The sequence below is a fragment of the Chanodichthys erythropterus genome, chromosome 14 (genome assembly GCF_024489055.1).
Source record: "Chanodichthys erythropterus isolate Z2021 chromosome 14, ASM2448905v1, whole genome shotgun sequence".
Taxonomy (NCBI): domain Eukaryota; kingdom Metazoa; phylum Chordata; class Actinopteri; order Cypriniformes; family Xenocyprididae; genus Chanodichthys; species Chanodichthys erythropterus.
Genome location: NC_090234.1, coordinates 6,036,876 through 6,108,284, shown reverse-complemented (window position 1 = coordinate 6,108,284; position 71,409 = coordinate 6,036,876). Strand labels below are relative to the sequence as shown.

Here is a 71,409-nt window from a genome sequence, read left to right as displayed (position 1 = left end):
TATCGCATGCAGATGTGAGAAGTATCGGGGCGGTTGCATATAGGCTGCTGTTTGCGTACAGCCCAACCGCTCGGACCGCAGATCAAACGTTAGAATATAAGATCCACACCCTTCTTTAACAAGGATTTAGCCGAGCATGACTTAAGATTTCCGTATAATTCTTCGTAAAACAAAGGGAAACTCGCCCAACTCCGCTCTTCAGCGCGCCACCATCGCCATTGCAGCAGAGCAGCTGGGAAGAGCGCGAGAGCAGCTCCAGTCAATCCTGTCTCACCTACACACACACACACACACACACACACACACACACACACACCGGTGACATGCACTGCACTTACTAAACTAACAATAGATGGCACATTCCACGATAGTATAATTATAGAGTGAATTTGACGCATTTTATCTGACAAATAATATCTTAATATCATGTCAAATGTTGAACGTGACACTTGAAGTAAATGAAAACTTTTAGTAGGCTATATATTGAGATAAAGACCTCGCTATGGCCTCTTAAAACGAACTGGGTGAGCGGTTTTAGTTCATTTAGCTTTATTCTTAAGGTCATGCGGATGATTCTACAAATATCCACTTTTCAATAATCAGCTGCTGACTGTACAAAATCATGGTAACAGGGTTGAGTATTAAAGATCACCCCCTACTGACACAGTTAAAATAGTTTACATCTTTACCATGCCATTGACAGAGGTTATGATGGTAATAGGGTTGAATATTAAAGATCATCGCCTACTGATGCATTTAAAATATAAGAGAAGAGTTTATATCTTTACCATGTTATTATGACAGAGGTTATGATGGTAACAGGGTTGAATATTAAAGCTCATCTCCTACTGACACATTTAAAATATGAGAAGTTTATATCTTGACCATGTTATTATGACAGAGGTCATGATGGTAACTGGATTGAATATTAAAGATCATCCCTACTGACCCATTTAATATATAATAGAGGAGTTTATATCTTGACCATGTTATAATGACAGAGGTTATGGTGGTAACAGGGTTGAATATTAAAGCTCATCTCCTACTGACACATTTAAAATATGAGAAGTTTATATCTTGACCATGTTATTATGACAGAGGTCATGATGGTAACTGGATTGAATATTAAAGATCATCCCTACTGACCCATTTAATATATAAGACAGGAGTTTATATCTTGACCATGTTATTATGACAGAGGTTATGGTGGTAACAGGGTTGAATATTAAAGCTCATCTCCTACTGACACATTTAAAATATGAGAAGTTTATATCTTGACCATGTTATTATGACAGAGGTTATGATGGTAACTGGATTGAATATTAAAGATCACCCCCTACTGACACATTTAATATATAAGACAGGAGTTTATATCTTGACCATGTTATTATGACAGAGGTTATGATGGTAACAGGGTTGAATATTAAAGATCACCCCCTACTGACACATTTAATATATAATAGAGGAGTTTATATCTTGACCATGTTATTATGACAGAGGTCATGATGGTAACTGGATTGAATATTAAAGATCATCCCTACTGACCCATTTAATATATAAGACAGGAGTTTATATCTTGACCATGTTATTATGACAGAGGTTATGGTGGTAACAGGGTTGAATATTAAAGCTCATCTCCTACTGACACATTTAAAATATGAGAAGTTTATATCTTGACCATGTTATTATGACAGAGGTTATGATGGTAACTGGATTGAATATTAAAGATCACCCCCTACTGACACATTTAATATATAAGACAGGAGTTTATATCTTGACCATGTTATTATGACAGAGGTTATGATGGTAACTGGATTGAATATTAAAGATCACCCCCTACTGACCCATTTAATATATAAGACAGGAGTTTATATCTTGACCATGTTATTATGACAGAGGTTATGATGGTAACAGGGTTGAATATTAAAGATCACCCCCTACTGACACATTTAATATATAATAGAGGAGTTTATATCTTGACCATGTTATTATGACAGAGGTCATGATGGTAACTGGATTGAATATTAAAGATCATCCCTACTGACCCATTTAATATATAAGACAGGAGTTTATATCTTGACCATGTTATTATGACAGAGGTTATGGTGGTAACAGGGTTGAATATTAAAGCTCATCTCCTACTGACACATTTAAAATATGAGAAGTTTATTTCTTGACCATGTTATTATGACAGAGGTCATGATGGTAACTGGATTGAATATTAAAGATCATCCCTACTGACCCATTTAATATATAAGACAGGAGTTTATATCTTGACCATGTTATTATGACAGAGGTTATGGTGGTAACAGGGTTGAATATTAAAGCTCATCTCCTACTGACACATTTAAAATATGAGAAGTTTATATCTTGACCATGTTATTATGACAGAGGTTATGATGGTAACTGGATTGAATATTAAAGATCACCCCCTACTGACACATTTAATATATAAGACAGGAGTTTATATCTTGACCATGTTATTATGACAGAGGTTATGATGGTAACTGGATTGAATATTAAAGATCACCCCCTACTGACCCATTTAATATATAAGACAGGAGTTTATATCTTGACCATGTTATTATGACAGAGGTTATGATGGTAACAGGGTTGAATATTAAAGATCACCCCCTACTGACACATTTAATATATAATAGAGGAGTTTATATCTTGACCATGTTATTATGACAGAGGTTATGATGGTAACAGGGTTGAATATTAAAGATCACCCCCTACTGACACATTTAATATATAATAGAGGAGTTTATATCTTGACCATGTTATTATGACAGAGGTTATGATGGTAACAGGGTTGAATATTAAAGATCACCCCCTATTGACACGTTTATATATATATGAGTTTATGTCTTGACCATGTTATTATGACAGAGGTCATGATGGTAACAGGGTTGAATATTAAAGATCACCCCCTACTGACACATTTAATATATAATAGAGGAGTTTATATCTTGACCATGTTATTATGACAGAGGTTATGATGGTAACAGGGTTGAATATTAAAGATGACCCCCTACTGACACATTTAATATATATGAGGAGTTTATATCTAGACCATGTTATTATGACAAAGGTAATGATGGTAACAGCGTTGGATATTAAAGATAATACCTTACATCTTGGCCACGCTATTATGACGAGGTTATGATGGTAACAGGGTTGACTCATGAGATGTAGACATGACTTCAAGTCTTATTGTTTCAGTTAAAATTTGCATATTTTCTAATTCTACGAGGAGTTGGAGAAACATTAACAGGCCCAAATGCATCCTAATGAAGAAAACATAACTATTTAAAAAGTAAACTAAACATACTATATTTTTGTTGACAATAAAAAGATGGAAAATGTATGTAATTTGTAAAAACTAATAGTAATAAATATATAAACTGAAATGGAAATATTGTACTGAAAGAATTAAATATTGCAATTTATTTATGACAATAAATACACATGTAACACATCTGAAATATTGGCACCTTATATAATTGTAAAACAAAACAATGTAAACATTCACATCTAAAAAAAAAATAAAATAAAATCACAGGTCTGAATTATAAATGATGTAATTTTAATAATGAGACGAGAAGTAGTTTCATGTCAGTTCAAGTCAGTCGAAGCATAGTTTATCATTGTTTGGAATTTTACCAATTTAAACAAATAATTTATTCAATTAAATTATTTAAATAAGTGTTTTTTCTTTAATTAATCAGTTCAGATGTTTGGTAAAAACAAAGCAAATGTTAACTTGTTTTAACACAAGCAGTAGTAAAGTTCACTGCCAAAGCTGGATGACACTGCCCACATGTGGACAATATATGACACTACAATGACAACCTGAGACAAACCATAATTGATACAATTCATATTCACCACTCAAACATCAGATGTTCAGGCATAATCATCAACCTTCACTTAAACGTAAGGGTTAATGACACAATCATGACAGATACACATTCTTCCTGAGAGTGTGTCTCAGATTTATTAAGTACGATGATCCGGCAGATTTGCTATTGTGTTCGTATACGCCCCGATTCACTACCATGTGCATGTCTACCAAATGAGTCCTCCTGAAACCAGAAACAAAGCCATTAGTAATATATAAATCTTAATGGAGAATGATAAAGGATCTAGTGAACAAGTAAGAGATCCGGTTTAACTCGGATATACGTCAGAAACGACTGTAATAGTCTGCTATCAAGTGTCTTACCTCTTCTGTCCTTCAGTTAGGGAGGATCTCAGGGCCCGCAGGTACACAGACTGGTGGTTTGGCATCTCCAGCTGCTTCGCTTTAGTCTCGCAGTGACTCCAGAAGACATCAGCGTCCGCCGGGACAGTCCTCGGCCGGCACGAGGACACGGGCCCGTCTGTCTCCAGCTCTCCGACCTCATGACCTCCACACCCAACACAGCCCTCACAGACCTCATAGCTCTGGATGAAGAAGAGTTTGGGCTTGCCTGCCAGGCCAGGGCAGGAGTCTGAGGCGAAGAGGCGCCTGACGGTGTCCAGTCTCAGTCCTGGAGCGTGAGAGTCAGTGGCCAGCAGATCCGAGGAGCGGCTTCGGCTAATAATGCAGCAGACGAACGCAGACGCCCTGTAGTGTCCTCGCTGTCGTGCCGCGTCCCTCAGTGTGGACAGCATGTCTCTCACACTCAGAAGCTTGTGTACGATCACATGGAAGTGTAAGGCCTTAAAGGTTTGCTCCAGCTGATCTGTAACGACAACAGAAGTCATTTCACAACGACGCTCTCAAAAATAAAGTGCAGTGAAGGTTCCATGAAGAACCTTTAACATCCATGGAATCTTTCCGTTCTACAAAAGATTCTTTCGATTTTTAAGTGTTGAAAAAATGGTTCTTTTAAGAACTGATCTCTGATCAGGTTCTTTGGGGATCCAGAAATGGCCCTTCTATGGCATCACTGTGAAAACCTCTTTTATTTTTAAGCATGTAAAGTCCCGTTCACACCAAGAATGATAACTTTAAATATAACTATAACAATATTAGCATACGCAGCATAGTGCCAACTGCTCAAGCTCTTTAAAGGGTTAGTTCAGCCAAAAATGAAAATTCTGTCATTTATTACTCACCCTCATGTCGTTCCACACCCATAAGACCTTCATTCATCTTCAGAACACAAATTAAGATATTTTAGTTGAAATCCGATGGCTCAGTGAGGCCTGCATAGGGAGCAATGACATTTCCTCTCTCAAGATCCATTAATGTACTAAAAACATATTTAAATCAGCTCATGTGAGTACAGTGGTTCAATATTAAGATTATAAAGCCACGAGAATATTTTTGGTGTGCCAAAACAAATAACATAACGACTTATATAGTGATGGTCGATTTCAAAACACTGCTTCAGGAAGCATCGGAGCACAAATGAATCAGCGTATCGAATCATGATTCGGATCGAGTGTAAAACTGCCAAACTGCTGAAATCACATGACTTTGGCGCTCCAAACAGATCATTCGACACGCTGATTCATTTGTGCTCCGATGCTTCCTGAATCAGTATTTTGAAATCAGCCATCACTATATAAGTCGTTATTTTGTTTTTTTTTGGTGCACCAAAAATATTCTCGTGGCTTTATAATATTAATATTGAACCACTGTACTCACATGAGCTGATTTAAATATGATTTTAGTACATTAATGGATCTTGAGAGAGGAAATGTCATTGCTGGCTATGCAGGCCTTGCTGAGCCATCGGATTTCAACAAAAATATCTTAATTTGTGTCCGAAGATGAACGAAGGTCTTACGGGTGTGGAATGACATGAGGGTGAGTAATAAATGACATAATCTTCATTTTTGGGTGAACTAACCGTTTAAAGATTCTGACTTGCTGTCATTGTTTTTATTCATTCATCAGCAGGAAAAAAAGAAAAAAAAATTACTCTGAAATTGATTCCAACGATATAGTAATGACTTCTGTGCTGTTATTGTTACAGTTGTCATGTGAACTCTGCTATTCTGGCAGGACGGTGTGCCAGTGGTACGCTTGGTGCTGTTTTTATTTATTAGCTTTTTGTATCACATATTTTGGTAATAATCATAACATAAGTATCATTCGAAAGCTTAAAAAACACATTTTGAAATTAGACAATGCGTTACCATGGAAACGGTCATTTAAATCCTTTTAGTGGGCTCCTCCCCCTAGTGGGTTTTGTCATGTTTCATATTACAACATTTATTTGAACTATTTTATCGTCAAAACTTTTGTAATCTTGACCAAACAAGTATCGTCGGAAAGGTCTGAATCTCAAGCTTCCATATTTGGTGTCTGTTTTGTGATAGAAGTGCTATTTGGACAGAATTTTATTAAATTGTTACATGAGAATGCATCAAAAAAAGTTTCAATGGAATGTGAGTGACACCTGGTGGCTATTTTCAACACCTAAACTAAATTCCATAGGAACTTCAATTTTTGTGATATCAACTTCAAATTTGGAACACAGCTTGGTTAGACATATGGCTTTAATTTTATATCAATTTTAGAGTTTTTTGTTTTTGTAAATATATTTTATATATATTCTTTTAGTACAGTACATTTGATTTACATTCAGTTTAAAGTTCTTTTATTTTTTATACTTTCAGTTGAAGTGCTTTCTTGAATTACAATGATTTAAGTTTGGATAGTGTATTTTCACATCTATGCTCCAAAAGGGGGGTGACAGTTAAAGGGTTAGTTCACCCAAAGTTTGGCGTAGTTTGGCGATTAGGACATCCGTGACATTTTGAAGCATCGAAAATACATTTTGGTCCAAAAATAACAAAAACTACGACTTTATTCAGCATTGTCTTCTCTTCCGGAATCCTTTCCATTGAATTGATTCCATTGAATTGATTCCATTGAACTGATTCCATTGAATCCTTTCATCTGTCGGCGTTGGTAATGCACTTTTACATCGCCGTGGTTGTTTTTGGCGATTAGGTCATCCGCGACATGCACACTTACACACCATTTTAAAAAATATAGCAATACCAAAATACAAACAATGTAGAATAGCTTGAATACAGCGTGCGTCTCCCTCAGACTGTAAACGAAGCTCGGCCGCACCGGATAACACGTCAGCAGCGTCTTACGTCAGCAGCGTCACTGCGGAGTCGTGAACCCGGATTGACAACAGACCCGGAAGAGAATACAATGCTGAATAAAGTTTTTGTTATTTTTGGACCAAAATGTATTTTCGATGCTTCAAAAACTTCTAACTAACCCACTGATGTCACATGGACTACTTTGATGATGTTTTTATTACCTTTCTGGACATGGACAGTATACCGTACATACATTTTCAATGGAGGGACAGAAAGCTCTCGGACTAAATCTAAAATATCTTAAACTGTGTTCAGAAGATGAATGAAGGTCTTACGGGTTTGGAACGACATGAGGGGGAGTCATTAATGACATCATTTTCATTTTTGGGTGAACTAACCCTTTAAGGGGTTAAAACTATATCCAGTTATCTAATCTCACCAAACAGATATTTCCAGTGTCATTCTAGTTAGATAATAGTTTGCTACTAAATTAATATAAATTAATATTTAACTGTTTTTACTGTATTATGATCAAATAAATGCAGCCTTGGTGAACATAATCTTCTTTCAAAAACACTTGTGTAAACTTGATGAAAGCAGTGTTTCTCACCTGCTTCAGTGCCGACACAGTCAATGATTAAACACACTCCTCTGGGGTCCGTCTGCATACTGTACACTTCCTCCTCCTGCTGGACACCAGAGAGATCACATCAACACCTGATAACAATCATTCACACTGACACTCTTATATCTGGAGTCTGAAAACATAAACTCTTACTAGGTTTAAAGTGATTGTAATTAACAAAATATTATCCAACATGCAAAACTGTATTTCAGTCTATATACTGATAATAACCTAAATAAACTGAACAAAATGAACATGTACTCATCTGTACATAACACTAGAACTCTATATGAAGTATTTTGAATGTATTTTGCATATAGCCAAAAAAAAAAAATCAATTAACCTTTTGTTTTAATAAAATTCAACAGTTTCATAAAGAACCATCGATGTTCCTTGTATTGAACAAATATGGTATATCTTTAAAGCATGTGATCAGATAACATATTTGTAATTTAGAAGAAAAACCATGCTGTATGCATCATAAAAACTTCAGAAAAAAAATCAGAAAAAAGATTACCTGGCAACCAGAGCTAAAGCTAGCTGGTTCTTTCTTCACTGCTGTCTGCTTATCTATAAAAAATTATAAAAATGATTATGATATTTAATAGGGAAGCAGTAGAATTATAATGATGTATTTATAAAGCATGTCAGGAAGTTTCACTGTAAACATATTTTCCAGTTTTCTAAGAAATATTAGTTGTTTCTCCATATGAGGCTGTGTCAGATTTTAGGCAAACATAATTGTCTGAACAAAGACTTTTACATTGAGCAGCATTGAAATGCTGAGGGTTTGTGAGTTCCCAGCATGCATCACAGAATCTGTAGCTGCCTTCACAAACTTATTGGCCAGATTAAGCATTTTACATTTAGTGAATGACAAATACTAAGAAAATCTGAAAGCATCAAGCTGACTTTTTAACTTTTCTCATCGATTCTCGTTTACAGTTTTAGACGAAGGGTGCTGACTCAACTCTTCTTTTGTGTTAGTCCATTGTTTTCGTCACTTAACTAATACTGGAAAATGTGCAGCAGTGGTAGAGAAAGAGGAGGTTTGTCTGAACTTTTGACTGGTATTTCCGTGAACTCACCACAGAATTTGTGCATCGGACTCACATTACAGGAAACTGATGCAAAACCAAATGAGTTACGTGGCTGTGGAGGACACGAACAGTGAAAGTGACGTAAGTGTAAAACAGAAATGTAAAACATTTGAAGTGTTAAGTATGACAAAGCAGGCAAACTGAATCTCACCAGTGGTGGTCTGCAGTGCTGCGGGTGGTCTGGAGGTGACGTTTCCGGTTTGTTCATTAATGCTGCAAAAGTTCAGTTCAGTTTTTAAGAAATGAAACCAAACCTAATAAATTCCATTTTGTCATGACGTAACAGAAACTACAGTTAAGAAGACGGAAAGAAAGAGGAACTGTGTCACAATGTCGCATGACATTCCTAGTACATTACTGTGTAATGTGGAAGTGATACTGTATCATGTGAGTGACATCCCGTAGTATTAACCCCTCTGAATGAGACAGGCCAACTACTGACTGTACGGTTATATGACTAGAGTGCCTCTATTATGCTATGTTAAAGGTTCCTAATTTTGTTTGTCTCTCCTACAGCAGGTTTACATGCATCCAAAGACAAAAAACACTTTAATTTTCTCATAATATCAACTGCATCATAAGCTCTTTTCTCTCAGTGTCTGAAACAGTTCGATCAAGGATTCAGTTTCGATAATCCCGCCTTTCTGAGAGCTGCTCTGCTCTGATTGGTCAGATGACCCAGTCTGTTGTGATTGGTCAGAAACCCAGACTCTCATGATCATATCTGAATTTCAGCTCTTGTTTCACAGTGATACGAACAGTAACGATGGCATTGGTTTTACCGTATCAATCTCAAAGCGTCTTTCCGACACAAACAACACAAACCAAACTCTTCCAGTCTCAACTTCAACTACAATGTTTGAGGGTCAAAGTTCACCAGCAGCCAATGAAGACCATACACTGGCTTTATGCAAATGTGTTTCAAAACTACGTATATTCAGCAGGAAGTGAAACCGAGTTACTGATGACTCATTTCAGCAGTTCAGAATCACTGAATCAAAAACTCAATTTTTCTGCCCTTTGATCTTTGAAACTTTGCAGATCTTTCACATTCACAAACATCTCTATTACTCACTACAGGAAACTCTGAAAAAGCATAATTGGGGCACTTTAATCTACAAAAACATCAATAACCTCAAACCACTAGTTATCCGGATGGTATTTCTCACCTGTCTGCTGGTAGCGGTTGATCTTTTTAGCCAGATCAGACCTGTGAATGGACTTCAAGCAGCTTTCAATGAAGTCCACCTTCTCACTAGAGAGCCGGTCGAGTTTCTCCAACTCGACTACAATGTCTAAAAAACTCTGCAAATGCATTTTGCAAATGGTTAAAAATACACACATGAAACATGATCCCGCAAAAAGCTGAAGAGCATCGCTTTGAGCACATCATACCTGGACGTTTTCCAGCTTTTGTTTAGGTAAAGTGTCTCTCAGTAAGAAGGCCAATGACTTCAGGTCTTCAGAGTCCATGTCCTCACTGACATCAGCCATCAGTGCCCTAAAAACACACAGAGGTTGAAAGCATCCCAAACTCAACACGAGTGGATCTTCCCAGAGGAACAGGAGAGCGTTACCTGTATTCCGACACAGCATGGCCGTTCTTCAGCATCCCCTCCACCGAGCTCTTGCTGGTGCTCAGCACTTCCCTCAGCAGGTCGTAGCGCTTTATCTTCAGAATGAGCTCCATGAGGAACACACAGTCCATCCTGGTCTGGCTCAGCAGCGTCTGTAGCATTCCTCTGGGATCTGTGGAGAAGCGTTCCGTGTCCAGAGCGCCGCACAGGTAAGAGATCCTCCTGCACTCATCTGTGCTGAGCTCGTCTGTGATCTGACTGATGGTGTGGGACAGGACGGACATTCTGCTCCAAAACCACTCCGAGGAGGACAAACACCGACTGTAGGGAAGAAATAACACCATTCTCAACTGGGGTGTGCAGTTCATTTACTGATATTTAGGATTTTAGAGTATCGTTTGTGTATAAAAGAGATGACAAATGATTCATTCTGAGAGTAGAGCTGTCAAACATGATCAATCACATGCAAAATAAAAGTTTATACGTGTGTACTGTGTATATTTATGATGTACATATAAACATTTATATAATATAATATAATTTGTATATATAATTTATATAATATAATATAATTATATAATAATATATAATAATAATATAAATTATATAATATAATATAAATTGTTTGGGACACTTTTTCCAATTCACCCTATATATATATTCAGGGTGATTGGGACACTTTATATAATAATAATAATAATAACAATATATAGGCTAATATATGTAAATATTTCTTAAATATAGGTTATATGTATGTATGTGTGTGTGTATTTATATATGCATAATAAATATACACAGTACACACGTATATAACTTATTTTCACAATCAAACTTAATTTGAAAAGGTATTACAGCAGGATAATATCATGTTGTAATAATACATTTCATTCATCAACTGTTTTTTTATATATTTTTTTTATCTTCAAATGACATAAATCAACATGATTCATAAAACGATTCGTCTATCCTATGATTATTATTATTATTATTATTATTATTAATATTATTATACCATTGTTATTCCGCCAAAATAGCACAGTATAATCGTATTAAATAAATATCTTAACGCTTTCTATTACTGTAGGACTGATTATTTATGATGACAGTCCGTTTTAATGTATTAACAATAACTTTAGTCACACTTTTAGCTTTAAACTTGTAGTGATGTGTAATATCACTATATATGGATGTTGAAAAACTACCGTCACGTGATAAAGTGTTTCGATCACGCGCCTAAAGCGCTATGTGGCTACGCGTTTGTGTGGAGATTGAGTCAATAACTTAAAACATTAAGCAGTAAAAATGAAAACCGTAAAGCTTACCTCGAGAGAGCTGCTCTTTTGGCCGAAATGAAGTCTATGGCCATGAATAGCAGCTTTAATAGTAAAGAGGAACTCCGTAGCGGAAAGAGGAAATGATGACAGTGGTGTGTGGAAACCATTGATCCAGATTAGTGGCTGAAATGTACCTTTACGTAATTCATTTCACACCTGCGCAAATTTAAATGACCTATATTTGTTTAAAAACTAAAGTCTACTTGTTGAAATTCACCTTTTAATAACACAGACTGGGGAAACTTTACCACAGTGAAAGTACCCGAAGCATCTTTGACATTATCTGACCTGCTATAAGACTGGTGTTTGTGAATCCCCCCGGGGTCGATGATATCTCTCTCTACTGGCAGAAACATTAAAAATAGCGCTTTTAGTAGAGAAATGAAGAGTGCATATTGATGCTTTTAAGATCTGACAAAGTTCATGGTTGTAATAGCTAGGGGAGAGTGGGGTAAGTTGTCACATTCTTCATAACTCCAAAACTAGAGGCTCTATCTCAAAAATCAAATAGCCACTTTGTGTGACATCTTCCATAGTCAACTTCCTGTTCACATGTGGTCAAGATCACTCTAATCTGAGGTTAGCACAATTTTCTTATTTTTTGGCTTAAAAAGTAAAAAAAATTGCACAAAAATTATTATTTTGCTCAACATAGAGGAGACAATAACGTGTCTGTTGATACTTTAGCTGACGTGCTATGTTGAGCTCACCTTGAGATTTAGCCAACATTAACACACATGTCAGTTTGGGGTAAGTCGTCACATGTGACAACTTGCCCCAGTACAAATCAACACATAGAACATGCTCAAAAAAGAGGTTCAACATGATAAGTCAGTTATGTTCAGAGATTAAACATGTTAAGTTATGGGAGTTATCTGCAGTATTCCATTCAGTTATCATGGATCTATGTGCAAGCCAGAGAACATTTGAGTTTAAAGTTCAAAGTAAAGTGGTCTTGCCACTTAATGTGTTTGGATTGAAATAACAGTTTTTCCAAATTCTGTAGGCATGATTGTTTATATTTCCAGTTCTGGTTTGAATTTAAAAATTAAAATCAATAATAACAATGAAGATTTTCAGATAATCTAGTGTGACAATTTACCCGCCGATGGGGCAAATTGTCACAAGTGCACATTCTCTATTCAACGGTCTACAACTGCGTAATGAGATGAATACATGTAATGAATACAACATATCTGTCCAAGATGTTAGACAGTGTGAAAAGTGTGACAACTTTTACCCCGCTCTCTCCTACTTGTATTGCTATGTCTGCATTTTGGTGCCAATATATTGTGTTATTTGATAACTTTAGGAGTTTGTACTTGGACTGTATCTGTATGAAATACAGTGTAATCGTAGAGGTTATCTTGTTATTGTTACTGTAAAAAGTAAGCACTAAACTTCTCTGCTCCTGGTAATGTGTTCAGTTGTCAAGACATTAATGATATATCAATTGACTCACATGGCATTTAAACACATTTCTCCATTACATTAAATATTAGCTTTCACAATCTATTGCCAGCATATGTGCAATACCACAATTTTGACAACACAATTTGATTCGTACTTTAGTATACAACAAAATCAAATAAATAGATTGTAAGTGAACAACAGCGCATTATTAAATGGGACCTATAATGCCCCTTTTACAAAATGTAATATAGTCTCTGGTGTCTCCAGAATGTGTCTGAAGTTTCAGCTCAAAATACCCCACAGATCATTTATTACAGCTTGAACAAAAACACGCTGTTTTTGTGTGTGTCCCTTTAAATGCAAATGAGCTGCCGCTCCAGGAGAGGGCGGAGCTTTAACAGCTCAACAACAACAAAGCTGGAGAATCTCACGCAGCCAAAATGAGGATTGTCAGTAACGGTGTTCAGCCTTACATTGTTCAAACCGGAGTCGACACTGATGGAGAGACTCAGGAAGAAGTTACAACTTTTAGAATGAAACTGGACGTTTCTGAAAGGTTAGTGGATACATTTATGTAGTTGCTGTGGAGTTTAATTGACCCTTGTTTGTGAAGCAGTCCGGCGTAAAATGACGGCATGGCAACAACACTCTACTACAACAACTCTTCCTCTTCTCTAAAGCAACACAACATGGCCTCACCCCCTTTGTTGTGTGTTCTCAGGGTTTATGTAAATTTTAGGGTTTGTGATGTCACCAACCTGGGAAGAAGCCTGTTGTAGTCCCTACCAGCCGTTTGTTGTAGTCCGAAAACAGTGATTTCTGTAAAATAAAATATCTCCTTTGCATTGAACTTTGAGTGTCGTAACTTTGCAGATGTTGTTTATGATCAAACAGCAACATTACACACTAACTAAAGTTAAAACAGAGAAATCAGTATCAAGGACCCATTTAAGGAAGTTCAGGATGTGTGACCATGTGACTCTCCTCATACACTAAGTTGTAGGTCTGTTGTCTCATTCAGAGGCATTTAGGATACGTCATTTCGTTCACATGATACAGTATCACTTCCACATCGCACAATAGTAGGAATGTCATGTTAGTTCCTCTTTCATTTCATGTCTTTTTATCTGTAGTTGTTCCTGTTGTGTCTTCTTCACTGGTATGAATGGGGATTTTATGGGAATTGATTAGATTAGGGTTAGGAAATGTAACATTGAAATCATTGCACTGATGGCCTACAGCAGCATCCATAGCCTGACACTGGCATTTATACTTGCATCAAGAATAATATTTTACTCTGACTGGTCATTTCAAGTTCAGTTTTGGTGTTTCTTAATCAGGGACGTACCATATGAACATTTTGGCAGATACCGATAATTCTTTATACATGAAAGCCGATAACCGATATATTGGCCGATAAATGTACAGTGGGTACGGAAAGTATTCAGAGACCCCCTCTTTGTTATGTTGCAGCCATTTGCTGAAATCATTTAAGTTCATTTTTTTCCTCATTAATGTACACACAGCACCCCATATTGACAGAAAAACACAGAATTGTTGACATTTTTGCAGATTTATTAAAAAAGAAAAACTGAAATATCACATGGTCCTAAGTATTCAGACCCTTTGCTGTGACACTGCTGTCCATTTCTTCTGATCATCCTTGAGATGGTTCTACACCTTCATTTGAGTCCAGCTGTGTTTGATTATACTGATTCGGACTTGATTAGGAAAACCACACACCTGTCTATATAAGACCTTACAGCTCACAGTGCATGTCAGAGCAAATGAGAATCATGAGGTCAAAGGAACTGCCTGAAGAGCTCAGAGACAGAATTGTGGCAAGGCACAGATCTGGCCAAGGTTACAAAAAGTGTTTGCTGCACTTAAGGTTCCTAAGAGCACAGTGGCCTCCATAATCCTTAAATGGAAGACATTTGGGATGACCAGAACCCTTCCTAGAGCTGGCCGTCCGGCCAAACTGAGCTATCGGGGTAGAAGAGCCTTGGTGAGAGAGGTAAAGAAGAACCCAAAGACCACTGTGGCTGAGCTCCAGAGATGCAGTCGGGAGATGGGAGAAAGTTGTAGAAAGTCAACCATCACTGCAGCCCTCCACCAGTCGGGGCTTTATGGCAGAGTGTCCCGACGGAAGCCTCTCCTCACAGCAAGACACATAAAAGCCCTCATGGAATTTGCTAAGATGGTGAGAAATAAGATTCTCTGTTCTGATGAGACCAAGATAGAACTTTTTGGCCTTAATTCTAAGCGTTATGTGTGGAGAAAACCAGGCACTGCTCATCACCTGTCCAATACAGTCCCAACAGTGAAGCATGGTGGTGGCAGCATCATGCTGTGGGGGTGTTTTTCAGCTGCAGGGACAGGACGACTGGTTGCAATCAAGGGAAAGATGAATGCGGCCAAGTACAGGGATATCCTGGATGAAAACCTTCTCCAGAATGCTCAGGACCTCAGACTGGGCCGAAGGTTTACCTTCCAACAAGACAATGACCCTAAGCACACAGCTAAAATAATGAAGGAGTGGCTTCACAACAACTCCGTGACTGTTCTTGAATGGCCCAGCCAGAGCCCTGACTTAAACCCAATTGAGCATCTCTGGAGAGACCTAAAAATGGATCTCCACCAACGTTTACATCCAACCTGACAGAACTGGAGAGGATCTGCAAGGAGGAATGGCAGAGGATCCCCAAATCCAGGTGTGAAAAACTTGTTGCATCTTTCCCAAAAAGACTCATGGCTGTATTAGATCAAAAGGGTGCTTCTACTAAATACTGAGCAAAGGGTCTGAATACTTAGGACCATGTGATATTTCAGTTTTTCTTTTTGAATAAATCTGCAAAAATGTCAACAATTCTGTGTTTTTCTGTCAATATGGGGTGCTGTGTGTACATTAATGAGGAAAAAAAATGAACTTAAATGATTTAAGCAAATGGCTGCAATATAACAAAGAGTGAAAAATTTAAGGGTGTCTGAATACTTTCCGTACCCACTGTATATCCAAATAAATGTATATAATTTTTGAGCCTGATGTTCAGGTATGTGTGACCCGTTTTCAATTTTAATCAAAAGAAAAATGATACAATTAATTATTTTTTTAAACTCAGACTCATCAGCCTTGGCTCATTTTCCGAGAAGAGAACGTTTATCAAACACATTTTCACTGACCAAACACTCTACACATTTATATTACACACAGGATGTTCAGGTCCTCTGGACCCGGAGCTAATACAAGTGTGGAAATTGTAGGTCCTGTGAACCTTCACTCAGTCCTCCTCCTGTCTGGGCCTGCTGTTAGTGTGTGTGTGTGTGTGTGTGTGTGTGTGTGTGTGTGTGTGTGTGTGTGTGTGTGTGTGTGTGAAAGTGTGTGAAAGTGTGTGTGTGAGTGTAAGTGTGAGTTTTGTGTTTCTGCCCCTGCAGCTCCCACACAAGGTTGCAATGTTGTTGCAAAATTCAAGCACCAACACCGTCTGCTCTCACATACCCACACACCACCCGCTGTAAAGGAACCAATCTTTATTTTGTCGTACTCTAAACCAGCTGCAAATTGGGGGGCGGGACACAATAAATATAGCTTTGCCAATGTGGTTAGTTATCACAACTGATCAAGATGGCCAAACGATTTGCTTGCAATTGATTTTGGAAGAGAGTGAAGCTTTTGAGGATGTAGAGGAAGAGGTTTCATAAAGTGAGGATCACATTTCTGAAAGTTCAGAGTCTGCCTGACTGGCAGATCGAGATCGAGCATCAGCTAGTTCCAAAACAAAGACGAGCCACAGGACCAGCCTGTCAGCAGCCAGCTCCACGACCAGAACAAGCCCATCAGCAGCTCGCAAAAGAAGAAATACTGTATATGGATGTCAAAAATGGTGAAATTGAATGGTCTTCTTGCCCAAGAAATGAGTTACCCCGCATGGCTGCCAATGTGATAATGATGCAACCAGGGCCAGAACAGATGGCAATCATGTGCAGGACATCAAGTCTTCTTTTGAGCTGATGCTCAAACCTCTTCTTCAAAGTCACTGTCAGACTCTGATCTTTCAGAAATGTGATCTTCACATTATGAAACCTCTTCCTCTACATCATCAAAAGCTTCTCTCTTTCTCTTCCAAAATCAATCGCAAGCAAATTGTTCTCCATCTTGATCAGTTGATAAAGTGATAAGGAACCCCAATATACATGCATCAAGTGCAAGAAGTGTGTTGTATAGGCAATGTGTCTAGACTGACATGGTTACTGTGTGTTCAGCTTGTGTTGTGTGTAAATTGACCTAAATGGGTTAAATTTCAAATAAAAAAAAAATTTTTTTTTGCTTCATTTGTAAATTTGTTGATTTTTTCCCACTAATATCCTGATTATAATTGATTTTCTTTCTTTTTTCTTTTTTTTACATTTTATTAAAAAACAAACAAAAACCTGAGTAGCACTTTAATTCCTAATTGTGATCTAACAAAGGTAAAGGGCAAATATTAACCATATCTGCTGTTTATATTGCTTGTAATTGGGATGTAGTAAACATCTGTTGAGTATTTTAACATATAAGCTGTTTGATTGTGTTGAATTAAAAACCCAAAAATGCCCACGAACACTGGCTGAATAATACAAAAATGAACACCACAGAAGGGTTAAAAGCCATGTCCCAATCACACGATTATAATGTTCTCATTATAATATTATGTAGCCGATATGACAGACTTACGCTGCACATGTTGAACTTAACTGTATTTTCCTTTTTAAAGGGATTCCAATGATATTTCAAGCAAAAACCATCATAGTGGACAGTGTGCATCTGAAGTGTCTCAGCTGAAGAAAATAATCCATTATTTATCAGCTTTAATATATCGGCCAAATTTTCTTTTCGGGCCGATAATGATAACATTAAAAATGAACATATGACGGCTGATACCGATTGACTACCATATCCAATAAAAAAAAAAAATCCTCAGCCCAAATCAGTTAATTTATATTTATTCTACAGACTGGTCAAGGGATACAAAGCTGAATGAACATGTATTAGGAAGCCCTTGATGGGCTGATGTCTTCATGGAGAGACAGGCTCCAGACCTGCAGCAAACACAGAGTCTCTGCTGAGCGTTCAGCACACCATCAGTGCTCCGACTTCTTCGGAGGGAAGAAAGCATACTCTACTGCCAGAGCCACTGCGAACGCTACGAACCCCGTCCTGAATCCACGCAGGAGGACATCTTTGAAGGTGACCGGGACGCCGAAGCTGCCCGTATATCTCCACGCCTCATTCCTGCAACAACAGAAACAATGTCATCCTTCAGCCCTTTCATAATGCCCTGTGCTGTATAATAAAATAAGCCTAATTTACTAGAAGGGTTAATTCACCCAAAAATTAAAATAATGTCATTTATTACTCACCCTCATGTCGTTCCACACCCGTAAGACCTTCGTTCATCTTCAGAACACAAATTAAGATATTTTTGTTGAAATCCAATGGCTCCGTGAGGCCTCCATAGCCAGCAATGGACATTTCCTCTCTCAAGATCCATTAATGTACTAAAAACATATTTAAATCAGTTCATGTGAGTACAGTGGTTCAATATTAATATTATAAAGCGCTGAGAATATTTTTGGTGCGCCAAAAAAAACAAACAACTAAAATAACGACTTATATAATGATGGCCGATTTCAAAACACTGCTTCAGGAAGCTTCAAATCATGATTCGGATCGCGTGTTAAACAGTCAAACTGCTGAAATCACGTGACTTTGGCACTCCGAACAGCAAATTCGACACGCTGATTCATTTGTGCTCCAAAGCTTCATGAAGCAGTGTTTTGAAATCGGCCATCACTATATAAGTTAGGGCTGCACGATTTATCTTGATAAAATCGCACTCGATTTGATCAAATAAACATGACTAATAAACACACGAATGCCTTATTCTGTGTAAGAAGCCACATCATCTCACAGAAGGACGCTCAACTGTCGTCATGAAGTGAGTTTGGAGTAAAAACTTGCCTTTAATGTTGTCTTTTGTTGGACAAGATGTTAATAAATGCTTCTCGTGTCTGAAAAGAAGTTTGAGGTGTGTTGCTTTTTCAAATGTACATTATAAGCGACTCAAACTCGCAGTGCTTTCAGATGGATTAGCATTTGGAGCCATACTTCATTGACAAGCTGCGCATAAAAAAGTACTCGCGGACTTTGCGATTTCATAATCGCACTAAGAATCGCGTTTTAGAGATAATCGCGTTCAAGTTCAATGTAATTTTTTGTATAGCGCAGCCCTAAAAGAAGTCATTATTTAGTTTTTTTGGCACTCCAAAAATATTCTCGTCTCTATATAATATTAATATTGAACCACTGTACTCACATGAACAGATTTAAATATGTTTTTAGTACATTAATGGATTTTGAGGGAGGAAATGTCATTGCTGGCTATGGAGGCCTCACTGAGCCATCGGATTTCAACAAAAATATCTTAATTTGTGTTCTGAAGATGAACGAAGGTCTTACGGGTGTGGAACGACATGAGGGTGAGTAATAAATTACATTATTTTCATTTTTAGGTGAACTAACCCTTTAATCCAAATGGACAAATATGTTATAAAAAAAAAAAGTCTTAAATGATAAAAGTGAAAGCTGATCAATAACAATCACTGATCAATAAATAATCAAGCTGATCAGAATAAATGCACTGAAACCTGCACTTTTAGAGAATCTCAGTTCAGTTTAACCAGTTTTTATCATTCTTATATTATGAAGGGATGGACCTGGAATTAATTGCCCACTATATACTTCATATACACAACCGACCAAAAGTCAGGAATAATTAAGATTTTTTTTAAGTATCTTCTGTTGACCAAGGCAGTAAAAACAGTGAAACATTATTAGAATTTATAATAATTGTTTTCTATGTAAATGTGTTAAAATATAATTTACTAATGTAATGCAAAGCTGAATTTTCAGCATCATTGCTCCAGTCTTCAGTGTCACATGATCCCTCAGAAATCACTCTGATATGATGATTTGGTTATTAGTTTTTGCAGGAAACCGTTTTTCACTGTTTAACCATTTTAAATAATAGTTTCCACAGAAATATGAAGCAGCACAACTGTTCTCAACATTGATAATGATCAGAAATGTTTCTTGATCATCAAATCATCATATTAGATTGATTTCTGAAGGATCATGTGACACTGAAGACTGGAGTAATGATGCTGAAAAATCAGCTTTGATCACAGAAATAAATTATATTTTAACATATATTCACATAGAAAACAGCTATTTTAAATTGTTGAGCAGAAGAGACTTCTTTCAAAAATAAAATAATACACATCTAGTTGTGTATTTTCACTGTATGTTGACTACAATCTCAGATCTGGAACAATGAACATTTGTGGAATAAAACACAAAAAACACAACTGTGTTAAATGAGTTGTATATCAAGCTGTGAACATTAGTATGATTAAAATCAATTATTAAACTCAGAAGTCATCTGCATGTCACAGAAGAGTCCAGGCACACAGTTCAGGAGCAGCTAACAGGGAAGGACACGGATATCTGACATCTCACCGGGCCCAGGGGTCCCTGAGTCCTCTCCGGGCGAGCCTCTGCTGGGTCACCTCCAGCGGCGTCCCTTCCCACTTCCACACTCTGTAGTCCGGCATGGACAGTTTGCCGTGTCCGTGATCCCCACCCATGCCTGCTGCTGGAGACACCTCACGATTATTAATGCGACATATGCAGAAATAAAACAGCTAAGCAGCGTCTGTCACTCTTGATCAACACACTGAAGAGAGTAAATAATCTAAAACAACCAGTTCGAGTCACTCGAATCACTCATAACGAGTCAAGTGGGTCACATTAGAGAATCATTCAAACGTTTGATTAAAAGTGTAGCATAAAACCTGTGTATGGCGGTTAAATTCATATTTTGAGATGGCAACTGAGCAGTTTAGTTGTAGTCGAGTGGTTATGTTGAAATCATTAATTAGCTGTTTAGTCATGTTTACAGTGAAGTGTTCAGATCCACACATACAAACACAAGCTAAGCAGCTAATGGCAGCAAACAAACACCGATTCTGATGCTGTTTTCAGTGCCAAACACATACACTATCCAGTGTAAGAGATAAAACTGCATACGATGCGGTGTAAATAATTTGGTTGTGTGTTAAATGTCAGCATAACTTACCTTTTTAAAGCAAAGTGACCTCCAACAGGAACACACAAGCTATGTTGGAGGATCCTAGATTCTACTTCCGGTGAACGGTAAACGTCACTTCTCCATTGTACAATCGAAATAAACACGAAGAAATGGATACGCATATATTTGTACAAATATATATAACAATTATAAATTGTTATTAAAAGAATTTTATTTTAAATATTTCAGAAAACAAAAACTAAATATCCAACGGTTTAAGAAAACAATGACTGAACTTTTATTTTGACATTTATCCAAGCTCTTGTTCACGTCTATGAATGGTGCGCATGCGCACTTTCAGTTTCCAAATCAATGGACAGAGCAAAGTCGTGACCATGGTAGTTTTGTCGAAATGACCGGTCTTATTTATTTACATGTTCGCTTTATAAACGTAGATGTCGTGTCCGTGAGCAGCAGAGTGAGTCGCACATTAATACACACTGATTTCAGACGGTCATCGTGTACAGGACGAGCGCAGCGGCTCTAGCCGGCGGTTCTCCAGCTCATATTCCCCGTGTTGACCGGAGGATGGGAGTCGTGCTGCGGAACCTGCAGAATGTGGTTCCTCTGAGGCGAGCCAGGCTGCGCAGAGACGTGGAGATCCTCAGACACATATTTGGCGTGCAGAAGTTTGACCTGGGCATCATCTGTGTGGACAACCGCAAGATCCAGCGGCTCAACCACATCTACCGGAGGAGGAACCAGCCCACGGATGTGCTGTCCTTCCCCTTTTACGAGGTACAGCAGAGAAACGCTTTCCCTGGACAGGGACACACATGTTTGATTATACTGACAGCTGGCAAAAAAAAAAAAAAAATAAATAAATAAATATATATATATATATATATATATATATATATATATATATATATATATATATATATATATATATTTTTTTTTTTTATATGTATAATTATATTTATTGATTTTCATTATAATACAAATATAAAAATACATAACCAAAAGAAAGACAACACCGCCCAAAAAACAAACAAAAAACAAATAGCTCAGATTCATATATAAAACAGGACTACACCATAATATAAAAGGTTATATAAAAACAATAATAATAACAAAACCATATTTCAAAAAGATAAAGAAAAGGACAAAGAAAGTCCAATGTCCGGAGATTGTATACTCATGATTAATGATTGTATACTCAATTACAGTATAATAGGGCGAAGACGAGGATCCAAACAGTCCAGATATGGGGTCCAGACTTTATAAAACTGGACATTCCAGGGGAATCAACTCAAAAATAATCTTATGCCAACCTTTAAGTGATGGAGGTTTATCACTGATCCAATTAAGTAAAATATTTTTTTCTGCCAGCAAAGGATAGAATATTATACAATTTCTTTTTAGCAGATGAAACAATGCATTCATACCCAACAACAGTGAGACTGGGTCAATAAAAAACATTAATTACAAAAGGTAACTGCGACTTTTTTCTCAGAATTTGGACTTTATAACTGAGTTATCTTATAATTCTGAGGGGAAAAAATGTAATTGCAACTTTCTGGAAATTCAGGCTGATTTTATTTATTTATGGATTTGCGTTTATAAAAGCTCTTTAAATATCCTAACTGAACTAAAGCCTAATCCTGGCTTAATCTAAGCCCTGTCTGTGAAACCAGGCCTATAACTCAGAATTGCGAGTTTATATCTCAATTCAGAGGGAAAAAAGTCAGGATTGTGAGATACACATGCAATTCATTTTATTTTATGCAATTCTGACTTTATTTCTTGAAATTGCGAGTTTATATCGTACAATTTGAACTTTATAATGCACATTTCTGAGTTTATATCTTACAATTCTGAGAAAAAGTCAATTGCGAGATAATCGTAAGAAACTTTACTATCAGACTTTCCCTCAGAATTGAGATTTAAACTTGGATTTGCAAGTTATAAAGTCGATTTAAAAAGGTGATTGTGAGTTATCTCACACTTCAGGCTTTTCTCGCGATAGCAAATTTATATCTCATAATTTTGAGAAAAACGTAATTGCGAATTTTTTCCCTCAGAATTGCGTGTTTACATCTTACAATTTGGACTTTTATAACTCACGATTGTGAATTTATCTAATAATTCTGAGAGAAAAAGGTAATTGTGACATTCTTGCATTTTCCTTCTCAGAATTGCAATATATAAACTAAGAATTACAAGTAAAATATAATAAGTAAAAAAATATAAGTGTGAGTTTCTTCCACAATTCTGACTTTTTCTTGCAATTGCGAGTTTTTCTCACAATTCAGATTTTTCTTAATTCAGATTTTTTTTTCCCTGAGAATTGTGATATTTAAATTAAGAATTGCAAGTAAAAAAAGTCTATCAAAAAGGTAATTTTGAGTTTCTCTCACAATTCTGACTTTTTTTTACCAGTTGCGAGCTTATCTAACAGTCTGGACTTTATAACTCAAAACTGTGAATTTCTCATAATTCTGAGGGCAAAAAAGGTAATTGCAAGCGTGTACATTACAATGGAGGAAAAAGTCAATTGTGAGATAATTTTGAGAAACTTTGCTATCCAATTTAAACTTGGAATTACAAGTCACCAAGTCAGAATTGTGAAATATAAAATTGCAATTGCAAAAAAAGGTCAAAATTAAGTCACAATTACTTTTCTTATCCATTCATTCTGTGAAGGAAATGAGCTTCTCTACATGTCTGAGCAGTTAAAAATAAAAAGGAAACAAAGGCTGAAGTGTGTTTCGTTGTCCCAGGATCTGAGGCCAGGCAAGATCCCGTGTGTCCTGCAGAGAGACGAGTATAACCTCGGGGACATCTTCTTAGGTGTGGAGTACGTGATGCAGCAGTGTAAAGAGACGTCCCAGGATCTTCATCAGACTCTCACAGTGAGACAGACTTACACTTCCAGCAGACACAGATCTCATGAGGGTTTGTCACATGTCTTTCTGTGGTGTTGTGCAGGTGGTCACGGCTCATGGAATCTGCCACTTACTGGGATACAGACATGAAAGTGAAGAGGACTGGAATGAGGTACGACACACTTTACCACAGTCACATCACATAAGAGCACTGACTGTGTTGGAGATATATGCCATGACAGGCTAGTGTTCGACAATATGATCACAATATTTCCCTGAAACTGGGTGTTTTGATATTTAATAATTCATTTTGTGATCTTCAGGAACTGTAGGTTCATCTATAAACAACAGTTAATGAGGGGGAAAGAAATAAGATTGCAGTGTACATCCTGATTTAGTTCTATAGCATTTTAACTGAGATTAGAGTTGTATTATTATATTAATTTAAGTCCTGTTTGCCGTGGCTGAAAGCACTGGAATCTTGGAAGAGCCAGGATAATTTTTAACTCTGATCATGTTCATCTGAAAGAAGATAGTCATATACACCTAGGATGGCTTGAGTGAGTGTAAATCTTGGGATAATTGTCATTTTTCGGTGATCTATCCCTTTAAATAACCCATTACAGGCTTTTCACCCAAAAATAAACAAAACATTACTGAAACAAATGATCACCATTAAAAATGAGGACAAGAGTCATATTAAAGAAAGAAGGCTATTTATAATTTTGTTACCCAGAGAGCAATTACAAAAAATTCATTGTAATTATAATTTGAAGAACAGAAGTCACACAAATATTGTAATTTATGGTTTTGGATGAAAACCAGCATGTGTAGTTGGCCGTTTAAGCCGCTGGGATGGTTTACATGCACCCTCAATGTGACTTTGAGATTTAGGAAAAATTGTGATCAAACTTTACCTCATGTAAAGGTGCTGAAGAAACTGTTGACAATGTTGCGTGACAAATATAATGCAGTATTTTGAAGGTCTAAAACATCAAACGGATTCCAAAGAACCGGTATTTCCTTTGTGCTGTGGATTGGGTTATGTGAATAATGGTAAAAATAACCACAATTCTTAGAGAATAATCTGACTGAAAATTGCATGTAGGGCTGAAATGATCAGTCGATATTATCGACAAATTTTGTTGTCGAATTGTCTTTTGATCTCGTATGACCTATTTGAAGGGCCTGCAATAACGCAGTTTGACCAGTGGGATACTGTAATGCAGCCCTCCCGGATCGAATCCAATAGAAGACACGGTGCTTCGAAGTGCAAACGAAGTTGAACCTGTAAAATGTGGAAGTTTAACAGTATAAAACAAAACGTTCAGCATAACTACAAAAAATGCTGTCATGCAGGGCCACCAACTCTCATTCAAACTCACCGTTTTCTGTTCTCATGCAGTGAAAGATACAATCGCAGAGCAAAGAGGACACAGACAATGTGTTGTAACTCAATATTTTAACTTAATTGCTAGTTGAATAATTGAACAAAGCATACTGATCAGTGTGATAATCAATTAGTTGAATAATCGTTTGTTGCAGCCCTAATTGCATGTAACAGAGAGTGAGAAGGTTTGCTCGTGTCACAAACATCTTACTGTGATTCAGGGTGTGTTTACATGACAATGATGTACTAAAAACACAAACGTTTTTCCTTTGAGTTTGTGTAAAGACGACACCGTTGTAAAAACGATCCTGTTCACATGGCTCCATGAAAAGGTTTAAAAATGCTGTATTCTGCTGTCAGGCCAGTAGATGGCGATGTCACTTTGTAAAGAAAGTACACTATAGACTAAACACATAATGCACATGAACGTAACCATTTTCACAAATTCACAATTTTGTAGTTTACGGTATCCATGCCTGTGCACTTTGAAACTTAAATTTTGCATTTTCAGGTCCCCAAAATGACATTGTTGTGTAAACTAATGGCAATTAAAGGTGCCCTAGAATCAAAAATTGAATTTTCCTCGGCATAGTTGAATAACAAGAGTTCAGTACATGGAAATGACATACAGTGAGTCTCAAACTCCATTGTTTCCTCCTTCTTATATAAATCTCATTTGTTTAAAAGACCTCTGAAGAACAGGCGAATCTCAACATAACACTGACTGTTACGTAACAGTCAGGATCATTAATATGTATGACCCCAATATTTACATATGCCAGCCCATGTTCAAGGCATTACACAAGGGCAGCCAGTATTAACGTCTGGATCTGTGCACAGCTGAATCATCAGACTAGGTAAGCAAGCAAGAACAATAGTGAAAAATGGCAGATGGAGCAATAATAACTGACATGATCCATGATATTTTTAGTGATATTTGTAAATTGTCTTTCTAAATGTTTCGTTAGCATGTTGCTAATGTACTGTTAAATGTGGTTAAAGTTACCATCGTTTCTTACTGTATTCACGGAGACAAGAGCCGTCACTATTTTCATTTTTAAACACTTGCAGTCTGTATAATTCATAAACAACTTCATTCTTTATAAATCTCTCCAACAGTGTGTAATGTTAGCTTTAGCCACGGAGCACAATCAAACTCATTCAGAATCAAACGTAAACATCCAAATAAACACTGTACTTACACGATTAGACATGCTGCATGATGAACACTTTGTAAAGATCCATTTTGAGGGTTATATTAGCTGTTTGAACTTTGTTTATGCTGTTAAACGGAGTCGCGATTTAAAGGGGCCGCAGCCTAAATCGGCGCATATTTAATGATGCCCCAAAGTAGCCAAATAAAAAAAAAAAAAAATATGGGGTATTTTGAGCTGAAACTTCACAGACACATTCAGGGGACACCTTAGACTTATATTACATCTTTTGAAAACACGTTCTACAGCACCTTTAAAAGTTTTCCATTTTTAACAGTGTCGTGTAAACTCTGATCATTGGAAATAATGCCATTATTGGTGCACATGCAAACGTAGCCAATTAGCCATGTTTTTTGCTCATTCAAAAGGGTTTTCCTGTTCTGACAGATGCAGGAGAAGGAGAGTTACATCCTCAGCGAGTTCAACAGACTGACGGGCAGCCGCCTCGAGCCCCTCACAAAGAGATGCAGCACACAGGACACGTGACAGACGCAAACTCCCGGACCATCCACGGGGAACAAGCACGTCTGCTGCCAACATGCACTAATGAGAACATACACTTCTTGAATTAAAACTCAAAGAAACAAGCTGGGGGTTTTTTTTCTAAATAATTTTTATTTTAAAATGTGTTTAAGGAAGTCAAAGACTGAATACTAAGCAATCAAGTAGAGCTTATAGCACTGTTTGAGAAACACAATCTCCAAACCAGCCCCTCTTCCATGAACCTACTCAGACGACCAGAACAGAAGACATGAATAAAGTGGTTACCGAAGACATGAAAACAAGATTGACAGTACAGCATAAATCAGACAGTGACTTACAAACATCCTAAAAATAAATAACATCAGCTGACTTCATATGAAGCACAGTCACATTGGATGCTTTCTATATCCAGTAAAGGCGTATGAACGTTTCTTCTTTCTGAAGACACACATTCAACACGACGGCTGTGCAACTTCACAACGTAAAGCTCTATACAGAAGGAAAACTAAAGGCTTCACTAGGTCTGTAGGTGTCGGAGAGGCGATCTTTAAAAAAAGACAAGCTACATCAATACCACTGAGCTTGTTAGATTAACATTTATAAAAGAAGAATAAAACAACAAACAGTCATCAGTAAAGCCTTGAATATATAAACCGCTTCTATTCCAAGTCTCTCTCATCGCTGTAGGTCATATAAAAGCCAACTGGCAAAAGCAAATATTGCACCACATTTTCAGCTGCATATCAAACAAGAAACAGACACCCCGTATTCAATATTCCACCCAAACATATACAAGAATAAAGTTTTGTATGCAATAGATCAGGAAGGAAATCTAAAATTTGCAGAGGGGAAAGAAGGGAAACAAAAGATTTCATAGAGAAACAAGCTGATTTCAAATATTTAATGCATAAAAGTTTACCAAAAGGGACTTCTCATATTAAAGGCAAACAAAAAGAAAATTAAGAGGCAACTTCTTTGATGTTGAAGCTACACCTTTTGTGAAACTCAAAATGCTTTCTATATTTCTATATTTATTTTTCTTTGCTGTTCCCCATAAACATTTCGCACCTATATGAGTTTCTAGAACATTTACCCATCTAACTGCAAGTCTACAGTAGTTCACAGAGAGAAATGGGAAAGAGAGAAGTGCCCTAAGAAGGGGTTTGTGTGTGTTTGTGTGGACGGTCTTCAGTAGCTCTGATGAAGGGTGTAGCTTTACCCTCGGCTCAGCTCAGCGATCGTAGGCAGAAGGATCCACGTGGATGATGTGATGTTGAAGCGTTTATAGCGGCTGCAGCACTGTGCGTCCGGCCTCACCGTTCCCTCCTGCCTTCTCCAGCTCGGACAGCTCCTCAAACACGTCTCTGAACACAAACACACCTCATCAGACACACACACCACCATCCTCACAACACACACTGGCACAGGAAAAAGCTGCACGGATCCAATATACTGATGCACGTGTTTATGTTCACTTGAGACATAACTGACTGTTTACCAGAATATTTTAACGCGTGTATTTGTCCGTTCAAGTGCAACAAGATGCGGAAGAGAACTCGGTTGAGTATGAGAGGCGGTTTTCTGTGAGCGCGCTTTAAATGTGTGTGCAGCACAGAAAACAGTGCGCAGGTCTTCTTGCGCTTGAATGGTTTTTAAAATCACATTAAAATGCACACATAGGAACTGATGAGAGGAATCTAAATTAATTTTGTAACAAGTGTCAGATTCCTGACCTTAAGTATTTGATTCCAGAATTGGAATCATTTTCGATTCCCAACACTATTCACAACATACACACACAAACGTGTTCCAGTGTTCTTAACCTCGTCGTAATGTTACATTTTCGGCTAGTTCTGTGTGCCTCATATAAGCAAACTGCATTTTTAGACAGAAACCTCACGGCACGCTCTCTTCTCTCTCTATATCAGTCTTAAACATCACTGTTTTTTAGATGTTTTTTTAAACATCACTTATTGTAGTATCAGAGATATACTAATATATTTTGAATTCGATTTTTTTTTATATTACCTGCTTTCATTTTAGTTAAATTGTAGTAAAGTTTTAGTAATTTTGTTGTTTCTTTTTATTAGTGTTGTTTATTACTTTTAGTTTTACATTTAGTTTTTTAGTTATCTTAGTAATTAAAAATGAGAAATGTCGTTGAAGTTTTTTTTTTTTTTTTTTTTAAATTTCAGTTAATGTTTATTTTATTAGGTAATGAAATTGTTTTCTATGGTTAAGCTTGTTAATATTTAATCTTAACGTATTTTTGGTGGCCTTAAATGTGTTATGATTGATATACTATTACATCTTACCATCTTATCTTATGTCTTTCCTGTGAAAAAAAAAAATGTCTTCCCTTAAAATAGCTTGAATGTAACTACACCCTTAATTCAATTATACGCAGATCTATGAATATGCTAATTAGCCCCGCCTCCACTCATTCGCATCAGCTCAGAGATCCACTCACTCATCTTACTGAGGTAAATGCTGAACAGTAGTATCGCTCTTTCCAACGTCAGACACATAACGGTAATTAGTCTTTTGCTTGACTATGTTATCAAACTGCTAATAATGTGTTGCTAATGTTAAACAACCCATGTTCACATTCATCTGAGAGTCAGACAGCTGCCTTCTGAAAATCAGTATCCTTACAATCACTTTGAACAACTCAGAACATCAGTGGAGAAGGGCATATAGTTCATAATTACATCGTAACATACATCATACACCCGCCATATTGCTAAATCTACATGATTTTTCATATCAACAGAAAAATATACCTGGGATAACGTTCTTTGAGACTTCGTTGCGCAGTTAGTTAATTATATGCTAAAGCCCGCCCCCACATTGATGTGATTGGTTACAAGATAGTTTGTGACGTCAGAAACACCAGTGATTTCAAACTGCGGGTTTGAGACGGTCTTTTTTTCACTGCATTTTAAGGAGAAAATACTCAGCAATAGTGTTGACTTATGAATTTGCACATGGTTTGTCTTAAAAATTTAGTAAGCCTTTGGTAAAAAATTTTTTTTAAATGTTTATATACTTTTAGTTTAGTTAGCATTTTTTGTTATTTTAGTACTTAAACGAAAATCAAAAATGTCACTGAAATGTCACGCATGTTCGGTTAGACAGGCTCAACCGATGGTGTGCGTCACTGAAGAGACTGACTTGTGCATGTAGAAAAAGATGTATCCGCTCCGGTCACGATCCCTCTGAACGGTGGACTCCTGTGTGCGCGAGACGTCCAGATCGTTGTACGTGAGCCACGACTGTTTCTTCATGTCGTACACATCACTTATGTAATGCCCTACAGGCGGAAACACAAACAGCAGCCAGTCAAACATACTGCACTTTTTCTGCAGCGCAACAACGAGAACATGAAGGTAAAATCAGCAAATACCTGATGAAGAGCTGCTGCCGATGTGACTGACCACACTGATGAGTCTGAAAGAGTTGGGAAGCTCTCCAGTCTACACAACAAACCATCACAGTCATTAAAACTACACCATGAAAACTGGCGCTTCTTAAAGCACACAGAGGGTTTGAGACGCACCTCAGCGTTCTTCTTGAGCTCTTCAGCTTCAGCCTCACTGTACTCCATATCCAGACCATCTTCATTGCCAGAGTCGTCATCAGAGCACAGCAGCTCGGGCAGAGAGTTATTGAACTCTACAATGACAGAAACACACACACGTTAACACACAAAACTCTCACTCAAAGATCATGTGACTCGATCACGTCATACTGACCTTGCAGGCTGAGCTCGGTGGCTCTCTTCAGATCATCATCTTCTCGCATCTCTCTCGCCTCCTGCACAATTAACAGATAATGTTCTCTCATTGTACAACAATCATCGTCACGATGTGTTAAGCTGTGCTGACGTCACAGATGAGCAACACTGGAAAGATACGGCTGACAAGAAGATTGTGCTGAAAAACTACAACTAAATATGTCTGTGCCACTTAACCCACAAATCAAAATAGAGGAAAGCAAAAGTGCCCCATTATGCTTTTTCAGATATTCTCTTTCCTCTAGTGTTTGTGAATGTAGTTCAAAGTGCTGATAAATTGAGGTTTGTCTCTCTAAATGAAAGAATCGATTCTGAACTGCTGAAACGAGTCGTTAGTAATTCAGTTTCACTTCCTGCTGAACATACACAGGTTTATTGCTAATTTGCATAATGTCAATGGTCTTCATTGGCTGCTGGTGAACTTTGACCCTCAAACACTGTAGTTGTATCAGAGTATAACTGTAAGCGGTCAACCAATCACAACAGACTGGGCCATCTGACCAATCAGAGCAGATGAAAAGAGCTGATGCTGCAATGATTATTATGAGGAAATTAAAGTGCTTTTGATCTTGGATGCATGTAAACCTGCTGTAGGAGATTCGAAACAAAATTAACAGCCTTTAAAATAGCATAATAGGGGCACTTTTTGCTTTAAGCCAAACGAAATTTTGATTCTTCATTAAATGACGTAATGCATAATTACCTCTAAAGTTCGGTTGTGATTCAGTTTATCAGCATATTCTACAAACATGCTGAAGACACAAATGTAATTGGAGGGAGAATTTAGACTTTACACTGACGAAAACAAAGACCAGGTTTAAAATTCACAAGATCAAGAATTGTAAAATTCAAAGCACAATCCACAACACAAACATTACATAGAGAATGTAGCACTCTTAGATGAAAAGGTTCTGTATGGAACATTAAAAGGGTTCCGTCAGATGCTTTTTCATCATTGGATCATTTCATGGATTTAGTTTGATCAGTTTTAATTCATTGTTAATTGTAATTAAGTTTCATGAATTAAACAGCTAGTAAACATTATCTCTAGAAAATGTTTTTAAAATAACCCATTAAACAAGTATTAATTATTTAAAGGAGACCTACTTTTCACAAGATGTAATTTAATGCTGCATTCCAGGCAGGTTTTTGAGCCCGTAAGTCACGACTTCAAACCACGACTCATGACTCAGTAGCATTTCAGGCAAGTCACGCCAAACTGCCTGAGTGTAAGCAAACCAGCATAGCTGACTGTATGGGGCTTATGCTCACAAAGGTGCTTACTCCTTGCTTATTTGAGGGAAACAGAGGAGGAAAAACAGCGCAGAAGCTGTACCTTTTATTTCACGTTATTTTACCGTGCTCTTGCATAAACACCGCATCCGTAGAGGCTGCCATTGTTGTTTCGCAGGCTATGTGACGTCAGAGCGTGGAACTGGGAGTACATCGATCTAGTATTAGTTCAAGGGTGGGAAGTCACGGGTTTGACTGCCGTTCCAGTGCACATTCACAACTAGAAGGTTGGCGCGTACCGTGAGTATTGAAGGAGTGGATTCTGGAATCCACTGCCACTTCAATATATATCTTTTAAATTATTAAATCCACATTTATCTTTCTGTTAGATTATTTGAATGACTTCTTCAATGTATGTTAATGTTAATGTATTTATTTTCCTTTTTCAAACACTAGAAAATAATTTTGGATGTTATCTGTACCTCTCACTGAGAGAACAGAACATGTTATCGGTATGTTTTGGGAAAGTTTCCTGCTCAGAGCAGAACTCAGATCAACTTCAGCCTTGAAGAAGCTGTGGATCATGTGTATCTGTGTATGTGTGCTAAGTGTTTTGTGAAGGTCCTTTGTACTGGTGGACAACTCTGCTTGAGACCAGCAGACGCCATGCCATGACCCCAAAAAGACATCGGTACCTTAATCCAGGGTCCCCTCGTCAACATCGTGACGAAGAGAGATATGCTTCTGACTATCTGTCCATGTGTGGAAGATTACCAAATCTGTCTATTTTTCTTAGCCAATCAGAATCACTCAACCTGAAGTAATGACGCATTTAGTTGACTCTGTTAGAGTATAATTGTTGTGGAAATGTGAATGTACGCAGAGCGGCCTACAAACTCCTTGTGAGACTTGAAGCTGGCTTCTGCTGATGAAACTGCAAACTATTCTTCATTAAATTTCTTCAATTTATTTATTTATTTATTTTTTTAACTTTGACTCCAGGTCTTTTTCAACATATCTGGTTTCAAGGGTCCTACACTGTTTATCCCCAACCAAGGGCGTAGATTTGGTTTCAACATTGGGGGGGTTGAACGTATGCTGCCTGTTTGTTTTTTTGTTTTGTTTTTTATATTAAAAAATAATAACCTGTTTTATGTGTAGTGTTATTGGATAATCTATCTATCTATCTATCTATCTATCTATCTATCTATCTATCTATCTATCTATCTATCTATCTATCTATCTATCTATCTATCTATCTATCTATCTATCTATCTATCTATCCATCTATCTATCAGAACTTTATGAAATGTATGTATAATCATTCATCAAATTCTAACATAATTTCTTTCTTTTTAGAATCACCGTTATGTTAAATATTGAAACCGCAATTAGGCGGCAGCGATTCGCTTTTTTATTGAGTGAGTCACTTAAATCGTTCATTCAGCCAATTCGTTCAAAAGTCAGATTAATTTAGGAAGAAAACAAACACCGATGTGAATATTTTTGTCATTGATCATTACAGACACTATTGAAAAATGAACAAACAAAACAGACGGCTGTTTTGGTAACTGGTTACAGTTACACTGATAGTTATGGCTACATTGTAATGGATTAGCTAGCTAAAATATGAGTGTATTACAAAACATTCTCATACCTCCTTTCTTTCTTTTTTAACGCCATACCAGCTTCAAAGGCTATATTCATGGCGAGAATAAAGTATAATTAAATCAAAGGAAGATTAAAAAAGATGTTTCAAATTTATTTCCTCTAAAAATCTTAAAACCATGCTTGGGCTCACTTGATTAAAAACCTTTTCAAAACTATCAACAGAGTAAAAACGGTTTCTCACAGGGGTAAATGTAATACAGTCTAAAAGGATATGTTTAATGGACAATGGATTTTGACAAGATGAACATTTTGGATGGTTTTCATACCTCCTTCTCAGTACATGCTTTATTCTTTTTAACGGACCAGCGGTTTAATATAGTTGGCTGGGCAGCGGTTCTCTTCATTTTTGGTGCTACTCGCGTTGTTTTGGTGAAAGAGCGAGGCGCGTTGGTTGGGCGTTACCAATCGGTTCAATGGAGGGGGAGAATATTTTTGTCTAATTTATTATGACAAACTCATATTTGAATACAAACAAAATTATTGTTACAAAATAAATGAATTCTACATATTTTTCATTTGATCTGCTGTGATTTTCATGTTGAAATATTGGGGGGGTTGTAACTGAAGCATTTGAATATTGGGGGGGGGTGACCTCCCCCCCATCCCCCCCCACAAACTACGCCCCTGTCCCCAACAGTATTAAACCAAGTTCTCTTTCGTGTGTTATTGCACTTAAAATGGTCAAACACACACAAGTTTATGTCAAAACACACAAAGTTTACATGACCAGTCGGCTATGTCTGTGAACAAACGGCAAGGAAAGAAAATGCATGTGTATATTAGATCTGTGTATTAAAGTGACAGCAGTGGAATATTCAGTACCTACTGCTGTATATGCTGCAATTATGAATCAAACAACAGAAGGAAAACTGCTCTTGATTGAATAACTTTAGTAGCTTTAATGAGAATACATTTCCCACTTGAATGCTGCTGCTAAATGTTCTGGCGGTGAGATAAACATGGCCGACTGTGTACAGCTCACTCAGGGGAGGAGCTATGCTAATAGGGCAGATTCCATCAGCAATCATGGGTGGGGCTTCTGGAACCGTTTGTTTGGAGAGACGGTTTATGATTTATGGGGATTATAAAAGAAGTGGATGGGTTTTTTGTTTTTGTTTTTTTTTTACCATTCAAGGCTGGTTGTTTACATACATGTTCAAACACCTTATAAAAGTGAATTTTGCATAATAGGTCCACTTTAAGACATTTCTCCTTACGCTGCTGGATCATAACCAGGTTTTAAGTACCGTTTCAAAATGCAAAAAGAAGAAACAGGAGCAAGAGACAAACAGAGTAGGCAATTTATTGAAAACTGCATTTAAACTCAAACAGGCTGTTCATCAGCTGATCAAAAGTTTAAGACCATAGCCTTAAAAAGCTCAAATCTGCGCACACTGTCATGATCTCCTGATGGCAAAGGCAATAAGGCTTTTTGTCTTTGAACGTGGCAAAAAATGTCTTCAAAGGCCACGTCTCCTCCCATGCCACAAACTTGCTCATTTGGAATTTGCAAGGGAGCACCAAACATGGGACACTGAAAGGTGAAAGTTTTATTCTCTGTTGAGAAATAAATTAACCTGGACGGTCCTGATGGCTTTCAACCTTACTGGCATGACAAGGAGATCCCACTGGAGAGGTTTTCTAGGCTCCATCATGATCTGGGCTGCTTTTTCCTTCAATGGGAAAAATTAAGCTTCAGGTTGTGCAGGGGCGTCAAACAGCGGCTAGCTATGTGGACATGTTGCAGCGGGTATCCCTCTTGACTGAGGGCCATCGCCTGAGCGGTAATGACTGGGTCTTTCAACAGGACAACGCTGCCGTTCACAACGCCCGCCTGATGAAGGACTTCTTCCAAGAGAATAACGTTGATCTTTTGGACCATCCTGTGTGTTCCTCTGATCTAAATCCCAGTGAGAATGTTTGGAGATAGATGGCAGGGAAGTTTACAAAAATGGACGTCAGTTCCAGACCGTGGATGCCCTTTGTGAAGTCATCTTCACCACATGGAGCAACAGTCGCATCAAGCATACCGAAACGAGTGTTTGAAGTGAGGCTAGTGGGAACGGTGGGGCTAGTTTTTTTTGGGCTATGGTCTTAAAACTTTTGATCAGCTGATGAACAGCCTGTTTGAGTTTAAATGCAGTTTTCAATAAATTGCCTACTCTCCATTTTGTCTCTTGTTCCAGTTTCTTTGAAGCAGTACTTACAACCTGGATATGATCCACTAGCGCGAAATACGAATACTTGTAATGTTTCTCCTGGTCTTAAGATTTTGTTCTATTCATATACATAATAGGTTTGTTTTCCCTGAGAGTAGTGCAGAAAGGTGTATCGTGGGCCTTACGTGTTCCTGCAGGCTCTGTGCGAGGGCCTGCTGCAGCTCCTGCTCCTCTCGCTCCTGCTCTAGACTGTACTGCTGCACCCAGTCCAGCTCTCCCTGCACTCCTTCAGGCGTCTGGTTCTCCTTATTCTCATCCATGGTCAGATCTAAAGACTCCAGAGCATCTACACAAACCAAACAAACACAGCTCGTTTTCAAAGCTGAGAATATACACAATGCTGCATGTCGTCATGAGGTCTACTGGCATTAAATCTAGTTAACATGCATTAGTTAGAGTTGCGTACCTGCAGGCTGTTTATCTCCATCCAGCAGGTCCAAATGATGAGTCAGGTCCTGTCCGTCAGCATCTCCAAACCCCGTGTCGGGGCTGCTGGTCGGCTCGTCATCAGGGCATCCGGACAGACTGGTGTCGTGTCGACTCATCTCCAGCACAGCTGCCAGCATCTCATCATCGTTGATGGCGTTAAACTCGGAGTGTTCACTGTGCTGCACCTGAGGGGGAAAAGGAGGTTAGATGAGGAGAGCAATTTGATCCGATTCATTTTGACGAATATTTAAATACATGCACTCCTGTTCAAAAGTTTGGGGTCAGTAAGAATTTTCCTTTGTAATTGGCTGCTTCACTTCCCACAACCACTTTAAGCGGTCGACCAACCACAACAGACTGGACCATCTGACCAATCAGAGCAGACCCATCACAACAGACTGGGTTGTAAGCGCTCAAGAGCATGCATAAAGCTTGCAGCAGCACAACCAGCAAACATGATTATGAATGTGGCATGAAAAAAAAAAAAAAAAAACAGAAGGAGACTGTCTGAACATTTTAATAACTTTTTGATAAACTAGTTTTGTGTGTTTTCGGCTGCAATGAAGTCGTCAACTATGCTGACTCGTCATCTCCGCAGTTGTGGACACGCCACGTTTCATACGGATTACATTATCTGAGAATATGCGTTTTAGAATGGTTCATTTATAAGTAGACATTTCAAGTTTTCCATAAATATATTTCTCATATCTGTGAGGCAAGTATATGGTGAGTTTTGGTTCATTTTTAGACACGTTTAAGTTCACTTGAGACTGAGACGGCAGAAAGCTCATCCTGTTTGTTTTCATTATTTTACAAAAGCACAATATTTTGTTATTTTGAGTTTACAGAAATAAAAGCAAACCATTTATAGTTTCAAATGTTGCATTATTCTTATCTTTATGACCAAAAATGATTTATTTTAAGTTGATCGCATCGGCGATATAATGATAGGCGAATGTTTGGCTATTAATGATCTGTCCATCACAGACTGCGTGATTTCTACCCTTCATGTGGAGTGTTTTTTTTTTGACTAATACCAATTTTGGTCGACTAAGCCTCTTCTCGTCGACTAATTATTAGTCGACTATTAGGGGGTAGCCCTACACATGGTAAAAATTTTCAAATATTTCTGTGGTACAAATATTCATATCGCAGACAAAAGTTTATAGTTGGGATATAAACACTGATGTCTACGGTAGTGATCGAAATAAAGCAAATCACCTTTTGAAAGTAACATGATGCTTCAAATAACGATTATATCAATTACATCATTACACTAGTAGGTTGCAACAAGTGATCGTAAAAAAATCGTGTCATTGAAACTTTAATTTTAAGAGATTCATTCAAAAATGCTGATTTATCCAGTAATTAAACATGTCTGAAACAAGTAAACATGTTTGAATCATTTGTTCAAACAGTTTTTAAAAAAAATAACATTGTAATTAATTAAAAATTTTTTAAATAGACTGCAGCAATTAACATCTTGTCAGAACCTGCAATGAATTACATGATCATGTTATTTTGTTTAGCGGTCTCTTCAGAATTGTGGGAGAATTGTGATCTCTGTTCAAAAGCAAAAAAATTGTGATTCTCAATTTCACCAGAATCATGCAGCTCTACCATCAGGCAGTCCTTATTTTTTCGAGCCCTGCACACAAACATTTTCACGAAAATATGAAGCAGGTCTTAATCTACAATTTGCCATTTTAAACACTAGCATGTCTGTTTTACACGTTACAACACATGATCTATACTGCTTGTGACATGACAGCTTTGAGGACTGTAGTTTATTGCAAAAATGTAGAGCATTTAATTTGATTCACAAACACCATGTGGACTGATTCGAGCACTTCATTATGAATCACAAGTTCCGCTCACCTCTTCTGTCCTGTCATCTTCTAAATGATGTCTGCGAGCAACTTTTCTGACGAGCTCCTCCTCACTATCAGAGTCGCACAACACACTGCCCGAGCTCTCTGGCTTTTGAGAACCTTTCCTGTGAACCACCCGTTTAAAGCACATGAGTGTGAACACATCAAGACTAAATATAATCTTAGCATACACATCATCAGGGAGGCGTTCTCACCGTAGTGTCGAAGAGTTGACAGACTGCGACGTCTTCAGAGTCCTGGAGCTGAAACGAGACGAGCCGTTAGCAGGAGTGAAGAGCACTACACTAAATGACAGTAAGAGAGCGAGGCTTACAGGGCCGTCTGTGCGCTCCAGCCGAGGCTGAGAGGGGGGCGTGTGACCTCTGTGCAGTGGGACAACAGCGTCAGATACTTGGGGATGAGGACTTGTTGGCCCAGTTTGCTGTTTAAAGACAGCTGAGTGTTGTAGCTGTAGCGTTTGAGGTGAAGAATGAGCACCCTGCAGAGAGACAGTCATTCAGATGTTTGTTTTCAGTCGAACACAGCTCAAAGCTAAAGAGCGCGTTAATACCAACCTGGGAAGCCGGCTAAATTTGTGAGAGACGGTTGCTGCTTTTCCACAGCATTTTTCACAGGAATACTCAATCTCCTCCATCTACAAACACAAAGTCAGCAGGTCATGAAACTCACTATCAATAAGAATAAAAATAATAAAAGAATAGAATACAAAGGGAGAAGGGACTGCCAGTGGAAAAAGATAGATGTTGGAGGCAACCCAGTGAGTACTAAAATGCCACTTTAGTCATTGTTTGTTTAGTCTAGGGCTGGGCAAAAACTTTGATTTCCCAATTATACTCTATTCTCATTTTTACAAACCGATATCGATTCTTAATTCCAAGAATCGATTAGTCTATCCTGTTTTCATTTGATGAATGAACGGAACATTGTAGCGTGTCTCCCATCAAATAAATCGCAATAAGTTGTGCTATCTTCTTTGTTACTTTTAAAATATGAAACCGTCTCAGATTTCAAATTCTGTCAATTTCATTACAAAATTCAAAAATAAATACCGTTTTGGCGCCGTTTAGTATGGCATGACAGATCGCTGTAGTGTCTCAGTTCAAGAGAAGGGACAATAAACTGATCATCTACTCCGCTTTAATACCAATTACAACACAAAATAAAATGAATTAACATCTGAAGGTATGTTAAAAGATACAGTACAATGTACCGAAATCCATCCCCTGGTTTTCAAAGACATGGCTTAATCAAGTCCCAGACTTAAGCTCATATTTGCATGGTTTTAACTGAAAGTAATTTGCACTTAAAATATGTCAGTGCCATTGTTTTGTCTCAAGATGCACACCAACGTTTCTTTATGAGGCACGTTTATAAAAGCTACTTAAATGTCCTAATTGAACTGAAGCCTAATCCTGGCTTAATCTAAGCCCTGTCTGTGGAACTGGGCCCATGTCTCATGTAATCGGTTAGGGTTTCAACCACTGAAAGGCATCAATAAAACAGCTTGTAAACGATGTCACATTTACCCCAGAACAAACATTCAGTGACTATTCAAACTCGTTAGTCAGCTAGAAAAAGAAACTCTAGAGAGGAGGAGCTAAATATATGCACCATATTACATATTCATTATAATTTTGTGTTCTTCAATATTCAATGCATGTTTGAATAAATCTGCAATGTTTTTATAACAGCCACCATTTAAATGTTTATATTTCAAAAGACGAATTAGAGTACAGATATAATTGTGACTGTAAAGTCAGTATTATAACTTTATAATAATAAAACCTTTTGAAATGTATGTTTGTATACAAATCAGTTAATTTTAACCTTCAATATTATAGTAATGTATTACCAACTGACTCCCATGTATAATTTGCAACATTAGTTGAGTTTTTTTTTCCCTTGAAAATATTTGCAATGTACTGTACCAGCTATATATTTAAAATAAACTATATTGAATCAAAATCAATTTGTGAAATTTGTCTCAATCCCAGTCGTTAAAGATGGCAAGCGACAGTTATTAGGGAAGCAACGTGTAGTCTGACGTATTTCTTGTCTATGAGATTACAAGAATTTAGGAGTCAAAATCACATAATCCGACAGTGACTATCGTAACACAAAAATATAGTATAGTCTGAACCTGGCATTACTAAAACAGTCTGTTCTTGAGCGACAAAGTCAGTTTTATGTAACAACAGCACCTCTGGGCATGTGACCAAAAGCACAAAACTTATTTGTCAGTCTTGTGCATACAGTCCTTTAATGTTTTGGTCATTCACATCTGACAGCAGGCAAGATGTAGAGGCTCACCCTGAAAAAGAGGTCCAGAGAATCCTGTATGGATCTCATAGGGAGTGTTTTCTTCCTGCGAGGAAGGTCGATGGACAGATCATTGAACTGCTCACGCTTCGTCACCACCTCTCCACAGCTGCTCGCCAGAGGAAGAGAGGACTGAGTCAGTATGATTAAAAAAAACACACAACACATGGCTGATTGCTTTATTAAACGCTGCCAACTCACCTTTTACATGTTATGGTGTGCTGCACTTCAAACTCCATGTTGACGGTTACAGGGCAGGTGTAAATGCGTGAGGTGTCAACTTCCTCAGCTAACCGCGCGCTCTGTGGCTCGTCCCAGGCCGAGGGCTCGTTCTTCCAGCTTTTGTTGATCTTCTCCACATCCTCCTTCAGCTGGTCCAGACACTGACTCAGGAACTCATGGGCATCCTGGGCAAAAACAGCTGATTGGCACTTGCATCAAATGAACATTATTCATTGTGTGCACAGCTCACACCAAGAACAGCAACTATATCACCATCCACAGCAACTGACGATAATGTTTTGTTTACTGTAAGAACGCTGCAGTTTCATCATCTGCCACTTTAAATGCTTAAGCTCTTTAATGTCGGATGGATACTGATTGTCAATGTTTTTATGGTTCATCAGCTGGAAAAACTTATCAAAGTGACTTCAACAATACCAGTGTTTCCCCACTGATTAACTAGACTCTAGCCACAGTCTAATCTGTGCCGCCAGTGTTTCATAATGTACAGAAAATATTTTAAAACTTCTCATAACATAAAAGGTCTCTAACGTCGTTTTGCATCATTATGCATCATTGCTTAGGCAAAGTATCTCTCAAACGCACTAAAATCAAATGCACAATATGGCTTTGTGCCCTTATCAAATCACAAAAGACTAAAATTTAATTAAATAAGTATATAGTCTGATTGTGCTGCGCGTTTCAAAGCCAAGTGTGCACTTTACTCACGTAATCAGCTCATGATCCAGTGTTTTCCACTGCTCAGTTCACAGTGAATAAACTTAATCTCTGCATGTGCTGAGTTTAGCGTGCATTTGGGAATGTAGCGGCCACCAATTCCGCATTATTTTCAAACATTTTGTGTGAAGATGATTACAGCATTTCACTAGATTTGTAACGAAATGCGATTGTAAACCTTGTCACAGAAACAGTAGTTTTCCACCAAAATAAAATCTGAGGTTTATCTCTTGCAAGTGAAGAAATCAGGACAAATGTATTATAATTTTCCTACTGTAGTGTAAAGTAAATACTTATAAAATATTCATTTTAATTTATTTTAGACTGCATTTGTTTCACAATATATGGCTATTACAATCATAGGAACAATAATATAAAATTATTAAATTCTAATTGTTTGGCTTTCTAAAACACCAGTGTGAATGTAATGTAGATTGAGATGCTATATCACAACATAAAAAAACAAAAACAAAAAGAGGGTTGAGTCCACTTTAAAGTTCAGGTACTAGTCAATTAACTTTTTTCATTTCAATTTGTGCACTCAACATGGGTTGGAGCTGTTAATTTTATAAAAAAATTAAGTCAAACAAAAAAAAACTGAGGGAAACACTGAATATTATTTCTCTATGTTTTAGATAGGCTATGGACTTTGTTTTAACTCTCACAATTAGAAACATTACAATTGTAATAATCGTCCTTGGTGTGAACAGGCCTGAACTAGAAATGTGATGAGTCTTACATTCTGCATGTAACCAGAGAAACGCTCAGCTGTTGAGGAAATGGCGTTCTTCACTCGCCGTAGAAGATCTTTCTTCACTTCTGGAGGAGAAACGTCTTTCTTAGCCAGCAGATGAGCAAAACGCCTTCATATGGAAACAAGAGCAAAACATCAATATGCTTGTTAGACAGTGTATAAACGTTTTTCCATTTTTTGTGAATTCTTAGGATTGCGTCAAAGGGAAAAACACCCCAGCATAAGCGTACTTCAGAAGGGCGTTGACGGGGACCCTCTTCCACTGGATGCCCTGCTTCAACAGGTCGTTTGAGAACGAGGGCAGGCTGAAGAGTGACTGCAGTATGGCGTTCATATAACACGTGTTCCCAAGATTAGAGAATCTAAAGGAGAATCAAACAATAGCCATGTCAACTTTTGCCTGCTGCAGCCTGCTTTCTTATTAACAGGTGTGCCGTCAGTACTGGTGTTCGACAGATGTGGACTGTTTGAAGAAGTCTGAGATTTTTTTGTTTTGGCATGTCTTTCTGACACAGAAGGCTGATCCGCGCTACCCCTGTGCGCATTTTGGTGCTAGAAACTTAGTGTGTGAAATGTTTTTTCCCCCAAAACTGAAAACATGGAATTTGTGGGAAAAAGCAATTTTTGGTTAAGGGGTAAATCAACTGTGTTTGACAGAGCCCTTTGTTAGCGAGTCACAGACACTCACCCTTGCAGTGGAGGTTGAGGCTGGGCCAGTGTAGATGGTCTTGGTTTGTTCCAGCCACCGTAGTCCAAAGTTGGGCGTACTTTTTTAAAGGGAGTTGAGTGATTGGGTAACATTAGGCTTCTTTTGGCAGACGGACACTGGCCTGTACTGCTGGGCCTGAAAATTAAGATTTAGGGAGCATAAGGTCAGATCTCACTCTGACAGCCGCAAGACCAGCCGAATGCTGTGAGTGTGTGTTAGAAATCAGGAATGGTGAGAGAACATTGTGCTTGGTACGTTTTTTGTCTTCAAACCAAACTAGGGTCTTCAGCCAACAAAGTTTAAATCCTGTCTGGCTGGAGCGCTTCCCATAATGTTTACGCATTAGGTTGATAGGTGGAGAGTAGACTTCTTTAGTGAAAGTTTGAATGCATTCGACCACACAAGTGTTTACACTATGAAAGCGATCTGGTCAAATGCATTTTGAAAGTGGACAAGCTCAAAACATTTTACACCCAGTTTACACCTGTATTTAGTGCCGTCCACTTCTGATCTGATTGACTGAAACAAATCTTAATATCAGGTGGAAACAGGGCAAAAAGTCTCAAAAACCTGAGAAATCAAACCAGTTCTTAGTTGGAGTTAGACATAACTAATGGATTAAAACCTGTGGATTCAAACTGATAAAACTTTATGTGCTTGTTCTTTTAATCAATTTGTTTGTGAACTGAACTACACTGGTCACTCTGTCTGCTCAGTAACTGAAGACAACACACAGGCTTTTTACCTGTCCAGAAATGAATGGGTTTGTGTGTAGTCTTTACTTCCTGTTCTGCTCCCATAAAAGGATGTTGGCTGGAGAGGAGCAGGAGTGTGTGGAGCTGAGGAAATAAAGCAATGAGCACATGTAAGAAACCTGAGGAGAAGCGGTTAAAGTAGATAAACCGCGAGGAGGTAGTACTGACCAGACGCTCTGTTCTCCTCCGACTGCTTGAGCTTCTCTTTGCAGCTGAGCAGGAACTTTCTGGAGGAGTCTGTGATGGCCTTATTGTTGCTGAAAACCAGCAGAGAAATAAAGTTTATTCTCATTTAAGTACAAAACATTTTTAATGTTTGGAAATAAGTCTCATGTTCACCAAGTCTGCATTTGATCAAAATGAGTAAAAACTAAAATATTAGTATAATTTATAGTAACGTTCTTGTATGTGAAAATATATTTTAAAATTTAATATATTCCTGTTGCTGAATAGACAAGGAGGTACCGTGTCTATTAATGGGTAAAGCTACAGTAACGTCTTCAGCTAGTCAGCTTGAGATCATTTCCCTCTAAACTGGTTATATCTCTTAAGTAGGGGTGCAACGGATCAAAAAACTCACGGTTCGGATCGTTTCTCGGATCAGAGTCACGGATCGGATCATTTTTCGGGTCAGCAAAAACAAAGACAAGACAAATAAACATAAGTTTTGTCTTTTTGTTTATTAACACTTTTAAATTATTAAATTAAAATATATAAATATATAAAAAAATATATAAAATGTGATGAAGTGAGCGGTTATCGTCACATAGCTCTCCGTTCCCCTGGACGTCCACCCGTCTGTCGTGAGCGCAACAGAGGATGCTCGGGATAGTTCATCCACAACTTTTTTCTTCTCCTGCTCATAAAGATCTGGCACAATATTTTCGCTGAAGTGGGTGCGCGACGGGATGTTGTAACGTGGCTCAAGCACTTTCAGCATGTATTTAAAGCCCTCGTTTTGCACAACCGAATATGGCCTCATGTCTGCACCTATAAACACACCGATAGCGTTTGTGATGGCTTTAGCCCGGTCTGATTGTGCAACAAGGGGCTGCTTAAATGCTGCGGTGATAAGCGGTTGTTCAGCAGCCTTCGTTTTCACTCCTGTCAGTGAAACACCGGTGTGATGTCGCTTCAAATGCGTGGCCATGCTTGATGTGTTTCCACTGTGATATGGCTTTCTTGTGCCACAGTGCCTACACACCGTCACGGTTTTATCCACTAACCTCTTTCCTTCATCATTATATTTGACAGGGAAGCCAAAATGCTCCCATACAGGGGGTTTAAATGACGCGGGGCAAGCTCCTCCGTTCCTCCGCTCGCCATGACCACGCTGTGTGTGGACTGAATATGCGCACAACTTTTTTTTTCATAAATCAATCCGCGGATCACGTGTGTGCCGAACCGAAGATATTGATCCGAACGGATCACGGATCAATGATGATCCGTTGCACCACTACTCTTAAGCCTAGTAGTGAATGATTTGTCAGCAGTAGGATAACCATTAGGGATGCCCTCTAATTGTCGACGAGAAAAAGGCTTAGTTGAACAAAACTGGTAAAACTGGTATTTTAATGTTATTTTTAAAGTGATGATTTGTAAAACAAAAGTTTGAAGAAAAGCTAACACTTTTAGGCAAACAAAACTTTAAAAAGAAAAGAAAAAAAAGACATGAAATAACCACTAGATGGTGGCAGAGAAGCACTTATTGACTCCCTAATATATGGAAAAGTCTCATGAAAAACAAAAAATTATAAAGTTGTGACTGAACTACACAGAAGGCAAGTATAGAGCATTCCTTTTATAATCAATGAAGCTGATAGTCAGTTTAGTACAGTACATTTAATGTGCCGAATATTTACATTCTTTCCTATAAAATGTTTTTGTATGCTACTGTTAATAAGTTAATTTTATCTGCTTCTCAATTCAAGCTCAGTGATTTAATGTCAAATTTCCAATGAATAAATGTTTATTTAATAACTGCACTTATTAATGTAAAACAATAGAAATGTGATTAAATTACCTTTATAATAATAAAAAAAAAAAAAAAAAAAAACAGCGCCACCTTCTGTAGAACTTAGAGGCACCAGCACCACTGCTCTCAAATGTTAGTCTGGAGCCCTGGCTGACTAGGCTGTATATGCGATTAAAGGCACATTATTATGATTTATTTTTAATTATTATAAATGTGTGATTACTCAACTAACCACTTAAATGAACGACTACTAGTCGACTAGAAAAATCTTTAGTCAAGGGCGGTCTTAACCATTTTCATCCGCAGTCTCGCAGAGCTGAAGCACAACCAAAACCATTTTACTGCAAAACGCATGCAATTTTGTTTTCCAACTGCTAGAGGGACAAAACTTAGTGTATGTTTAATAATATATTGTATGTGATGTGCTACAATTTTCAAAACTAATAGTGTGTGCATGTTTAAGATTGATAAGACCGATGTGTGATGCAACCACATTTCATAATCTGTTAGTATTTAAAAAGACCAGCTTTACTTCTGCACAGTAGTGTCACAAAATGACTCAAGTTTACACAAAGAAGACATGTACCTGGAAGAGTCGTTCTCTTTGGGATAGTCCTCAGTCAGATCACCATCAGAGTTCATCAGCCTCTTCCTCTTCTCACTCCTACAGGACAGCAGGTTCTTTTAGTTGTGCTCAAGGCTATTAGTATGCTTCTCACATTAACAAAACTTCAAGTGAAATACAACATGTCACTGAGCAAGAAGAGTACACACTTTCTAGAGACACTGTACCCAAATCTAAAGGCACTGGCAGGGTAAATTTGCACACCTGTTCTCAGAGAGCCCGTTGCGGCCAGGTGTGGACGTGACCCGACTGGGACTCCCGAGAGGCTTTCGGGGTGTGCTGTCCTCTCTGCTGTCAAGACTGGGACGTCTCGGTGTGGTCTGAAGGAAAGAACAGGTCAGTCATATAACATTTAGTAAAGAGTTTGTGAGCTTGTGATGCTGCGCTACCTGTTTATCTGATGGAGAAAGGCCAGAGTCGTTCTGTGCTGCGCGATTCCCAAGAACTAATCCAAAACTGGCACTTCCCTGGTTTGTCTTTAAAACTAAAGATCAAAAACAACAAACACAAGAGTTAATGTGACTTGAAAAAGAATGGATAGTGATGTGACGACTAGAAGACGTAACAGGCAAAGAAACATACCTGCTGGTTTACCGAGCCTGACTTTTTCAAGGTAATCCTTCATTTTTTTTGCAACCATCATGGTCAGTTTGTCCATCATGACAACACTTGAGTCTTTCAGAGTCAAAGTCACACGGTTTGGGCCTTGCATTTGGTACCATGACACCTGCTTTACATTGTGATTCAGCTGTAATAAAATATACAAAATGAGTTTAAGTAGCATTCAGAAAAATACATTTCATGCTCATGTCTTAAAATTACACTGCTTATCTCTGAGGAAAAACTTAGTTGTTTCTTAACCCAAATTTCTAAAGCAGGGCTCCAGACTAACATTTGAGAGCAGTGGCGCTGGTTCCACCAAGTTCTGCAGAAGGTGACGCCACCACCACATTTAGTAGCACTGATTTTTAAATTGTTTTTTTTTTTTTCTTTTTGAAGAATACAAAACTGCAGTCTGGTGGAAGCACTTGCAAGCCAATCATGTGCATTTATAAAGCGTATATATATATTTTTTTTTCAGAAAATGACAGATCGTTTCACTAGATAAGACCCTTATTTCTCATCTGGTATCGTTTAAAGCTGCACTGAAACTGTAATTTTGACCTTCAACCGTTTGGTGCCCAGTGAAGTCCACTATAAGGAGAAAAATCCTGGAATGTTTTCATCAAAAACCTTAATTTCTTTTCAACTGAAGAAAGAAGGACATGAACATCTTGGATGACATGGGGGTGAGTAAATTATCAGGAAATTTTTATTTGAAAGTGGACTAATCCTTTAACGCCCTCTGTGTTTACTTCCGTATGACAGCACGCGACGTGTGTTGCCAAGTTTCCTGCAGAATTGGGTCTTTTCCCCACTGTTGCCGCAGGTTTTCTCAACTCCGTGGGTTGAGGCGCCCACACTAACATGAAATTTAACCCCCGGATCGTGATTTCTACCGGGATATCCCATGGAACGTGATTGGGCTAGTTTTAGTTTTGAGAAGCAATTGAGTGGATTGTGTGGTAAAAATCTGGCAACCCTGTTTGTATCGTTCTTTTGTGAATGCAAGTCAGTTCAGAACAATGATCTGTTCACACTGGATATCTTATATTGGCCACATTTAAAATAAAAATAATAATTATATAATAAATATTTTATATATATATATATATATTAAAAAAAAACACTAATGTTCTGAATTAATAAGTGCAGTTACTAATATTGCGTTTATTAATTGGAAATTTGGAAGTAAATCACTGAGCTTAAATTGGCATGCAGATAAAATTAACAGTAATGTGCAAAAACGTTTGTATAAGGAAAAAATTTAATATTCTACTCTTATTAAATGTACTATACTGACCTGACTGACAGCTTCAGTGATTATAAAAGGAACGCTCTATACTTGCCTTCTGTGTAATTCAGTCACAACTTAAATAAGTTTTTGTTTTTCATGAGACTTTACCATATATTAGAGAGTCAATAAATGCTCCATCTAGTGGTTATTTCATGTCTTTTAAGTTTTGTTTGACTGAAGTGTAGGTTTTCCTTCATCTTTGAACTTTTAGTTTTACAAATCACCACATTAAAAACAACATTAAAATTGGATCATATTTGGAGCTTTTAAGTGCTGGAAAAAGTGTGAAGCAGTTTAAAAAGTCCTTGAAAAGTGCTTGAATTTCATGAACCCTGGAATGAATGTAAAAGCATTTGAGTATTTCTGCCACAACACCATAGTTTCAGTAAGCATTACTACATTAAAACCATGGTGATTTGTACACTGGGAAGCCTTAACTTGTTCGTTCATGGCACAGTGTTCGTCCTGGTTTCCACGCCAGTGCTATTTGATCGGGTATCTGTGGTTTATAGCAGAGAATATAATAAAGAATATAATAAAGATGCTTCCCACTAGATCTCACAGCGATGTTATTAATTTTTCATTGAATTCAAACACTTTCACTGGATCTCCAGCGGCGTGTGTAGTAAGCAGTGTCACGTGATCGAGATCGGCGCCGTCTATTATTTCTCAGTGCTGATAAATGGTCCGCGCTGTTTTATTTCACTTTCATTTGCCGTTTCTCGTATGAAACAAATGGCAGCTCTTATCAGTTGAGCAATGTGGTGGTCACACCAGCGCAACCTCTAATAAAATTCAGTCGCACTAGCAAAACAAAAAAAGATTGCGAAATGCGACCATTTAGTCTCAGTCTGGAGCCCTGCTCTGAATAAAACATAGCCGTTTTTCCTCTATCCTAGGATTAGATTAGTTCACTTTCAAATAAAATTTCCTGATAATTTACTCACCCATGTCATCCAAGATGTTCATGTCTTTCTTCAGTCGAAAAGAAATGAAGGTTTTTGATGAAAGACATGAACATCTTGGATGACATGGGGGTGAGTAAATTATCAGGAAAAGTTTATTTGAAAGGAAAAGACAGACTCCTGCACCTGAAACATCCTCGGAGCACCGCCGCTGTTGAACTTCACTATCAGGTTTATTTTGTTGTCTCTCTCGTGGATTTCAAAGACGCCCTCTCTCCATTTGGTGGTCCCCAGCTCGCCACATCTGATGCGGATGCGGACAGCGCCGCCGCTGGTCAGCTTGGGCACTGCGACAGCCATGAGTGCGAGAGGCGCTCAAACTCCGGCTCTGGGCGAGCAGATGCGGCCAGTGATCTTCAACAAAAGCCCTGACGAAAGACCACAGACAATGAGCAATGTGGAAAAGCACGATGTAAATATTGCATCCATTTAATAACGTCACACTATAACTGGCAGCGAATCAAGAAAAACACTATTTTGATCCTGTATGTTTCATGCTACACATCTGTTTTGAAGGAGACAATGTATATAGACACATTAAACAGTGACTCAAAGTCACACGTGTGAACCTATCAAACATAAGTGACATTTAACAATCTGTCTGCAGCAATAACAACACATCAGGCATTTAAAAGCACTCACAGATACCTTTAGACAAAATAAATCTGCATTAAAGTGTTAAAAGTCTTGTATCTAAATCTTTACAGATATACCACATGATACAAAATGTACATCATGTAATAGTATCTTTAAAAGCCTTGAGCTTAAAGGATTAGTCCACTTTCAAATTAAAATTTCCTGATAATTTACTCACCCCCATGTCATCCAAGATGTCCATGTCCTTTCTTCAGTCGAAAAGAAATTAAGGTCTTTGATGAAAACATTCCAGGATTTTTCTCCTTATAATGGACTTCAATGGAGCCCAAACGGTTGAAGGTCAAAATTACAGTTTCAGTGCAGCTTCAAAGCGTTCTACACGGTCCCAGACGAGGAATAAAGGTCTTATGTAGAGAATTTTCAAAAAAAAAAAAAATTTTTTTAAGTTTTATAAATTAACCATTAATTCTCATCTTGAACTAGCTCTCTTCTTCTCCAATAGAATTACAGCAGTGTAGACACTGCCAAGTGTATTACTGCCCTCCACAGGCCAAAGTTTGAACTAAATTGTCACATATAATATGCTAGTGCAAGTATATAACAATTAGTTCAAACTTTGACCTGTGGAGGGCAGTAATACACTTAGCAGCATCTACACTGCTGTAATTCAATCGGTGCGTTCACACCAGACGCGAATGGAGCATTAAGCACGACTGATTTACATGTTAAGTCAATGCAAAGATGCAAATAGACATCCTGCGGTGCTATACACGCGAATCAAGCATTTCAGGCGTTTGACACGCATAACACACGAATTGCGCAAGTTGAAAAAAATCTGGACTTTGGCGAAAATTCACGCCACGCAGGAGCTTGCCCTAGTAGTGACGTGACGGAGCGAGCAGAGGCAGAAATACAAAACAACATGGAGGACGCGTGCGAGTAAACTCAAAATGTTCAAGCGCCCAACTACACGCGAATAGTGCGATTTATTTGTGCAAGTTGCGTCTGGTGTGAACGCCCCATAATAGAGAAGTTGTTTAAGAGGAGCATGAGCTAGTTCAAGATGAGCATTTATGGTTAAAACGTATATAATTTTTGTTTTTGTGTGATTTTGTCGCTATATAAGACACTTGTTCCTCGTCTGGTATCGTTTAAAGCTCTTTGAAGCTGCACTGAAACTGTAATTTTGACCTTCAACCGTTTGGGCTCCATTGAAGTCCACTATAAAGGAGAAACATTTTGGAATGTTTTCATCAAAAACCTTAATTTCTCTTCGACTGAAGAAAGAAAGACATGAACATCTTGGATGACATGGGGATGAGTAAATTATCAGGAAAATTTTATTTGAAAGTGAACTAATCCTTTAACTATGGCAAACTTCTGACATTTAAAGTGAACTGACAAAGGTCAAAACGATGCCTAAAGCTCTCCCTGATGAGATCTGATCATAAAGAGCCAGAGGACCCGCATGTCTACAGAAGTTACAGTGAGTAAAGGTAAAAGTAAACAAACGCATCGCGTCAGGACATTGCGCGCGCTTTAAATCAACCAACTTGACTAGCTTCCTGAGGGAGCGCGCACACTTCACGCGTTCACGTTCGCGCCTTGAAACACAGTAACACTCGTGTGTTTCGCTGAAACTGGTCTTTATTGTGCAGTACACTGTGAAATAATGACACACGCGTCATATCCACACGCAGCTAATTAACTAGCATTAGCAGCCCAGGCCGTGTGACAGGCTTGGCTCCGCTAACTGACCATTCTGATAAAAACCCGGGCAAATTCATCGCGTAAACCGCATATCGTTTACCTGCGGGAGGGTAATTCCTTAAAGAAAGCGATGGAGAATGAATATATCCTCTCAATGTGGCTCACTGTCAGTGTGTGAGTTTTGCCGGCTATGATGATGTTATCTGCGCTCGAGTCCCACGAGCAGCCGATGATGGCGGGAATGTGAAAATTTAGAGCGGAAATGGGAGGTGAGAAGAGGCGCATGAACTCACGCGAGATTGCGCGGGATTTCGTGAATACAAATTTTGTGAGAATTATCGAATTAAATATGCGTGGATAACAACCTAAAGGTTATCGGATTGCTACGAAACCGAAAAAATATTACGCATACAGAAGAATCGCGAAGCTCTTCTTCATTACGTCACCAGCGCGCCCTCTGATTGGCTGCGGAGGGAGCCGCGCCATCAGCAGGGCGGAAGTTCAGCATTATCCACGGTCTTCCTTCGCTTAGGACTTTAATATCTCAGTTCAGAGAAAGAGAAAAGATTCCTTAAAACTGCACAGCGGTGAGTCGTTTGTGGTGTTTTATTAGATATATGTTATAATTCAGTTAATAAGTTAGCACATTTTGGATATGATCGATTTTTGCCCCTCACTGGGTCAGAAAATGCGAGTTTAGCTACAATATTATGATGATGTTCTTCAGAATTCGTCTTCTTCAACCTGCTAATACTTTCATTATGTCGTTTATTAATGAATAATAAGCAGGTAGACTGTTATGAGGGTCTGTTTGTATTGTAGTCGAGGTGAGAGCTGAAGGCCTGCTGCTGCTGATGTGGCCCTTGATCAGAGATATTAGCTAGTTTTGTTTACATGACCTGCAGTGACCTTTAATTTCTAAAGTGATTTACAGTACTCTGGTTGCAGATATTAAAGGATTAGTTCACTTTCAAATGAAGTTTTCCTGATAATTTACTCACCCCAATGTCATCCAAGATGTCCATGTCTTTCTTTCTTCAGTTGAAAAAAAATAAGGTTTTTGATGAAAACGTTCCAGGATTTTTCTCCATATAATGAACTTAAATGGCCTCCAAACAGTTGAAGGTCAAAATTACAGTTTCAGTGCAGCTTCAAAGGGCTTTAAATGATCCCAGACGAGGAATAAGAGTCTTATCTAGAGAAACCATCACTCATTTTCTAAAGAAATTTTTGACCATGAATGTTCATCTTGAACTAGCTCTCTTCATCCTCTCTATTAGAATTGCAGCAGTGTAGACACTGCTAAGTGTATTACTGCCCTCCACAGGTCAAAGTTTGAACTAAATTGTCATATACAATATGCTAGTGCAAGTATATGACAATTAGTTCAAACTTTAATCTCTGGAGGGCAGTAATACACTTAGCATTCTTGATAAGACCCTTATTCCTCGTCTGGTATTGTTTAAAGCTCTTTGAAGCTGCACTGAAACTGTAATTTTGACCTTCAATCATCATGAGTCCATTGAAGTCCACTATAAGGAGAATAATCCTGGAATGTTTTCATCAAAAACATTAATTTCTTTTCGACTGAAGAAAGAAAGACATGGACATCTTGGATTAGATGAATTTACCGGAAACTTTCCACCCCTTTGCAACCCTATTTCTGAAGGATCATGTGACACTGAAGACTGGAGTAATGATGCTGAAAATTCAACTTTGATCACAGGAATAAATTATATTTGAATGTATATCAAAATAGAAAAAACATTATTTTAAATTGTAGTAATGTTTCACAATATTACTGTTGTTTTCTGTATTTTTGATCAAATGTGCATGTTATGGACTGGGGCAATGCTCAGTGCATGCAGGGGGTGTGTCCTCAATAGCCCTGCAGTCAGTAGTGTGCTGTGTGAATGTCAGGGTAAAAATTCAACTGAAATTGCATGAAATCTGGTTGTTTTAACCAAAGTTATGCTGCAAGATGATATTTTCAACTACATTTAAGTACCCTGTTATAGGCTAACCTGCAATTTTGCATATTCCCCGTTTATTCTCATTTAATTCCCGTTAATTCCCATTGAAAGTCTCCAGCTTTGAAAATTCCCTGAATTTTGCAACCCTATTCAGAGATCATTCCAATATGCTGATTTGGAACATTTCTGATTATTATCAGTTGTGCTGCTTGATATCTTTGTGGAAACCATCATCCTGGATCATCATCATTATTATCACCTTCTCTTTGACAGGCATGTGATGTCCGCCGGCAGCATCATCCTTCAGTCACAGCGGCCATGGCGGAGATTTCGGCACTGAACGGCGGTGCTCCGATGCCCCGCGGGCCCTACATCAGCATGATCACCAATCGGACGATGAACTTGCTGATCCGCGCTGCCATGCTCTTCATGGTGGGCGTGTTTCTAGCGCTGGTGCTGAACCTGCTGCAGGTGCAGCGTAACGTCACGCTCTTCCCTCCTGACGTCATCAGCAGCATCTTCTCGTCTGCCTGGTGGGTTCCTCCCTGCTGTGGGACGGCCGCAGGTACGCAAACACACGACACTCACTGATATCTTCTGAACTACATCTGTCCACAGCAACAGCACTGGCTGTGCACAAGAATTTCAATTTCTGTATAAGTGTAAATGTATTAACTTGACCTGATAATGCCAGGATTCTGTTTTCTAGAAAAAGACAAAAGATTTATTTTAGAATATACATAAGATTTCTATTTCAAATAAAAATAGTTCGTTTGAACTTTTTATTCTTTAAAGAATCACAGTTTCATCAGAAACACAACTGTTTTCAACATTGATAATAATCAGAAATGTTTCTTGATCATCAAATCATCATATGAAGACTGGACTGAAGACTGGAGTAATGATGCTGAAAATTCAGCTTTGATCACAGAAATAAATTACATTTTAACACACATTTACATAGAAAACAGCTAATTTAAATTGAAATAATATTTAACAATTTTTCTGTTTTTACTGTATTTTTGATCAAATAAATGCAGACATAGTGAGCAGAAGAAACTTCCTTCAAAAGCAATCGGTATTCTTTGTCATGCAGAACTATAGCAGGATCAGTGTTGCCAGATCTGCATAACATAACTAGCCTAATGATCATATCCCAAATATTAAAACTCAAAATATGCCATTCACATACATAAAATACATATTTTATAGTCACTGTTACATCAGTCACATCATAGTGATCACAAACGCAGCTCAAACATTCTTCACAAAACTTAAAGGGGATCTATAATGCCCCTTTCACAAGCTGTAATATAAGTCTCTGGTGTCTCCAGAATGTGTCTGTGAAGTTTCAGCTCAAAATACCCCACAGATCATTTATTATAGCTTGCCAAATTTGCCCGCTGTTTTTGTGTGTGTCCCTTTAAATGCAAATGAGCTGCTGCTCCCAGCCCCCTTTCCAGAAGAGGGTGGAGCTTTACCAGCTCCTGCTTCAGTTGCTCAACAACAACAAAGCTGGAGAATCTCATGCAGCCAAAGGCTTGCAGAGAAAGGCTTGCCAAAACAAAGTCACTGGGTTGTCCTTTTTCATGTTTTCTGGGTTGGTAGATGCACCAGGGACCCGATTATAGCCCTTAAACATGGAAAAAGTCAGATTTTCATGATATGTCCTCTTTAACATCTAGCACAGTTTTATCACTGGTAGAATTTAACTGTGCAACAGTTTAAACCGCACACCTGGCAACCCGATGGAGCCCCTAAAGGGACAAAGTGATGGGAAAAAAATGTGAGATGGGAGGAAAAATTATATGTCAGTGCTTTTTGTGTTCTTTCACGAAAGGTTTGCCAGCAAACAGTGTTTCTCAGGGGAACGCACAAGTTTTGCGAGCATTGAAATATATTTTTTTCCATCACCATGTCCCTTCAGAGGTTCCGTACAGCCCTGAGCAGGATTCTCACGCACATAAACACTGCTGTCATGACCGTAGCTTTCCAGTGTGTGTGTGTGTGTGTGTGTGTGTGTGTGTGTGTGTGTGTGTGTGTGTGTGTGTGTGTGTGTGTGTGTGTGTGTGTGTGTGTGTGGTCTGTTTTGTCACTCCAGCATTGCATAAGCAGTGTGATTGACTCTCACTCTTGTTTGTTCAGCGCTGATAGGTTTGCTGTACCCCTGTATGGACCGGCGTCTCGGGGAGCCCCATAAGCTCAAGAGGGAGTGGTCTAATGTCATGCGCTGTGTGGCCGTCTTTGTGGGCATAAACCACGCCAGTGCTGTATCCTTCTCCCACAACATCCCATTTCTTCTCATTCTTGACCTTCTGTAACAGTCATTCTGTCGAGCTTTAAACAAATCAGAAGGGGTTTTTGCTTAACTGATGTGTTTATGTCTTCGAATCTGCCAACTGTTATCTTTAACACTGATGCCGACAGAAGGTGGACTTCGCGAATAATGTGCAGCTGTCATTGACGCTGGCTGCCCTGTCGGTCGGCCTGTGGTGGTCATTTGATCGCTCACGCAGTGGGTTTGGGCTTGGTGTCATCATCGCAACACTAGCCACACTCGCCACTCAGCTACTGGTTTACAACGGAGTCTTTCAGTGAGTTTCAGTCATATTCACCCTATAGGGCTGCATGATATAGTCACCAAACTGACTCAAGTAGTGTTAAGGCCTGATCATAACTATATTAACATCCACACCAACAGACCATAACATTTTGTTTGTTTTGAGAGCATGCATGAATGGTTTTATCATTCGTCAGAACTAGATTATCATCAAGTTGCAGCCTTTGTAATCCTGTACAACGGTGTTGTGATTTTGATTTTATTTTGAGTAAGTGTGCAGCATTAACACACAGAGCAATTGAAGATCTACTGCTTACACTGTGAGCATCATTACAAGCTTGTTTTGTGTGGATGTTTTGAATGTGTGCAGATACACCTCCCCTGACTTCCTGTACATTCGGTCCTGGCTGCCGTGTATCTTCTTCGCGGGAGTGATAACCGTGGGGAACATCGGACGACAGCTCGCTCTGGTAAACTCTCGCACGTTATCAAACACTTAAGCTCTGCAACAAACCATAGTGAACTGAATGGTGTATGCTGTCTATGTAGGGAGCTGCATCAAGATTTGACACTACCGTTCAAAAGTTTGGGTCAGAAAGAGACATTTGATCAAAAGTGACATTAAAGGCACATAATAATGTTACAAAAGTAAAAAAGTAAAAGCTTTCTATTCATCAAAATACAAAGATATATAAAAAAAATATAAAGCAGAATGACCATTTTCAACATTGATAATAATCATAAATGTTTCTTGAGCATCAAATCAACATATTAGAATGATTTCTGAAGGATCATGTGACACTTCAGCTTTGATCACAGGAATAATTTTTAGATGCAAGCAGCAATTACAGGGTCAAGCCGAATAAGGGCAGAGAAGGAAATATTTGTGGACATCTGCGTTCATGAGGTTAGGAAAAAACTGTTTAAATTTCATCAGTTAAAGCACTTGTATCATAATAACATGGTTTATAACTTCTGAGCAGTAGGTGGCGCTATGACGAAAGTCTGCAAGCACCCTCAAGTCATGCCTGTGATGTCATACCAAGTTAATACACGAAACTTTTGCAAGATACAGCCGCATATCCATTTTGGGGTAGGGATGCTAAATAAAAGTGTTTACGTAATATATGTGTGTTCTGTGTATAATAATTATGTATATAAATACACACACATGCATGTATAAATATATATTTATATATATATATTTTATATTACATATAAATATATTTTATATATAAATCTAAAATTTTTCTTAAATATATACATGTATGTGTCTGTATTTATATATACATAGTTATTATACACAGAACACACATATTTTACGTAAACATACTTTTATTTTGCAAACGATTAATCACGATTAATTGTTGCATATGCCAACGGTTGGGTTTATCAAACATCTTTTATTAACTTTTTGTCATGAGTGTCTGTAGATGTTACATACCAAATTTTGGACAAATCGGACCCATTTTCACAAATCGGACCAAAAAGTAGGTTTTGAAAAAAAAATCAATGTGGCAGACAGTTTTTTTACAAATTTGGTATTGTAGGACTCGGCATAAGCCAACAAATCTAATGATGCACGTTAAATGACCATATGTTGAATTTTTCATGTTATAAGCATTTTCATAAATGTCATTATATCTCTTAACCACTTGGGGGCGCTGAGCTAAAACTTTACAAGTCCTCTCAGAGCATGGCCTCGATGAATCATACTGAGTTTCGTAACAATACATTCAAAGAAATGATTATCGTTCAACTCTGCATGCCTCGAGGAATCTAAGGAGACCATCCTCCTGATTTTAGGACAAGGCATTCAAAAGTTACAAGCAAAAAAACTCTGCACCAGTAGGTGGTGCTGTGATAATACTGTCCATGCACCCCCAAGTCATGCCTGTAATGACATATACCAAGTTTGGTGTCAATACACTAAATAATTGGGAAGACACAACATTGAATCCATGCGTGCTTGTCGTCAAATTCGTTGACACACTATACGAAAACGGATTGGCCGATCAAAAATCTTTTAATAACTGCCTGGAGTGTGAGTAGATGCTACATACCAGATTTATTGCAAATTTGACAAATGCTCTTGGAGGAGTTTGAAAAAGGTTTTTCGGTAAATTCAAAATACATTTGAATCATCATGAGCCGTGGAATCGGAGGAAAAAAATATTTTGTTTCTAGGGCTTGCACATCCTCCAGGGGTTGACCCCTAATTACATTTTACTGTTTTAATTTAAACTGTAATAATTCACAATATTTCTGTACTTTTCATCAAGGCTGGTGAGACTTCTTTCAAAACATTAAAAAATCTTACCGACCCCAAACTTTTGAAATGTACAGTGTTGGGGAAAGTTACTTTTAAAAGTAATTTGTTATACTATTGTGTTACTACAGGCTAAGGCTCGATCTCTTCAGGCCTGGCAGGTGTTTTTTTTTTTGTTTTTTTAATGATTTTTTTTTTTGCAAGTATTTAACACAGTAATGCAGTCAACAACATGGCCTAAAGTTTATAAAGTAATGCATTACCTTACTTATTAAATCAATACATATTTCACATTACTTGTAACTACTGATTTTGAAACAGTGTGTTGATTTGTGTTTCTTTATTTCCTGCAGTACGAGTACATAGTCAGTCAGGAAAAGAGCCATCAGGATTAAGGGAGAATCCTCTGCACACACAGGAAAACCAGGAAACGGGAGCGAGGCGTCGACCAGACAGAGCGATCCGTCACTGAGGAGGAGCCGCTCTCTGTGTTTGAGGACGGACAGTGTTAGGATTATTCATGCCCGTTTGCTTCCTCGGACGCTCAGGTTCTCCACGTGTGTGTAACAGTAATATATGATGTCTCATACACACCGCTGCGCCGGCGCTGAAACGCTACTGGCTGCAGTGAAGTGCCAAACTGACTCTGATTGGTCAAACTGCATGACTGTCCTCTCTTAAAGACTGCAGGTGAGGCCTGGTGTGTGTGTGTGAAATTTACAATATATTGACTGAATATTTAGACACATTACATGCAGAGAGACAAAACACAGTTATTCACACAGAATATGACCTTCCTACTGTTGTTGTCTCCTCCATCCTCTGTGACGGGTGGAGGAGAGTCATCTGGACAAAACAACACCATCAGATCTCAAAAGAGCAATATGGAGTATTATGACAGGGCTTCCCATCTGCTCCTGTGATGTCTCAGATCCAGCACTAGTGGGCGTCAGAGCACAACTCACTGCATCAAACTGTATGTATACAAAATACAGGGAAGACATCACCATATTTAGTTGTGAAGGGAATTAGTGTTCAACAAGGTGTTTATTACTGCTTTAATTACAACTTGAATATTTTAATGTGATGCATTCCTCGTAATAACCAGATCATTCCCTGCTAGAGCCCAGTTTTGACTGAAAGATGCTTCCTTGCATACAGAAATCACTTCCAGGTCCGATATAAACGGCTGTTTCAGAATAAAAATAAAATGATTTTCAATGACGTTCCATTGATTATTAATTAAGCCTTAAAATAAGAGATAGATTGGAGCTCAAAGTAAAAAGTCTAGAACAGGCAGACCACCATCTGTGCACTGATTTTGGATTAAGGGAGTTTTTTTTTTTTTTGTATTCTTACCTCTTTTTATTTGCAATGATATTTTATGAAATATTAAGTAGTAAGTGGGATACAACGTATATTAAGTGTTACAATGAACATTCACAACTGAAATAATTGTATAGTAATTGCACAGTTCATTGGTGACCGTCGGAAACTGGGTATGTTGGGGTGTTTTCTCATGCTTTGGCGATTACTTGATCCATGGTTTGTATTTAACCACATTTACTGTTTTTTGAAGTTGAAGTTACATGTTTGTAATCTGCATTATTAAAAGAGACTTTCTTTGAAATTAATTTGTGTTTAATATTATAATGTGCATTTGCACTGTTTTTCTTCTGCTTTCTGAGGCATTTCTTCAACAGTCAGTGCCTGTTTTTGACCTTTAACGTCTCTTGCTATGGGTGTAAAGTAAGGTTTAATCGCCACTTAAACTCTATCTGTAGGATCTGTAGCATGCACAAAGTCATTTAATTCATTCAGCTGGTAGAAACAAACAATGTATATAATAATGCAGTCAATGCATCAGATGTATACAACAATATACATCTATATTTCAGACGTTAGACATACACAAGAGTAAGGTGCGTCTGTGTGCTTCAGTGAAAGCAGTGCATTAATATTGAACGGTGATTAAACTGACCTGGAACTGCCTGTGCATTAAACAGATTTATTTTACACCTTCCAGCCAATCAGAATCAAGTATTCAGACAGACCATGGTATAATGAACTTTATTCAAGGTAGATCAAGCTCATAATAAAACAGCACCTGATTTATCAAATATTATGGTTTTATTATATTATATTATATTATAAGAATTAATTAATTTAAAATAGTAGGCAGCCTATAAACCTCATAACAGTTCTGATACGCTGTAATTAAAGGAATGGACTGGGAAATCTTGTGGCGGCGGGACATGCTTCTACATCAACGAAAGATGGTGTACAGATGTAACCGTGTTGAAGAAGATGTGCTGCGCCGATCTAGAAGTGCTCTTCATCAACTGTAAGCCTTTCTACTCGCCGCAGGAGTTTTCCTCGTTGATTCTCGTGAGTGATTACATTCCTGCACAAGTGTGTGTGAACGCAGCGCTGCAACAGCGGCTGATCAGATCACAGACACAGAGCAACAACTCTTTTAATCATTCTCAGGGACTTTAATGAGGCAAATCTCTCCTGTAAACCTATAACAAGGACTGTGAAAGATGGGGGAAAGATGAGGATATGTGCATCCCTACGGGGATATATGCAAAACTCAGACAGCTTGGTCAAGCCAAAGAAGATGCCTACAGGAATTTGGACAGAGTCTTGTATAAACAGGCCAAAAACACACTGACGAAGGAGATCAGAGTGGCTAAGAGGAACCAATTTTTAGCCAACGACCCTGCATCAGTGTGGAAATGACTGAAAGACCTCACAAACAGACAGCACCCCCCAGAACTGTGTCGAATCAACTGTGTCGCGGTTTTGAAAAACCCGGTCTCACCTTCTCTCCATGCACTCATTAATGCTTCCAGCAACCTCCTCTCCCTCCCTCCTGCACTTACGATCAAGGAAAGCACCAGGCCCAGAAGGTGTGCCTGTCTGAAATCCTGTGCTGACCAGCTGTCATCTATCTTCACACAGATCTTCAACAGATCACTGGAGCTGTGCAAGGTCCCTTCCTGCTTCAAATGCTCCACCATCATCCCCATCCCAAAGAAACCCCAAATCACGGGACTAAATGACTACAGCTTTAATGTCTGTGGTCATGTGTCCTCTCCCCACTGCTCTTCTCCCTCTACACCAATGACTGCACCGCAAAAGACCTTCTGTCAAGCTCCTTGCCCCATCCAGGGCAGTGACGAATCTGGAGGTTAAACAGCTGGCTCTCTGGTGCCGTCATAATAACCTGGAGCTGAACACGCTCAAAACTGTAGAGATGATTGTGGATTTTAGGAAAACTCCCAGCGCTCCCCCCACTCAGCATCATGGACAGCACTGTGGCAGCAGGGGAGTCATTCAGGTTCATAAGCACCACCATCTCACAGGACCTGAAGTGGAACAATCACATTGAGTCCAATGTCAAAAAGGCCCAGCAGAGGCTGTACTTCCTTCATCAGCTGAGGAAGTTCAAGGAGCTGCTGAAACACTTCTGCTCTGCAGTCATTGAATCTGTCCTCTGCACTTCTATAACTGTCTGGTTCAGCTCAGCTACCAAATCAGACCTTAGAAGATTACAGCGGATAGTCCGGACTGCAGTACACCCCTCATCACTTTCCAAGAGCTGTACTCATGATCCTGGGGTGCGTTTCCTGTACAGTGACGTAACGCGCTGCTTCACTACCATAGTACGATGTATCATTGAAAAACTCAAATAACTAGTCATGATGGTTTCCCGAAACGTTCGTTTGAGCTATAGTTTCAGGAAACACCAAATCGTTGAACTATGTTAGTAACGTTGTTAACTTGCTATGGAAATTCACCCCAGAACGGCCTGACACAAGAACGTTTTTTTATTCCTCAGGCCATCTACCTCATGAACAGCTAAATGCCCCCACAGGGTAATAAACATGTGCAATAAACAACACTATATGTACTTATATTTATTTAGCACACCATACCTCTTTCCCTGCATTTGTGTATAACATACAGTTTCAAGAAAAAGTAACTTTCAGAATCTGTGAAAATGTGCAAAATTTTAACAAAATAAGTGAGATCATACAAAATGCATGTTATTTTTTATTTAGTACTGTCCTGAGTAAGATATTTTACATAAAAGATGTTTGCATTTAGTTCACAATCGCTGAATTTATTAAAATAACCCCATTCATAAGTATGTGAACCATTGATTCCCAATACTGTGTGTGGATAGCTGGATCATCTATGACTGTTTTTGTGTTTTGTGATGGTTGTTCATGAGTCTCTTGTTTGTTCTGAGCAGTTAAATTGAGCTCTGTTCTTCAGAAAAATCCTCCAGCTCCTGCAGATTCATCCGTTTTCAAGCATTTTTGCATATTTGAACCCTTTCCAGCAGTGACTGAATGATTTTGAGATCGGTGTTTTCATACTGAGGACAATTGAGGGACTCAAACTCAACTATTAAAAAAGGTTCAAACGTTCACTGATGCTCCAGAAGGAAACACGATGCATTAAGAGTCGGGGGGTGAAAACTTTTGAACAGGATGAAAATGTCACAATTTTTCTTAATTTGTTTAAATATCATTGTTTTTCATTTAGTACTGCCCTTCAGAACCAACAGAAGATTTGCATGAAAAATTAAGTACAATTTACCTTGATATTTGAATTCTAAAGTTTTCTCCTACATTCTTTTAATGCATCGTGTTTCCTTCTGGAGCATCAGTGAATGTTTGAACCTTTTTTAATAGTTGAGTTTGAGTCCCTCAGTTGTCCTCAGTGTGAAAAGATGAATCTCAAAATCATTCAGTCACTGCTGGAAAGGGTTCAAATATGCAAAAAATGCTTAAACTGATGAATCTGCAGGAGCTGGAGGATTTTTCTGAAGAACAGAGCTCAGTTTAACTGCTCAGGACAAACAAGAGACTCATGAACAACCATCACAAAACACAAAAACAGTCGTGGATCATCAGGGAACCACACACAGTATTGAGAATCAATGCTTCACATACTTTTGAATGGGGTTATTTTAATAAATTCAGTTATTGTTTTGTCTTGTGAACTAAATGCAAACATCTTTTATGTAAAATATCTTACTCAGGACAGTACTAAACAAAAAATAACATGCATTTTTTATTATCTCCCTTATTTTGTTAAAATTATTCACATTTTCACAGATTCTGCAAGTGGTTCACATACTTTTTCATGCCACTGTATCTATTGTGTATTTTTTTTAATATTTTTTTAATCACTTATTCTTTTTTATTCTAGTTTTATTATCTGTGTCTTGTCACTGTCATTCTGTCTGTACTGTGGAAGCTTCTGTCACCAAGACACATTTCACTTTTATTGAAGCATAATGCTTCTCTTCAATCACCAGTATTGTGGAGAACAGCCAATGGTCTCCATGAAGAAAAAGCGTACTAAATAATGACTTTTTAATTTAAAAATGCATGGTTTGTGTGAGGTTTGGGGTGTTAGGGGATAGAAAAGATTAGCTCAGCATAAAAACAGAAAAACAAGTGCATGTGTGTGTGGAGATTTAGAGGGTGATGTTCAGCATCACTGGTTCCTCCGTATCTCAGGAACACTGACTGCTGTAATCCCAGTTACGAGCTGTGTGCGTTTAATCGATTTAACTGTGTCAGTCTGTGTGTGGTCCCACATTACTGCTCAAAGCCTGAACAACCAGTGATCACTAACTCTCCATGGACAGTTATCTGGCGAAAATATGACTCTCCCTCACACACACTCTGCCTCGATCTATAAAGGTTAATGCAGAAGATCTGCTTCGCGCTCTAGTTAATCCATTCTTCTCAGTTCCAGAGTGTGTGAAGCAAGTGTGAACCAGTGCTGATCTCACACAGCTGTTCGCCATTTATCGCTCCTCATGACTTCTGAATTCCTGCAAACTAGATTTTCATTTTCACCAATTTGAAAACTGATTGATAAATGGATGTATTACTGCTACAAGAAGGCATTCGTCAAAATGTTTGGACCGTTCTTTAGTGACAACTCAAGCTTGTTCGACATGCATTGGCGCTGCGTTTTGGAGATGCTCTGACCCGGTCGTCTACCATCACAATTTGGTCTTTGTCAAACGCGCTCAAATCCTTATGCGTGCCCATTTTTCCTGCTTCTAACACATCAGCTTTGAGGATAAAATGTTGACTTGCTGCCTTATATATTCACCCACTAACAGGTGCCGTGATGAAGAGATCATCAGTGTTATTCACTTCACCTGTCAGTGCTCATAATGTTATTCCTGATCTGTGTGTGTATAACACAAGAAGATCCATCATTCCTCACAAAACATCTCTCAAACTAAACATGAATACAGCTTTCAAACAGCAAGGGAGACGGTCTGCTGTGTGTGAACAACACAAGCTCTTGATGTGTTCACGCTGATCTCTGCCCTCCTCTACAGTATCTGACACTAAAGTCTGCTCAGACTCATCACACATTTGTCCAGCGGGGTTGTTTTCCTCTCGGATGCCTGTCTGACGGTTGCTTTTGAAAGCGTGCGGTTAAATGAACGGTGTAGGAGAACAGCAGGTGTGTGGTGACTGACAGGAGGCCTCGTTCTCCTCACCACACGACTGATCACGGACGGGATGAGTTCCAGGAGTCCGGTGAACATCTCTAACGGGCTGCAGGCCTCTGAAGCGGAAACGAGCGGACTTGAACGGCACAGGCTTCTTCATTATGAAGGATCTGCTGGACAGCCATGACAAGATGACAAAACGTGACAGTCGGCACAGATCATGATATATTAGTTGAATCACTCTGTCACAGATTGAGAAACAGTTTTAGTCATATCCATGGAAATATTCTAGTGTTACCATCAGAAATCCCTGAAGTCACCGAAGTTTCTTTGAACACGGTTCAGTTCACAGTAGAATAACATTATTATATTATATTATATTATATTATATTATATTATATTATATTATATTATATTATATTATATTATATTATATTATATTATATTATATTATATTATATTATATTATATTATATTACATATCATATCATATCATATATTATATCATATATTATATCATATATCATATCATATTATATTATATCATATCATATTATATCATATCATATTATATCATATATTATATCAATAATAAAGATAATAATAATAAATATACATTAAGTAAAAATCATTACTTGTTATAAAAGGTATGAACTTTATATTATTAATATTAAAAATAAATGTAATATAATAATAATAATTATAATAATACATAATTATTATTACACTAAATAAAATATTATTTTTGTTATAAATAAAAATATATTTTTATAAAAAATAGTATAAAATTGATATTATTAATTTAAATAAATAGTAATAATTAATAATAATAATTATTATTATTAGTAGTAGTATACAATAAATATAAATATAAAAAATGTAATATAATTTAAATAAAATGATTTCTATTAATATTATTTAAAAATAATGAATTTAATAATAACAGTTATTAGTAGCATTATTATATAAATTTAATAATAATAATATAATACAAAATTAGTATACATTTAATAAAAATATATTTTGTTGTTTTATGTAAATCAAATAAGATTATTATTTTTATTGTTATATAAATGTAATTATTATTATTATTATTTCATAAATAATTATACAATAAATAAATATTTTTGTTATAAAATAATATAAAATAGATATTATTATGGATATAATATTATTATTATCATTATTATTATTATTAATTTGTTATACATTAAATATAAATTAAATTTATGTAATATTAATTAAATAAATTATTAATTATTATTATTATTATTATTAATATTACATTAATTTAATAACATTTCTTAGTTGTATTATATAAATTTAATACTAATAATAATACAATACAAAATTATTATGCATTTAATAAAATATTTTTGTTTTATGTAAATAAATTATTATTATTATTATTATTATAAACATGTACTTATTATTTAATAAATGATTATACAATAAATACAAATATTTTTGTTGTTTTTATAAAATAGTACAAAATTGATATCATAATGGATATAATAATAATGATAATAATAATTATACATTAAATATAAATATTAAATTGTAATATTAAATAAAAATATCAATAACATATATAAATATAATAATAATAATAATAATAATTATTATTATCATCACATGAATTAATGGGGATTACAGACACAAGCAGATGAGAACAGGACAACACCACTGAGGCCCGCTTCATTAACACTAGAGAGCGCTGATTGACAAGAATTGACAAGTTAACTCTCATTAAACGTGTGTTAGTTGTCTTTTGTAGTGTTGATGTGCTGCTCATGTAGTCCTCCAGACCGGTCTAGAGACCATTTTTAGAAAGTCTTGGTCTTGTCCCGATCTCAGTATACTGCATTATCTCAAGACTGGTCAAGACCACAACTGCTAAGATATCACTAAATAGCCAGTGCATTGTGTGACTTATATGTTAACATCATAAATGTGACTGGATGTAAAACTTACTGTTTAAAATGCAATCAGTAACTTATTTCTAATGTGATTTATGTTGTTACTGTTGTGTCTGGTTCGATATCAATGCAGAAAAAAAATCAAATGCCCACAAATTCAACATTTGATTGCAAAAAAGTACTAGTATGAGATCTTGTTTTTTATATTAGACTATAACAGAGCATATACTTAAGCAATATCACAAGAGAAAGAGAGCTGTTTTCACAAATATGAGCATGATTGCAAATACAAGTATTATGCAATTATGCAAGTGTACTTACACCAATTCAGATGAAACTTCTGTGCCATCTCTGCAACACAAAGATTTGTTTTTGTTAGTGATTTTATTGGAAACAGCCCTATGTAGTGTATTGATTAAATATAAGACATTTCTCAGACAGTATATGAATCTTTAAGATAAATTTGAGGAGTGCTAGTCTGGTCTCGACTTGGTCTCAGTTTAGGTGGTCCTGTCTACAACACTAACTGCACACACACACATGCATCAGGTCAAAGGTCAGCTCTGTTTCTGATTTGCTCGACAGGCAGTGTGAATGAGAATGCATGTTTTACTGTGGAAAGAGCTCATGAATTCACACACTTCACCTTTGTGCATGTGCTCATTTCAGCCTGCTTTGTTGAAGTTCGAAGCAGATAATTAAATCCAACCACAAACATGTCATCTTTTGGGCTTTATTACTTGCAGTGGTCTGTCTGGATTCACAAACAAACACACCACACTTGCTTTGGCCAGAGGAATTCAATTCACGGATATGTTCTGCAATAAATCATTTGAATAGCTGACAGCCGCAGTCATAAGCAGAAGGCTCATTGTCAGCAAACAGTGACGTTTCTGTGTTTATGATTTACTACTGCCATAATTAACAAGACACTGAATTTACTAACAGTGGTTGACAAGTTGAATTCAGTTGTTTAAAAAACAGTTAACATAAAACAGTAAGTTTATTGGACACATTTTTGTTTTTCAGCAGAATATCAGCCAGTTCGGATTAATTTTTATTTTTAAATGATTTAATGCAATTACCCCATTATTGTGATATTTCACCCTTCATGCAGTGATTTATTATTCTGACATCATTTCATGAAATGTTTTTTGAATGTTTTGGTTCAATTAGTTGTCAAGTAGGGCATTTCATTATGTTTACACTTATATTGGCCTCATCAAGTTCAACATTATCAGTCTGTTATGTAAAAATAATTGGGCTCAATGTACAGTGTTAATATAAAGGTGTTTTATCCATATTTTGAATTACACTTTGCATTGTGCTTTTAGCGATGAAGGAAATGTTTGAAAAGCTGCTGATAATGCCTTTATTAAACATTTTAAATCTCAAAACACTTTGAATGTAACAGGGTTGACACAAAACATTTTTGAAAGAGAAATATCAGTTTTTCTAATTTTAATGTGTGACTTATTACTAGGCAGGCTGAATGTACTGAAGTGCACATGCATGAGCAGAGAGGATTCTGGGAGCGTGACTCCAGGTGTAATTGAGCTGAACATGTCATCACTATTTCCTCTGGTACAAATGTGAGATGGTGTGAGTTTAGCTCACTGTACACACTTATATTTGGCATAGATGTGTGGATTTCTCTGACATGTACTACTGCCGTAGATCGATGACTATATGTTGTGATCAGAGAGACTTCATCACTGCAGACCCAAAGCAGGTGCCTGTCGGGTCAAAGGTCAGGACCTCAGTGTGAGCAGGGTCAGATAACTGGTTTTAAACGGTGAGGCAGCCACCTGTGCAAAGGTCAGAGGTTAGGGGTATCTAGGCCACCAGCAGGAGTTGACCAACCACACAGAGACTGTGGGAAACAGAACAGACAGATACAGTCGCACACTGCTGTCACGACACATTCAGAAAACAGACTATACACTAAATGCAATAGCCATTAGAGGACCACCAGATTTCAAATTAATGGTCATCAAATGAGTGCTTCATTCTTACCTCCATTCCTAAATAAGTGGTAACAACCTGCAAGTATCAATTATTTATCGCTAATAATAACCCTAACACTAAAGCAGCTAAGAAATATACAAATTAAAAATGTTTAAGGAAAAAAAAAAAAGTAAAATGGCCAGGATGCTCACTACGCTGCTGTGAAAAAGTCCAAGAAATGTCCCTCGGCCCCACAATCCACCAGAGTCGAGCAGGAGTTAGAAGAGTCCTCACACTGGACTGTAACAGGTAACAGGGTGCAAAACGATGAAGAATTTTCACAGGGAGAAGCGCCCACCAGGATCCTCCAGTCTACTGATGGGCATTGGCTTTTAAAGAACACTTCATGGCAAAGTATTCAAGCACAGGCCTTGGGTAAGGCAATGTCTCTCCTGGGGCGTGAGATGAAGATGGCCTAACTGAATGGGCTCAGGGTCAGGAAGAGGAGGCTGAAATGAAGATAAGCCAGTCTGATGGGAGAGGCTCTCCTCCAATCTCCATGAGTGACGCTGACATCGACGCAGGATCCGATCCTTGACATGAAGGTCCAAGTCCATCAGACCATCAAGTTCATGTGGCAGCTTGTGGGCAGCGATCTCATCCTGGATTTGAATTGAATTGAGTCGCCCCAAACGGAAAGCTGCCTCATCTCCTTGGGCAGACCGGTTGAACAGCTTGATCATCTTTTTTTTTTTAAATGTATTGTAAGGTCTTGTCTGTGTGTTAATGCTCTTTTTGTAATTGTAAGTGAACCTGCTGTAAATGCAAGACACATTTCAGACTTTGTCTGAGAATATAACTTCATCATCATCATCATCATCTCAAGATGAAAATCCTCAAAGAGTGAACAGAATGGAGCTTGAGACTCCCAGACAGCAGTTCCCCACTCACAGAACTTTGTGTAGAAACAACGTGAATGTACTGAAACTTGTCTGTGCATATAACAATGTTTGTTTACCCATCAATATAACGGACTTATACACGCTTTCTGTACATGTGTGTTTGTGTGTGTGTATGTATGTGTCTTTACCTTGATTACAATTGTCATCCATCAAAACTTTACTAGCGAGACGCTGGTTTGCTTTATCCAGCCGAGAAACGTTTGCGTATCATCTGGCCATACAGCGGTGGCATGTTTTGACGTTTGGTTCAGTCTGTATTTCACACACTGTGCGATACGTGAGGGCTTGTACTCTTCAGAAACAATCACAGATTAACAGACACTGCTAAACAGACACTGGAATGAATAATTCACTGAAAACTGGTCGTGAGTCACTGTTCTCTCTGCCATCTCTGATGTAATCAGCCTGGACTTCTAAGATCATGTAACTGTGTGATGGAAATTACATTAATGGTGCAATTTCACGTGCTTCAGTAGTACATTTGCATTATTAATGTGTTAAGGATTTTGAATTAATCACGTGTTAATGCTTTAACGTTGACAGCCCTAAATTAAATACATTTCAGAACAGCGAGAGCAAGAAGAAACAGTCATCCATCCATCCTTTCATTTCCTCAGAAATAGCACTAGTTTTTAATGAGATTATGTGCATGTGGAGTGTGTGTGTGTGTGTGTGTGCGTGCATGAGTGAGTGTGTGTGTATGTGTCTGCTTTCTCCTGCTGTTCCTGTTGAGCATGAGTGATCAGAGTTTCCCCCATGCACAGTGGATCTGACACGACATGGCAAGACCTTTGCATGTTTAGGAAGTGAAAAATCCCTCTTCTCTTTCTTAAGCTCTGCGGGAGGGAGAGAGAGAGAGAGAAAGAGAGAGAGAGAGAAACCTTACTGAAGAGGACACAGAGCGAGACGTCTAGACTGCCAGTCTGAACACTGGGGCACCTCGCTTTGTCCCCTGAGCATTTCTCGGAGTAATGCCTCTCTGTACGTGCATGTGCATGTATGTGGCTTTACTTAAAACCTTTGGGACATCTAGGAATGTCCTTAATTGGAAAAGAATATTCATAAAATAAAAAATTTGATAAAAATCCAAAAAGTCCTTTAAGTTCAGATTAGACTATAGTCATTATTAAAGGATTAGTTCACTTTAAAATGAAAATCAGCCCAAGTTTTACTCACCCTCAAGCCATCCTAGGTGTACATGACTTCATTCTTTCTGATGAACACAATCAGAGAAATATTAAAGGTGCCCTAGAATTAAAAATTGTTTTTACCTTGGCATAGTTGAATAACAAGAGTTCAGTACATGGAAATGACATACAGTGAGTCTCAAACTCCATTATTTCCTCCTTCTTATATAAATCTCATTTGTTTTAAAGACCTCCGAAGAATATTTGCATATGCCAGCTCATGTTCAAGGCATTAGACAAGGGCAGCCAGTATTAACATCTGGATCTGTGCACAGCTGAATCATCAGACTAGGTAAGCAAGCAAGAACAATAGTGAAAAATGGCAGATGGAGCAATAATAACTGACATAATCCATGATATCATGATATTTTTAGT

At 37.8% G+C, this 71,409-nt stretch overlaps 6 protein-coding genes across 12 annotated transcripts in view; 2 read left to right on the top strand and 4 right to left on the bottom strand.

Moving 5' to 3' along the window:
* The window catches only part of dip2a (disco-interacting protein 2 homolog A), a 157,483-nt gene extending 157,227 nt beyond the window's left edge, over positions 1–256 (bottom strand). For all 3 annotated transcript variants that reach the window (XM_067410495.1, XM_067410496.1, XM_067410497.1), the window contains exon 1: positions 1–256. This exon is cut by the window's left edge and continues 239 nt beyond it. The gene's annotated coding sequence lies outside the window, so the exon portion shown is untranslated.
* A 3,645-nt stretch (positions 257–3,901) lies between these two features.
* LOC137036317 (CASP8 and FADD-like apoptosis regulator) lies at positions 3,902–11,794 on the bottom strand. Of its 2 annotated transcripts, none has more exons than XM_067410422.1 (10): positions 11,684–11,794; positions 10,362–10,682; positions 10,180–10,285; positions 9,954–10,089; positions 8,936–8,997; positions 8,773–8,836; positions 8,202–8,254; positions 7,670–7,748; positions 4,229–4,730; positions 3,902–4,088 (listed from the first exon to the last, which is right to left on the bottom strand). In XM_067410422.1, the coding sequence occupies exons 1-10, from the start codon at positions 11,725–11,727 to the stop codon at positions 3,959–3,961; spliced, it is 1,497 nt and encodes a 498-aa protein (XP_067266523.1). In that variant the 5' UTR covers positions 11,728–11,794; the 3' UTR covers positions 3,902–3,958. The 2 variants fall into 2 exon arrangements, with proteins under 2 accessions (XP_067266523.1, XP_067266524.1); XM_067410423.1 differs by having other exon boundaries at positions 7,670–7,745.
* A 6,281-nt stretch (positions 11,795–18,075) lies between these two features.
* On the bottom strand, positions 18,076–21,421 carry ndufb3 (NADH:ubiquinone oxidoreductase subunit B3). 2 transcript variants are annotated; one of them, XM_067410705.1, is made up of 3 exons: positions 21,286–21,421; positions 20,667–20,799; positions 18,076–18,380 (listed from the first exon to the last, which is right to left on the bottom strand). In XM_067410705.1, the coding sequence occupies exons 2-3, from the start codon at positions 20,792–20,794 to the stop codon at positions 18,230–18,232; spliced, it is 279 nt and encodes a 92-aa protein (XP_067266806.1). In that variant the 5' UTR covers positions 20,795–20,799; positions 21,286–21,421; the 3' UTR covers positions 18,076–18,229. The 2 variants fall into 2 exon arrangements, with proteins under 2 accessions (XP_067266806.1, XP_067266805.1); XM_067410704.1 differs by having other exon boundaries at positions 20,667–20,802; positions 21,286–21,417.
* A 144-nt stretch (positions 21,422–21,565) lies between these two features.
* ybey (ybeY metalloendoribonuclease) lies at positions 21,566–27,299 on the top strand. Of its 2 annotated transcripts, none has more exons than XM_067410703.1 (4): positions 21,566–22,035; positions 24,021–24,152; positions 24,229–24,296; positions 27,099–27,299. In XM_067410703.1, the coding sequence occupies exons 1-4, from the start codon at positions 21,826–21,828 to the stop codon at positions 27,160–27,162; spliced, it is 474 nt and encodes a 157-aa protein (XP_067266804.1). In that variant the 5' UTR covers positions 21,566–21,825; the 3' UTR covers positions 27,163–27,299. The 2 variants fall into 2 exon arrangements, with proteins under 2 accessions (XP_067266804.1, XP_067266803.1); XM_067410702.1 differs by having other exon boundaries at positions 24,229–24,297; positions 27,117–27,244.
* A 1,138-nt stretch (positions 27,300–28,437) lies between these two features.
* On the bottom strand, positions 28,438–51,967 carry usp37 (ubiquitin specific peptidase 37). The gene is made up of 24 exons (XM_067410699.1): positions 51,819–51,967; positions 49,538–49,779; positions 47,132–47,297; positions 46,939–47,033; positions 46,754–46,869; positions 46,511–46,588; positions 44,118–44,206; positions 43,940–44,033; positions 43,174–43,329; positions 42,716–42,847; positions 42,471–42,594; positions 40,973–41,178; positions 40,763–40,880; positions 39,007–39,086; positions 38,766–38,930; positions 38,647–38,694; positions 38,439–38,556; positions 36,538–36,745; positions 36,257–36,417; positions 30,968–31,028; positions 30,772–30,887; positions 30,619–30,688; positions 30,387–30,525; positions 28,438–28,576 (listed from the first exon to the last, which is right to left on the bottom strand). The coding sequence occupies exons 2-24, from the start codon at positions 49,709–49,711 to the stop codon at positions 28,495–28,497; spliced, it is 2,796 nt and encodes a 931-aa protein (XP_067266800.1). The 5' UTR covers positions 49,712–49,779; positions 51,819–51,967; the 3' UTR covers positions 28,438–28,494.
* A 201-nt stretch (positions 51,968–52,168) lies between these two features.
* insig2 (insulin induced gene 2) lies at positions 52,169–59,957 on the top strand. Of its 2 annotated transcripts, none has more exons than XM_067410700.1 (6): positions 52,169–52,305; positions 53,965–54,256; positions 55,837–55,961; positions 56,119–56,285; positions 56,622–56,721; positions 58,652–58,786. In XM_067410700.1, exons 2-6 carry the CDS (start codon positions 54,010–54,012, stop codon positions 58,703–58,705), a joined length of 693 nt encoding a protein of 230 aa, XP_067266801.1. In that variant the 5' UTR covers positions 52,169–52,305; positions 53,965–54,009; the 3' UTR covers positions 58,706–58,786. The 2 variants fall into 2 exon arrangements, with proteins under 2 accessions (XP_067266801.1, XP_067266802.1); XM_067410701.1 differs by lacking the exon at positions 58,652–58,786 and adding an exon at positions 58,874–59,957 and having other exon boundaries at positions 52,171–52,305.
* The last annotated feature ends 11,452 nt before the right edge of the window (positions 59,958–71,409 follow it).

Bases quoted from the DNA above. Each gene is read 5' to 3' on its own strand.
- LOC137036317 (XM_067410422.1), bottom strand. From the start codon at position 11,727: ATGGCCATAGACTTCATTTCGGCCAAAAGAGCAGCTCTCTCGAG. The intron at 8,255-8,772 runs GTGAGTTCACGG...AATTTTTTATAG, and splicing joins TCCGATGCACAAATTCTGTG to ATAAGCAGACAGCAGTGAAG. The intron at 7,749-8,201 runs GTAATCTTTTTT...TCTGGTGTCCAG, and splicing joins GCTTTAGCTCTGGTTGCCAG to CAGGAGGAGGAAGTGTACAG.
- ndufb3 (XM_067410705.1), bottom strand. From the start codon at position 20,794: ATGGGTGGGGATCACGGACACGGCAAACTGTCCATGCCGGACTACAGA. The intron at 18,381-20,666 runs GTGAGATGTCAG...CTGTTGTTGCAG, and splicing joins CTCAGGGACCCCTGGGCCCG to GAATGAGGCGTGGAGATATA.
- ybey (XM_067410702.1), top strand. From the start codon at position 21,826: ATGGGAGTCGTGCTGCGGAACCTGCAGAATGTGGTTCCTCTGAGGCGA. The intron at 22,036-24,020 runs GTACAGCAGAGA...TCGTTGTCCCAG, and splicing joins TGTCCTTCCCCTTTTACGAG to GATCTGAGGCCAGGCAAGAT. The intron at 24,153-24,228 runs GTGAGACAGACT...GGTGTTGTGCAG, and splicing joins ATCTTCATCAGACTCTCACA to GTGGTCACGGCTCATGGAAT.
- usp37 (XM_067410699.1), bottom strand. From the start codon at position 49,711: ATGGCTGTCGCAGTGCCCAAGCTGACCAGCGGCGGCGCTGTCCGCATC. The intron at 40,881-40,972 runs GTGAGTTGGCAG...TCTGGCGAGCAG, and splicing joins CACACCATAACATGTAAAAG to CTGTGGAGAGGTGGTGACGA. The intron at 30,888-30,967 runs GTCAGTATGACG...CTGTCATTGTAG, and splicing joins CACCGAGCTCAGCCTGCAAG to AGTTCAATAACTCTCTGCCC.
- insig2 (XM_067410700.1), top strand. From the start codon at position 54,010: ATGGCGGAGATTTCGGCACTGAACGGCGGTGCTCCGATGCCCCGCGGG. The intron at 54,257-55,836 runs GTACGCAAACAC...TTGTTTGTTCAG, and splicing joins CTGCTGTGGGACGGCCGCAG to CGCTGATAGGTTTGCTGTAC. The intron at 56,722-58,651 runs GTAAACTCTCGC...GTGTTACTACAG, and splicing joins TCGGACGACAGCTCGCTCTG to GCTAAGGCTCGATCTCTTCA.